Source organism: Salvelinus namaycush, chromosome 6, assembly GCF_016432855.1.
Source record: "Salvelinus namaycush isolate Seneca chromosome 6, SaNama_1.0, whole genome shotgun sequence".
NCBI lineage: Eukaryota > Metazoa > Chordata > Actinopteri > Salmoniformes > Salmonidae > Salvelinus > Salvelinus namaycush.
Window position 1 is genome coordinate 49,380,909 of NC_052312.1, and position 71,896 is coordinate 49,452,804.

The following is a 71,896-nucleotide window of genomic DNA, read 5'->3' on the forward strand; positions in this document are numbered from 1 at the left end:
CAGATGCTGCCTCTTTAGTATAGCAGCTGCTGCCTCTTTAGTATAACAGATGCTGCCTCTTTAGTATAGCAGGTGCTGCCTCTTTAGTATAACAGATGCTGCCTCTTTAGTATAGCAGCTGCTGCCTCTTTAGTATGACAGATGCTGCCTCTTTAGTATAGCAGGTGCTGCCTCTTTAGTATAACAGATGCTGCCTCTTTAGTATAGCAGCTGCTGCCTCTTTAGTATAACAGATGCTGCCTCTTTAGTATAGCAGCTGCTGCCTCTTTAGTATAGCAGGTGCTGCCTCTTTAGTATAACAGATGCTGCCTCTTTAGTATAGCAGCTGCTGCCTCTTTAGTATAACATATGCTGCCTCTTTAGTATAGCAGGTGCTGCCTCTTTAGTATAACAGATGCTGCCTCTTTAGTATAGCAGCTGCTGCCTCTTTAGTATAACAGATGCTGCCTCTTTAGTAAAACAGATGCTGCCTCTTTAGTATAACAGATGCTGCCTCTTTAGTATAACTGTAGCAGGTGTTGTCTTTTTAGTATAACAGGTGCTGCCTCTATCAGGCAAGTCTATATTTTCACTATCATGTGGATTGTGGTGTGTATCTGACTGGGTACTATCATGTGGATTGTGGTGTGTATCTGACTGGGTACTATCATGTGGATTGTGGTGTGTATCTGACTGGGTACTATCATGTGGATTGTGGTGTGTATCTGACTGGGTACTATCATGTGGATTGTGGTGTGTATCTGACTGGGTACTATCATGTGGATTGTGGTGTGTATCTGACTGGGTACTATCATGTGGATTGTGGTGTGTATCTGACTGGGTACTATCATGTGGATTGTGGTGTGTATCTGACTGGGTACTATCATGTGGATTGTGGTGTGTATCTGACTGGGTACTATCATGTGGATTGTGGTGTGTATCTGACTGGGTTTCAAACTTTTGTCTCCTGCGAACAACAACATTGTTAGCCCTGCAATGTGCTGGTGATACCCTGTGAAAGTGATGTCATTCTTCCAGGGTCAGTACCCTAATCTTTTGATTAGGCTTGACGATTATATCATAACATTCGTGAAAAATTTGTCATTTAAGGATGTATATAAAATAATATTTGTGTTTGTGGATGAATTTACTTCTGCCAGAAGCCTTTTATAAAGTTTGTCTCTGAAGACTACCAGGTTACTTCTTAGAAAATGACGTGTCACTTTCATAGTGTATTGTGTGCCTGCATGTCCCACTGGGTGTTCAACCCAGGTCTCCTGTGCACCACAAGACTGTTAGACCACTGAGCTAAGGCCTGGTCATTATGTTGGGAAGCTAATGCAAGTCTTCAGATCTCAGGCAAGATTACTAATCACATGAGTGCGTGTCACCGAACCACATCCAGTACGTATGTATGATACACTGAGCTTGGTCATTGTCCGAGTCAGTGCGTAGAGAATAGTTTATTTTGGGCTCTCTTCTTGTCTCTTTACCAACCAAATCTCCATATTAGGCATATTTCACACGTCCTGGTGTAGCCTGTGTCACTGTTGCTAAGCTACCCGCCCCTGTCTGCTCCTCAACCGTGCCAGCTCAAGGTTGCAGAGCTCTCTGCTGCTTCTCTCTCTCTCTGTGTGTGTGTGTGTGTGTGCGTGTGCGTGTTTGCTTGTCTGTGAGAGGGTGGCATCTCGCAAGGCTCCTGCCATCCTATCCACATATGCTGCCTGGCAGGCCAATGACATCCTTCCTCAGTAGCCGCATTCTCTTTTTTTCCCAAGTGGGGTGGAGAAAGGCAGGGAGGACGTGGGGTGGAGAAAGAGAGGGAGGGAGGACGTGGGGTGGAGAAAGAGAGGGAGGGAGGACGTGGGGTGGAGAAAGAGAGGGAGGGAGGACGTGGGGTGGAGAAAGAGAGGCAGGGAGGACGTGGGGTGGAGAAAGAGAGGCAGGGAGGACATGGGGTGGAGAAAGAGAGGGAGGGAGGACGTGGGGTGGAGAAAAAGAGGGAGGGAGGACGTGGGGTGGAGAAAGAGAGGGAGGGAGGACATGGCAGGAAAAAAAGAAAGGAGATGGGGAAGCACCTTATATATATATATGTAATCCTCTCCTCCTCATCTCTACTCCCTCCCTCTCTCCTCCTCATCTCTACTCCCTCCTCCTTCCTCCTCTCCTCCTCCTTCATCCTCCCTCCTCCTCATCTCTACTCCCTCCTCCTCCTTCCTACTCTCCTCCTCCCTTCTCCTCTCTACTCCCTCCCCCTCTCCTCCTTCCCCCTCTCCTCCTCCCTCCTCCTCTCTACTCCCTCCCCCTCTCCTCCTTCCTCCTCCCTCCTCCTCATCTCTACTCCCTCTCCTCCTTCCTCCCTCCTCCTCCTTCCTCCTCTCCTCCTCCCTCCTCCTCATCTCTATTCCCTCCCCCTCTCCTCCTTCCTCCTCTCCAACCTCCCTGCTCCAAATATCTACTCTCTACTCTCCCCTCTCCTCCCTTCTCCTCCCTCCTCCTCATCTCGACTCTCCACTAACATCCTCCTTGTCAGCTAGCATCCTGGCAGTGGACAGGCAAAATTTGAGCTTTTCAAGTAATGGTGCCTCACAACCGTTCTTACTTTTATAAACACAACAGACGACAGGCGACAAGGACACAAGTCTATATAAGGGCTGGGAGAGTACTTTGGGATACAGTACACACACACACATCTTTTATGTATCTGACCCCTGATACCATTGACTCATTCGACAGGGGTGCGCCCTCCCCCTTCCTCTCTCAACCTTTCCCCCCTCTCCCTCCAAAGGCAGGAATGCCCTTAACCAACATAAAAGAGAGAGGGGTAATCTGCAGCGTTGGTGTTTGGGGCGGGGGAGCTGGCTCAGCAGTGTATTTATCCCCCTGTCGGATCGCCAGCGCATAAAAGAATTGCTGCAGCGAGGCTCTCATTCAGAGCAGGATTAGCGCAGCATTACTCCATTTTACTAGTCCTGCCCCGGCCCACCACAGACATGCACAGAGCATTCAATGCAGCGACTGCCGGACAGTTCTATCTAGACCATACAGCTAGATAGTCAGCCCACTCACACTGCACTCCTCCCTCCCTCCTTTCTCTCTCTCTCTCCCTTCTCTCCCCCCCCTCTCTCTTTCTCTCTCTCTCTCTCTCTCTCTCCCTTCTCTCCCCCCCTCTCTCTTTCTCTCTCTCTCTCCCTCTGTCTGTCTCTCTATCTGTCTTTCTCTCTCTCTCTCTCTGCCTGACAGGGGCATCTCTATTCCTTCCCTCTACAGTGGGGTTTGATGAGTGGAATCCTACATTGGATGACCGCATGTTTTGTAAATCTCATTGAGCCGGATGCTATTTTTAGCCGGAGGAACAGCTATGGGGTGGTGTCGTGGTGGTACCCCCTCTGTATAGCTACTGGCACTTACTCACTCACACCACCGCTCACTATGTATGCAATGTGCATCCCAAATGGCACCCTATTCCCTATAGACTGCACTACTTTTCACCAGATCCCTATGGGAGAGTGTACCATTTGGGACATCGAATATGTGTTGGATTCAGGTCTATTCTTCTCTGGCAAGCAAACTGATTAGCTGGATATGTTTCAGTCAGTTTCAGCCCTCTGTGGGCACAATGAAGTGCTGCTTCTGAAGCTCAACATTTCTTTCAAAACCTGATGAGCTCATTCTATACCAGTATCGTCTCATTCTATACCGGTATCGTCTCATTCTATACCGGTATCGTCTCATTCTATACCGGTATTGTCTCATTCTATAACAGTATTGTCTCATTCGATACCGGTATTGTCTCATTCGATACCGGTATTGTCTCATTCGATACCGGTATTGTCTCATTCTATACCGGTATTGTCTCATTCTATACCGGTATTGTCTCATTCTATACCGGTATTGTCTCATTCTATACCGGTATCGTCTCATTCTATACCGGTATTATCTCATTCTATAACGGTATTGTCACATTCGATACCAGTATTGTCTCATTCGATACCAGTATTGTCTCATTCAATACCAGTATTGTCTCATTAGATACCAGTATTGTCTCATTCTATACTAGTATTGTCTCATTTGATGCCAGTATTGTCTCATAGACCTTTCTGTTATATCAATAAGCTCCACTCTCCATCTCATGTTAGCTTTTTATCCACAAACAAAACAAATGATATGTATTTCTAAAACTAGATAACACATTTCTTCCTTAATGGGAAACCTTATAAGTATTGTTACTTTCTGTTCTAAAAAATGTACTCATCTTAGGTTACCTCATGTTATCATCTTAGGTTACCTGATGTTATCATCTTAGGCTACCAGATGTTATCATCTTACGCTACCTGATGTTATCATCTTAGGTTACCTGATGTTATCATCTTAGGTTACCTGATGTTATCATCTTAGGTTACCTGATGTTATCATCTTTGGTTACCTGATGTTATCATCTTTGGTTACCTGATGTTATCATCTTTGGTTACCTGATGTTATCATCTTTGGTTACCTGATGTTATCATCTTAGGTTACCTGATGTTATCATCTTTGGTTACCTGATGTTATCATCTTTGGTTACCTGATGTTATCATCTTTGGTTACCTGATGTTATCATCTTAGGTTACCTGATGTTATCATCTTTGGTTACCTGATGTTATCATCTTTGGTTACCTGATGTTATCATCTTTGGTGCTGATGTTATCATCTTTGGTTACCTGATGTTATCATCTTTGGTAACCTGATGTTATCATCTTTGGTTACCTGATGTTATCATCTTTGGTTACCTGATGTTATCATCTTTGGTTACCTGATGTTATCATCTTTGGTTACCTGATGTTATCATCTTTGGTTACCTGATGTTATCATCTTTGGTTACCTGATGTTATCATCTTTGGTTACCTGATGTTATCATCTTAGGTTACCTGATGTTATCATCTTAGGTTACCAGATGTTATCATCTTAGGTTACCTGATGTTATCATCTTAGGTTACCAGATGTTATCATCTTAGATTACCAGATGTTATCATCTTAAAGACATCTCTGTGGCTCAGATGGTCTGAGTCCCAAATGGAACCCTTTTCCCTATATACTGTAGTGTTCTACTTTTGACAAGGGCCCATAGGGAGGATAGGAGGGAATAGGGTGTCATTTGGGACTCCCAAGGGAGTGAACCGCCTCATCTATTCATTTTACTTTTGCTCTCTGGCCCCACCAAGATGGACCTGTCACACAGACTAGATGGACCTGTCACACAGACTAGATGGACCTGTCACACAGACTAGATGGACCTGTCACACAGACTAGATGGACCTGTCACACAGACTAGATGGACCTGTCACACAGACTAGATGGACCTGTCACACAGACTAGATGGACCTGTCACACAGACTAGATGGACCTGTCACACAGACTAGATGGACCTGTCACACAGACTAGATGGACCTGTCACACAGACTAGATGGACCTGTCACACAGACTAGATGGACCTGTCACACAGACTAGATGGACCTGTCACACAGACTAGATGCACCTGTCACACAGACTAGATGGACCTGTCACACAGACTAGATGGACCTGTCACACAGACTAGATGGACCTGTCACACAGACTAGATGGACCTGTCACACAGACTAGATGGACCTGTCACACAGACTAGATGGACCTGTCACACAGACTAGATGGACCTGTCACACAGACTAGATGGACCTGTCACACAGACTAGATGCACCTGTCACACAGACTAGATGCACCTGTCACACAGACTAGATGCACCTGTCACACAGACTAGATGCACCTGTCACACAGACTATCCTCACACAGCTCTATCCTGTAGTGATGCAGTGATAACCCCCAGTTCTACCCTGTAGTGATAACCCCCAGTTCTACCCTGTAGTGATGCAGTGATAACCCCCAGCTCTACCCTGTAGTGATGCAGTGATAACCCCCAGTTCTACCCTGTAGTGATAACCCCCAGTTCTACCCTGTAGTGATGCAGTGATAACCCCCAGCTCTACCCTGTAGTGATGCAGTGGTAACCCCCAGCTCTACCCTGTAGTGATGTAGTGATAACCCCCAGTCTACCCTGTAGTGATGCAGTGATAACCCCCAGTCTACCCTGTAGTGATGCAGTGATAACCCCCAGTTATACCCTGTAGTGATGCAGTGATAACCCCCAGTTATACCCTGTAGTGATGCAGTGATAACCCCCAGCTCTACCCTGTAGTGATGCAGTGATAACCCCCAGCTCTACCCTGTAGTGATGCAGTGATAACCCCCAGCTCTACCCTGTAGTGATGCAGTGATAACCCCCAGTCTACCCTGTAGTGATGCAGTGATAACCCCCAGCTCTACCCTGTAGTGATGTAGTGATAACCCCTAGTTATACCCTGTAGTGATAACCCCCTGTCTACCCTGTAGTGATAACCCCCAGCTCTACCCTGTAGTGATAACCCCTAGTTCTACCCTGTAGTGATGCAGTGATAATGCCCAGTTCTACCCTGTAGTGATGCAGTGATAATGCCCAGTTCTACCCTGTAGTGATGTAGTGATAACCCCTAGTTATACCCTGTAGTGATGTAGTGATAACCCCCAGTCTACCCTGTAGTGATAACCCCCAGCTCTACCCTGTAGTGATAACCCCTAGTTATACCCTGTAGTGATGCAGTGATAACCCCCAGTCTACCCTGTAGTGATGCAGTGATAACCCCCAGTTATACCCTGTAGTGATGCAGTGATAACCCCCAGCTCTACCCTGTAGTGATGCAGCGATAACCCCCAGTCTACCCTGTGGTGATGCAGTGATAACCCCCAGCTCTATCCTGTAGTGATGCAGTGATAACCCCCAGCTCTACCCTGTAGTGATGTAGTGATAACCCCCAGTCTACCCTGTAGTGATGCAGTGATAACCCCCAGTCTACCCTGTAGTGATGCAGTGATAACCCCCAGTTCTACCCTGTAGTGATGCAGTGATAACCCCCAGTTATACCCTGTAGTGATGCAGTGATAACCCCCAGTTATACCCTGTAGTGATGCAGTGATAACCCCCAGCTCTACCCTGTAGTGATGCAGTGATAACCCCCAGCTCTACCCTGTAGTGATGCAGTGATAACCCCCAGCTCTACCCTGTAGTGATGCAGTGATAACCCCCAGTCTACCCTGTAGTGATGCAGTGATAACCCCCAGCTCTACCCTGTAGTGATGCAGTGATAACCCCCAGTTCTACCCTGTAGTGATAACCCCCAGTTCTACCCTGTAGTGATGCAGTGATAACCCCCAGCTCTACCCTGTAGTGATGCAGTGATAACCCCCAGTTCTACCCTGTAGTGATAACCCCCAGTTCTACCCTGTAGTGATGCAGTGATAACCCCCAGCTCTACCCTGTAGTGATGCAGTGGTAACCCCCAGCTCTACCCTGTAGTGATGTAGTGATAACCCCCAGTCTACCCTGTAGTGATGCAGTGATAACCCCCAGTCTACCCTGTAGTGATGCAGTGATAACCCCCAGTTCTACCCTGTAGTGATGCAGTGATAACCCCCAGTTATACCCTGTAGTGATGCAGTGATAACCCCCAGTTATACCCTGTAGTGATGCAGTGATAACCCCCAGCTCTACCCTGTAGTGATGCAGTGATAACCCCCAGCTCTACCCTGTAGTGATGCAGTGATAACCCCCAGCTCTACCCTGTAGTGATGCAGTGATAACCCCCAGTCTACCCTGTAGTGATGCAGTGATAACCCCCAGCTCTACCCTGTAGTGATGTAGTGATAACCCCTAGTTATACCCTGTAGTGATAACCCCCAGTCTACCCTGTAGTGATAACCCCCAGCTCTACCCTGTAGTGATAACCCCTAGTTCTACCCTGTAGTGATGCAGTGATAATGCCCAGTTCTACCCTGTAGTGATGTAGTGATAACCCCTAGTTATACCCTGTAGTGATGTGGTGATAACCCCCAGTCTACCCTGTAGTGATGCAGTGATAACCCCCAGCTCTATCCTGTAGTGATGCAGTGATAACCCCCAGTCTACCCTGTGGTGATGCAGTGATAACCCCCAGCTCTACCCTGTAGTGATGTAGTGATAACCCCCAGCTCTGCCCTGTAGTGATGTAGTGATAACCCCCAGTCTACCCTGTAGTGATAACCCCCAGTCTACCCTGTAGTGATAACCCCCAGTCTACCCTGTAGTGATAACCCCCAGTCTACCCTGTAGTGATAACCCCCAGTCTACCCTGTAGTGATGTAGTGATAACCCCCAGCTCTACCCTGTAGTGATGCAGTGATAACCCCCAGCTCTACCCTATAGTGATGCAGTGATAACCCCCAGCTCTACCCTGTAGTGATGTAGTGATAACCCCCAGTTCTACCCTGTAGTGTTGCAGTGATAACCGCCAGCTCTACCCTGTAGTGATGCAGTGATAACCCCCAGTTCTACCCTGTAGTGTTGCAGTGATAACCGCCAGCTCTACTCTTTATGGATTTCCACTTCCTGTATCTCGTCTCCCTCTTTCAGCGATAAGGGATGGGAGGACCCATTAGAAATAGAATTACTATCATTCTACAGTTATTCTATGAGGATATCACTGCTTTGTCACTAGCTGTGGGTTCTCCTCTCCTCTCATCACTAGCTGTGGGTTCTCCTCTCCTCTCATCACTAGCTGTGGGTTCTCCTCTCCTCTCATCACTAGCTGTGGGTTCTCCTCTCCTCTCATCACTAGCTGTGGGTTCTCCTCTCCTCTCATCACTAGCTGTGGGTTCTCCTCTCCTCTCATCACTAGCTGTGGGTTCTCCTCTCCTCTCATCACTAGCTGTGGGTTCTCCTCTCCTCTCATCACTAGCTGTGGGTTCTCCTCTCATCACTAGCTGTGGGTTCTCCTATCCTCCTCTCATCACTAGCTGTGGGTTCTCCTATCCTCCTCTCATCACTAGCTGTGGGTTCTCCTATCCTCCTCTCATCACTAGCTGTGGGTTCTCCTATCCTCCTCTCATCACTAGCTGTGGGTTCTCCTATCCTCCTCTCATCACTAGCTGTGGGTTCTCCTCTCAAATCAAATCAAACTTTATTTGTCACATGCGCGGAATACAACAAGTGTAGACTTTACCGTGTAATGCTTACATACAAGCCCTTAACCAAAAGTGCAGTTCAAGAAGAGTTAAGAAAATATTTACCAAGTAGACTAAAATAAAAGTAATAATAAAAAAGTAACACAATAAGAATAACAATAATGAGGTGATATACAGGGGGCACCGGTACCTAGTCAGTGTAGGGGGGTACAGGTCAGTTGAGGTCATTTGTACATGTAGGTGGGGGTGAAATGACTATGCATAGATAATAAACAGCGAGTAGCAGCAGTGTACAAAAAGGGAAGGGGGGGTCAATGTAAATTGAATTTTATTAATTGTTCCGCAGTTTTATGGCTTGGGGGTAGAAGCTTTTGAGGGGTCTTTGGGTCCTCGTCACTAGCTGTGGGTTCTCCTCTCCTCCTCTCATCTTTACTTTCTCCCCATCGTTTCCCTCTCAAGGACTCCTTGACGTCCCACAGTCTGCAGCCAATCATCTACCTATTGTGTCTGGAGAGGAGCAGCCGCCCTTTGGCTGCAGACTGCTTTGAACAGGACCCTTTGCATTTACTGTGGATGGGAGGATGTATACCTTGCAGGGGTAACAGTAACGTGTGTTCGGATGTTTATTCAGACCCAGAACATGTCGGTGCTGTTGTTGTTGTCTAGTTAGACAGGGCCTCTAATCTCCCAAAAAATATTATGTTATTTTCAGTTGTCAATTTTTGTTTTAAGAGATACTTGTGGTGCAGGCCTGAGATGTATTTTTAAGACCCCTTTCAGAGGGAACATTTCTTAGACTGGCACCCGAGCTACCTGTGGTGCATCCTTACTGGCTAAAACAAATTGGGGAAAAATGTGTTCTCCACAACACACAGTCGGAGATAGGTAAATCATATTCTCTCTGCATGACCTCCTGCTCATAAACATTATCACTAATTCACAATGATGTCATCATCCGTCCACATCTTTCCAGTAATTCATGTCTGGGTAGAACAAGATGTCTGTGCATTGTGAATAAGCTGGACGCCCACATCGACAGCCCTCATCGGAGAGGAGGCCATATTGTTTCTGACAGAGTTGAGGAAGTACAAGGAGATTAATGTGGGAGAGTGAGTCAACGGAACGATGAGAGAGGAGAGTCGAGACTGTGTGGGAAGCAGTGTTTGTTATCAGTGCACTGGAATGGGAGAGCTCTCCACTCCCCTAGCTTTGGAGGTCTCTCCATGCCTGCCTCAATCCCTCTGCCTAGTAGTGCCTCTTGATGGTACAGCCAGGGAGTTGAGTTAGCCTTGAGAAGGTAAACTAGCACCTGATACTCAGTTTTATTTCCAGAGTAAAACACACACGTTTCACACCTCTACTCCTCAGGTAGGCAGGTTACCGCCAGGTTGGGCATTTTAATTCTAACTTGGCACAAGCAGACTTTATTCAACTACTCATGGGCTTTATGATTAGTTGAGTTGTTGAATCAGGTGTGCTGAGTTAGAACAACAATGAGCGACCATTGGGTTTCCAGAGAACTGAAGTTGAGAGGCACTAGTCTTTGGTTCCCAAATGATGGGTCCAAACCCATTGGCGAGTCTTGGTCAGTTTGTACTGGATGTTTTCTGGTTGAGAACCAGGTTACAACCAACTGGTCTCTGATACAACCAAGAAAATATGTATTTTTCCAGTCCAGTTTTTAAGTAAATACTTGCAGTAAACTTTGCAATACATTAGGAGCTAAAGCAGATTGTGTTCTTCATTTCACCTGTCACATTATTTTACATTATGAAGCTTACCATGGTTCTCCAGAACAGTTGAGCCAGTCACGTGTTTGTTTATAAATAGCACAACGGGAGAAAGCTGGAGCAGGTGAGTCCAGCTGTGTATTGACAGGGGTTGTGTTTTATATATAGGGGTCAACAGTGTTTTTTTGCATCAACAGAGTGGTCAGGGACGTGCAACTATAGTTTTCCTTCACAGAAAATAAATTAGTGCAACACATTCGGCAGAAAACACCTGCATTGTCATCAGATGACAACAGAAGTGCAACAGTATTTCGCTGGCAGCCACACAAGTAAATGAGCTTCCAATGAAAAAGCAAGGTCTTTTTTTGGAATGTTTATCATAGAAAGAATGTAACCAGATACATTTCTTCATGTTTTGCTTAAAGTTAATCTTGTATTTTACAGGAGAAAAGTAAGCTGGCTACACCAAGAAAAGTACAGTGGAAAAGTATCTACACATCAGTCAGAGTGCTGTCTGCTGATAGAATGCCAGTTTGGAATTCTCATCCCAACGGAGAAGTTCAACTGAAGCACAAAATTAGTTAGATGCCGAGCAGAAATTCCAATAAAAAGCATTTTAGATCTGCATTTTATAAAACGCAGCAAGATATTTCGCATGTGTTTTGTCTTTTGTTCCTGCGTGAAAAACAAATAATTATACGTTAGGGCAACCCCTAAGATTAACTTGCTAGTTGTCTAAGTAAGTGGCTGAATTAATAAGGTCACAGGGCATCATATTGTGTTAGCTTTCTGTCTTGATTGAGAAGTCAAAGCCCTTTGGATGAGTTAGTTATCTTTCTTCATTTGCACAATGTTTCTCATTCACATTCACTTGTAAATGTCCAAACTCACCAAAAAGGACATTTGATCGCTCCTACCTATATACTGTTTTTATAACTTTATGAGCTGGATTGCCTGTCGTTGCAATTCGTTTATTTTCGTTTCAGCTCGTTAGCATACTTAGCTAGCAGGCTCCATGGAAATGAGCTCTTACTTGTGCTAATTTTGTTAGCATTCTGATAATAGACGAACAATGTTTTTTTTTGCGTTCTTTGGCTCTCCCTTGTGTACTAAGCTGGCAATACCATAAATCTTAGTGTGAGAGAAGGATGGTTGAGGATATATAAATCTGGATACCGCCCAACCCTAGTTCGAATCTCATCATGGACAACTTTAGCATTTTAGCTAATTAGAAACTTTTCAACTACTTACTACTTTTTAGCTACTTTGCCACTACATAGCATGTTAGCTGACCCTTCCCCTAACCTTAACCCTTTTAGCTAACCCTTCCCCTAACCTTAACCCTCTAACCTAACCCCTTAAACTTAACCCTAAAATTAACCCTAAACTCTAACCGCTAGCCTAGCAAACTTTAGCCAGCTAGCTAATGTTAGCCACATAGCCACTTAGCTTGAATTCATAACATAAAGTATCATAAAGTACATTTTCCAAAATCATAATGTACAGTATAATACAAATTGTAATTCGTAACATAATATACGAAATGGGTGATGGACATCCACAACTTAAACATTCCATATGAATCGTAAAATATCATACTAAATGAAGTGTCTCGAATTTACATATAGAATAATACAGAATGCTCTGAGACCAGGTTACTTTTTCATAACAAGGTCAAGATGTCATGCGAAAGAGGTCATATTTTGGGTGTTACCTCATCAGATTACAACTGTTTATGTAACAAACAGGGTGGAACTGTTATACTAAGAAGACATGGAGGCAATTCCACAGAACAGAATGATGTTGAGATCTTTCACTCAGAAATTGTTAAAAGTCATCCTTGTGCATAGTTTTATGGTTTGTATAATTTTACAATCATTGGTTTTTGTTTGGCATACATTTTAAAGTGAAAAATCTGAGCATCATTCTGTTACCGTTGAATTGCCCATTTAACAAAATTTCACATGGCACAAAGAAAGTTGGGAAACCACTGACGTAGTGATGTCAGGCTGCGTCTGCTCCACCACAATGGCTTGGGCAGACAACACTCAGCCCGGACCAGCCGATGTGGAACTTTTCTTTTTACCACTGGATTAAAGACTAGCATGTCTGCCTCTTTTCTTTTAACCCCAGGATTGGCTACAATAAGCATTTGTCTGCTCAGGCGTGCCAGTAATTTTGTCCATGCCATTTGTCTTTAATTTTTTTTATTTTTTTTTTTACTTATTTTAGAAGAAATAGGGACGAGTTAATGATTCAACAAAAGTGAAAGGGTAACAAAATATTCGTCCACAACTGTTTTTTCCCCTGTACACAACTGTATTTTCCCCTGTACACAACTGTATTTTCCCCTGTACACAATTGTAATTTCCCCTGTACACAACTGTATTTTCCCCTGTACACAACTGTATTTTCCCCTGTACACAACTGTATTTTCCCTTGTACACAACTGTATTTTCCCATGTACACAACTGTATTTTCCCCTGTACACAACTATTTTCCCCTGTACACAACTGTAATTTCCCCTGTACACAACTGTAATTTCCCCTGTACACAACTGTATTTTCCCCTGTACACAACTGTAATTTCCCCTGTACACAATTGTATTTTCCCCTGTACACAACTGTATTTTCCCCTGTACACAACTGTATTTTCCCCTGTACACAACTGTATTTTCCCCTGTACACAACTGTAATTTCCCCTGTACACAACTGTAATTTCCCCTGTACACAACTGTAATTTCCCCTGTACACAACTGTAATTTCCCCTGTACACAACTGTATTTTCCCCTGTACACAACTGTATTTTCCCCTGTACACAACTGTAATTTCCCCTGTACACAACTGTATTTTCCCCTGTACACAACTGTATTTTCCCCTGTACACAACTGTAATTTCCCCTGTACACAACTGTATTTTCCCCTGTACACAACGCTAGTAAACTGCTGCGCAACCTAAGTAGTTGATAGTGTGTAATGAATTCATGAATGATTTCCGTCAGTAGGACATGGCACACTAACAGTGTCATATGCCAGCCATAGTAGTAATAACACATACACAGGCTGGGTCCTGGTCAAAAGTAATGCACTATGTAGGGAACAGGGTGCCATTTCAAATCAAACTTTATTTGCCACATGCGCCGAATACAACAAGTGTAGACCTTACCGTGAAATGCTGACTTAAAAGCCCTTAACCAACAGTGCAGTTCAAGAAGAGTTAAGAAAATATTTACCAAATAAACTAAAGTAAAAAACAACAAAAAGTAACACAATAACATAACAATTACGAGGCTATATACAGGGGGTACCGGTACCGAGTCAGTGTGCGGGGGTACAGGCTAGTTGAGGTAATATGTACATGTAGGTAGGGGTGAAGTGACTGTGCATAGACAATAAACAGCTAGTAGCAGCAGTGTACAAAACAAATGGAGGGGTGAGTCAATGTAATAGTCCGGTGGCCATTTGATTAATTGTTCAGCAGTCTTATGGCTTGGGGGTAGAAGCTGTTAAGGAGCCTTTTGGTCCTAGACTTGGCGCTGCGGTACCGCTTGCTGTGTGGTAGCAGAGAAAACAGTCTATGACTTGGGTGTCTGGAGTCGCTGACAATTTTATGGGCTTTCCTCTGACACTGCCTAGTATATAGATCCTGGATTGCAGGAAGCTTGGCCCCAGTGATGTACTGGTCTGTACGGACTACCCTCTGTAGTGCCTTACGGTCAGATGCTGAGCAGTTGCCATACCTCATCTCCTTACCTTCATTACCACTGATCTGTAAGAAGCATTTGGGACGCAAATACAGAGAAAACAAATCCCATGCAATTTGAAGCGGGCCATGCTGAAACCTTGAAACATACATCTAGGAAGCTGCTCTTTCCTTTATGTTCTGCTTCCACCAATCAGCTACTGCCAATTGAAAGCAATGATATTTTAGTTTTTTGTCTTTCCAAAAATGTGATTAAGGGTAGTTGAACCACATAACTTTCAGTATCACAACAGTGAGTCTGGAGGACTTCAAAATGAGCGATAGACTAGAATGAAGATAAAATTGGATGATTGCCTATTGGACGAGCTGGTGGTCAGGGTCATATTCATTTATGTACGACGGTTGGCGAAATTTGAGCCAGAGGGAGTAGGTATCCTGCATGGCCCAGGGCCAGCCAAGGGTCACAGTGGCCCCACAGATTCTATCCACACAGATGTAGGATCTTAATTTGATAACTATTTTGTTGCTGACAATTTTCATGCACAGCACAAAATGCAAACTTGTGCTGTTTTTGAGTTTTAAAAAGGCTTCTAAAATTGAACTTAGCAATGCCAGACTCGATTTACCCTAATGAAAAACCTATCACCCCCTACACAAATCTATTATAATTCACATAAGTAATCACATTTCCTGTTGCTGCAGGATCGTTTTCCTGCTGTAGCAAACTGGCTCAAATTAAGACCCTACATCTGTACCTGATGTGGAGACCAGTGACTTTTGATTACACAGAGTACTGGACGGATCTCACTCTACGTCTCTCATCTGGCTGCATTAAATCTTCCACCTCATGTATTGTTGTTGTGAAATGGAAGTGTAGTTTAGATCATTGGTATACAATTCAGTCTATGACTGGGAGCTAACAATACGTGCTACTACTGCTGTGTACTGTGAGAGAGGAGAGTGGTGGAAATGCGGAGGTAGAGTGACAATGTCAATGACAAAATGACAATGAGTTTGTTTTAGGGGAGATGGAAAGTTGAGTTTACTGGTCATCTCTGATACGTTAACAATCACTTATCACCTCACTGTGAAGGTGGATGAGTTGGATAGGTAGTTACTCCCTTCACAAGAAAGCTCCATTTGCTTCCTCTCCTCATCTCCTTACCTTTATTACCACTGATCTGTAAGAACCATGACAGGTGAAAGCAAAAGGGTGGGAGTCTATCCATTACTTTCATCTGATTCAGTGATCATTAAGGAAAGGCGAGGAGAGGAAACCATGACCGAGTAATGATATACAGCCTTTGTCTCCTGCATTTAAATGGAATTAGATAGAGGTGTTTTCTGTGGGCATATGGACCCCCCTCACCCCAAGCTGGCAGGGAGGTGGTGAACACACACATGAATAAGTCATCAAACAGGGAGGCGGGGGTCAGGAGGACTGCATCCCAGCAGATAAAACTAGTTGCAGTGACATCTTTTATGATGTCATGGTCAGGTTGTGTACTGGTTGTATTTCTTCTATTATAAGAAAGGTTTTGTTACATTTTGAAAATATACAAATATAAATATATTTCTGGAGAGCTTATATTACATGGTCTAATTTAATTGGACTTTCAGCTGAACGTGGCTGATCGGTTAGGGGCTAGCGGGAATGGACATACTTGGCTGCACAACACTTTAATGCAAACCTGTCTCTGTGAGAGGGATTACAGAAGCGCTTGGTGAGAGGGAAGCAGAGGCGGAAGAAGAATAGCGGCGTCTCATCGTGGCACTATCACGACTCAGGATATGACCCAGATGCAGATACGGGAGGCGGATAGTACAGTTCTCAGATGATTTATTAGAAACACGGGGCAGGCAAAGGTTCGTGATCAGATCAGAGTCAGGCAGGCACAGGACGGCAGGCAGAATGGTCAGAACCGGGAAAAACTAGGAAACAGAACAAGAGAAACAGGAAGGCGGGAATGAACGCTGGTAAGACCTGACAAGACAAGATGAACTGGCAACAGACAAACAGAGAACACAGGTATAAATACACAGTGGATAATAGGAAGATGAGCGACACCTGGAGGGGGTTGGAGACAAGCACAAAGACAGTGAAACAGATCAGGGTGTGACAGGCACATCTATTTTTAAGGGCTGTCAAGACCGAGGTGGAAGAGTTTATGTCCTGTTCTCACTGTGATCAGGCTGTTAGGGAGGACTGTCTTTCTGTCTCTCTTTCTTTCTCTCTGTCGGCCTTTCTCTGTCTGTCTTTGTGTGTGTGTGTGTCTATGTGTCTGCCTCTCTGTCGCTCTTTCTTTCTCTCTGTCGGCCTTTCTCTGTCTGTCTTTGTGTGTGTGTCTATGTGTCTGTCTCTCTGTTGCTCTTTCTTTCTCTCTGTCAGCCTTTCTCTGTCTGTCTTTGTGTGTGTGTGTGTGTGTGTCTGTCTCTATCTCAGAACCCAGATGAGTTCCTATGGGAATCTCACTGCTCCAGCTCTCCAGATGTTACTTGATTATTTGGGGGGAGGGGATGAGAGGGGTCCATGTTGAGGCTTAAATCTCTCTGTAACAGGGACATGGTTTGTCCCCCTCTCTGACCCATCTAGATCTGCATGTCACTGTTCTGCCTCCCAAAAACATGTTCACTGGGCATTATGTAATGAGGGTTTACATCATGTGCTATAGCCTAGTTAAGAATCTATCAAGTCTCTTGTGTAAGCTGGGAAGGCCAGGCAGACAGGCTCTATGATGCCAGCTTCCTCTGCTCCCTCTCTACCTCTTTCTCTCTCATACTCCTCTCCTCTTTCAAACCTCCCTCTATTCTTCCTCTCCTTTAGAGCGTGTGTGTGCATACACAGGATACTCGAAGGTCACGACCCATTCTGCCAGCACAGCATTCTCTCCCCTGGGCGGCCAGCCACCATGTGCCCCCTGAGTATCTGTGTTGAGGATTGTGTGTGTTGAGTGTGCATCAGCTCTCAGATGTGATGATTCCAGACCAGTAGTGTTCTGTCCTGTCCTGATACAGCGTCATTACTTGGTCCTCTGTCCTGAAGATGTGGTCTTGTGTGGTTTAGCTAGTAGAGAATGGCACTAGCAATGCCAGAATAGTTGGTTTCATACCCATACAAAAAGGCCCTCACTGTTGTAAGTTGCTTTGGATAAAAGCAACTGCTAAATGGTGTATGTTACTAAAGGGATACTTCAGGATTTTGGCAATGAAGCCCTTTATCTACTTCCCCAGAGTCAGATGAACTCGTGGATACCATTTGTTATGTCTCTGTGTGCAGTTTGAAGGAAGTTGCTCACTAACGTTAGCATTCTAGCAGATAGACTTCCAGTCATTGAGCTAACGCTAGTTGGCATTGGCTGATGAAACTACCTCCGACTTCTTTCATACTGGATGCAGAGACATAAAAAGAGTATCCATGAGTTCATTTGACTCTGGGGAAGCAGATAAAGGGCTTCATTGCCAAAATCCCCAAGTATCCCTTTAAGATGTACTTTCATTTCTATATTGATTTCATATCAAAAAATTACTCAAATATTATAGTATTTATTATTTGGAAGGGACATAGAACACAGACACAGAAAACAACAGAACAACAAGTTCTTCAACTCATACTGTGTGCATGGTTTCGCTAGTGTGTCTGCCTGCCAGAGAGCCCTTCTGACAGCAAGATGAGTCTCCAATTTACAGATGTCGTTGTACTGCTGTGATGGACAACAGAGTATGCCCTAAATCCTCTGTGTCAGGAGACAAGTGGATTAAGTTCATCACTGACTGTCAGCAAAGCCATCTGGAGGAGGCAAATTAGCATTGAAAAGTCATCGTTTGCCGCACTTAACATTTGCGTGTTGCCTTGTTAGACATAGGGCCCACAGGTCCAAAGTAGTGCACTATATAGGGAATAGGGGGACATTTGGAACACATCCTTTAGCTTGTTAAAGATGGTATTGTTCAATGTAACAGTGGTTTGTGGTGTTGGTGTTTCCCCAGATATGACTCCATTTCCCTACAGAGTCGCTTTGGAGCAGCGGAAGAATTCCAAGGCATCTGCGTTAAGAAACAAAGTGTCTGGAATAAGTTGTGGAATAACTTTTCGTGAGCCCTTTATATAATAATCTGAAAGGGGAGGGAAATGGAGAGAAAGGTCCTTTGTGTGATCCTGTGCCAAGTGATAATAAAAAATACATCACACTAATATCAAGCCAATTGTCTCTTTTCTTCACTGCTCAAAAAGAAGTCGGCCTCCTTTAGTATTCCCACAGACACACAGTATGCATACAGCAGTGGCGGCTGGTGGGAGGAGCTATAGGAGGATAGGCTCATTATAATGTCTGGAATGAATTAATGTAACAGTCAATCATGTAGTTTCCATATGTTTGATGTGTTTGATACCGTTCCATTATTCCATTCCAGCCAATACAATGAGCCCGTCTTCCTATAGCTCCTCCCACCAGCCTCCTCTGGCATACAGCCATTCCCGAACTATGTCTCCTTTAGTATCTCGCACACTGTAGAGCTGGTGCTATCACCCTTGAGCTAATAATGACAGTGGTGATTAAACAAACTCGGATGCCTATTCGCCCGCCTTCCTGGTCCCCCTGCTGTACCCGCTCGTCCGGCAAAGGGATGTGTCGTCATCCCCCTGGCCATGGGCCACAGGTTGGGCGAGAGCGGGAGAAAGCGAAGTGTGGGAGCTCCCACGAAGTGTTAAACAGAGACAGTGACTGGCATGAGTCATGACAATTACATCTTCTGGCCGTCTATAGATGAAGGATCTTAATTTGATCGCTCTGTTGCGAGATAGATTTCCTGCAATGCAGGACATTTTTAACTTGTAGTGTATTTGAAGTTTAAAAAGGCTTTTGAAGTTTGATTTTCCCTTATGAAAAATGTATCAACCCCTACAAAAATGTCCATTAATTACAATCCACATAATTCACATTTCCAGTTGCTGCAGGATTATTTTCCTGCTATAACAAACTGGCTCAAATTAAGACCCTGCATCGGTATATGTTATCTCCTCTAACAGCGGAGATAGGAAGCATTCTAGTCAGGGTTTTGAAGTCTATGTGATAGGCTAGATTATAGCCTGGTTGTCTGTAGTGTGGAGGCTAAAGAAAGGATTCTCTCTCCTTTAGTGTTACAAAAAATAGCCTGTCAACCAAAAATAAAATATTCATTCAAGTGCTCTGGTGTGGCCCCTTGCCAGCCCTCAATGAGATGATGTGCTCTAAAGTCACAGTCATGTTCCCTCACCAATGACAATAGCAACATTATCTTTCTATTAGAGTCGATTAAACGGTTGTTATTGGCTAAATATTGATTATGCCAACTCTGCAGTCTGGACCAGTGTTCCTGGGGTTCAGGTGGTTCTCTCTCTCTCGCTCTCTCTTTCTCCATTGTATAATAAAACAAGATGATGAAGGCCTTTGTCTGTTTGACCTTGTCTTGAACAGCTGGCTCCCAAACAGTGAATGAGGCATTTTTTCTCAATCATGCCAGCTAACAGGCCATATCTGTCCCGATGCACTCTCCCCGGGTTCGAAGAAAGCGGATGTTTACAGTTTTCAGGGATGCAGTATTTTCAACCTAACTTTCTTTTCCCCTGAAAAAAATGAAAGTGGGGACTCCGTTCAGGGGTCTTCTTACGCCTGCTACGTTAGGTTATTAACCTCGGTTATTATTAAAGACAGGCGTAAAAAGACATCTGAGCGGAGTTCCCACATCCGGTTTTCAGCGGGAAAGGAAGCTTGGTTGAATTAGCTGTATCCCTGAAAACTGAATGCGTCCGGTTGTTGGCAACTCCGCTAAGGGTGGTCCTGATGCTGGAAGAGGTATTTTGCCATTGGCTGCTTTCTGTCGAGACATTCTTTTAAATGTACACCTTGTTGCCAGGAAGTCGGCATCTGTCCGGACTGTTAATGCAGGTCATTAAACTTTAGAAACAATGTCCTCCTTGCCTCACATGGTAATCACCCAAGGGCCCGTTTTAGTGCCAAATAATATAATCACTGAGGAATTGCAGAAAAAATCCTCTGTTGGAATATTCATATTGCGACAACTCTGTGTGCATCCCAAATAGTACCCTATTCCCTATGTAGTGCACTACTTTTGGCCATGACTCTGATCAGAAGTAGTGCACTATGTAGGGTAAATACTGCCATTTAGGACACATCCTGTGACTGAGTCAGATGCCTTCAATTGGTCTGAAACACCACGGTCCCATTTGTATATGGTTGTATGGTTAAATAATCAATTGACGGTGCGGTGGTGTGAGAGGTAGAGCCTGGGTATAGCAATTTGCCATCTGATGAGCACTCATGTATTCTTATGCCTCTCTGCCCGCTGCTCTTTAAGGCTCTGGTTCTCCAGTCAGAAGGCATTTCTCCTAATGGTGCTTCAACATGCTCCTCATAATGGTTAATTAGTTGTGAGTCACAATCACTGCAGCTCCCTGTTAATCTGCTCCCTTTATCCCTTCTGATCAGGAGAAAGAGGAAGCCTATGGGAGGAAAGAAAAGGTTGGAGCTTTATAGTTGATGAGATGGATGGGTAGGTTTTTGCATCTGTTCTTTAAAATACAAAATGTAACCTAGTTTATTTTGTAGCTGTGCAGCCACTTCATATGAAATAGTCTGATACTACTCTGAGCATACTGTGATAATGTAGCAGTGGATGGCTAAGTGCATCACTACTGCCTTCCTAAGACCAAGTCATTTAGCCATGGATCCAGAAATGCCTAGGCTTTTTTTGGGCCAGTGGTATTAACAGTGCTTCAGGGTTGTCAGGTTGGAATTTCCTCTCTGTCACAACTACAGGGGGGATGTTAGAAGGTCGGAGGGTTGGAAGATTGGAATGGAAGGTTGGAATGGATCTGACGGGAAGGTTGGGATGTTGGAAGGTTAGAATGTTGGGATGTTAGAAGGTTGAAATGGAAGGTTAAAGCGGAACTGATGGAAGGTTGGGATGTTGGAAGGTTGGAATGGAACTGACTGGAAGGTTGGAATGGAAGGTTGTCATGGAACTGACCAGAAGGTTTTAATGTTGGGGTGTTGGAAGGTTGGAATGGAAGGTTTGAATGGAACTAACAGTTGGAAGGTGCTGTATATTGGTACCATTAGACTTCCAGGTGAGTGGATTTTAGGAAACATACTGTACAAGGGAAATCGTCTCCACTCTTGAAAATGAAGAGAGCTCTCAACCTTTAAATGTGGTGCATCTTGTCAGATCCCCCAGACTCCAAGGCACCATCACTAATCATGCGTTCACTTCTATGTTTCCAGGTATGTGCTTTTCCACAGCATTTGTGTGTGCAACCAACAATGACCAGAATCGCCCATGGGGGTACGAGTTCATTGGCGGGTCAGAGGTTATGTCATGGGTCCTCCCATTTAGGTGAATACTCTTTTTCTATAAAATGTTGCATATTGGAATTTTCCATCTTGTGATTGGTTGTGTTTAGGCAATAAATGTGATAAATTTAGACAAGTAATTACAATTGGGTAAGGTTATATGGGTTGGATTAAGTTTGGGTAAGAAATGTTATAGGTTAAAATTAGAGACCAGGTTAAGGGTTGGGGTAAGATTAGAAAACAAATTAAACCACACCGGGATTCGAACTAGCAATATTGTGTATGGGAATCCCACTGTAAGCTCCACCCACTGACGCTTGAACTTTCATCCACTCAGCTAAAATGTGGAAGTCAAAATACTTGGAATAAAACCTCCATTTTATCATAGTTCCGTAAGTACCACTGAAAATCATGTCACCACTGAAGCAGTCGTATTTCAGTGTCTTGGCGTTATCATTTTGCGATACATAATTGGCTTCAAAACTTATCTCACTTATCTCTTCCCTTTGTGAAGTCCCTTTGTTAATAATGCATAGTCGCGGTGAAACGTAAATGTTTGACTTGAATGCATTTGCATTAACTACCCTGTGTGTATTTCCCTCTCCCTCTCATCCAGGTCAGTGACACTGTGTTGGGAACAAAGCGGGCCTATGAATACACTTCTAACTTGATAGGTAGTGTGAGTTACCTGTAACAGTAGTGTGAGCAGTTGCCAGAAATACTATGCTTCGAAAGAACCGAGACATTTGGAATAGCATTTACAAGACCTCCTTCATTTATATGGGTATTGATGCATTACCAAACTAGTTTTTTCATTCACCCAACATATACCACATTTGTTCTCCAATTACACAAAACCAATTTGTTTTTTATATGCATGACTTCCTTTTTGTCAAACTGTTTTTTTCATGTTGCTTAAAATCCCAATTATTTTGCAGGAGTAGCCTACTCTGAAATTACAAAATTCAAATTTTTTAAGCAAAATGGACACCCACCCATGGCCATCCCACTGGGCACAGACATCAGTTCAATGTCTTGTTTTCATTTGGTTGAGTTGTGAACTAACGTGAATTCAATAACAACAAAAATTGCCGTGTCTTTGGATTAAGGTAAAACATTTGGTGAAAAAAGTTCTATCAGTTTTCTGCGTTGATTCAACGTTGTCACATTGGATTTTTTTGTGGAAATAACATTGATTCCACCTGTTTTTGCCCAGAGGGAGTGAATGTCATGCATTGACTACAACACCATGGATTGGATACTCGTTATGTCTTAGTCGGAACTAGGAAACTCTGAAATTTCCGACTTGCTAACTGGTTGATCGCGGCATGTGTATAACTACAACCAGTTAGCAAGTCAGAGTTTCCTAGTTCCGACTAGCACTTGAACGCGGCAATATTTAATATCCCTTTCTATATAGGTTGTGTTTTGAAACTATTGTCATCCGTTCGAACGCTGTACCTGATTTACAATAGAAAAGCTAAAACTTTGTCATTGTGAAAAATAATATGTTCTTAAGTGCCTTACCTGTGTAAATGAAAAAATAAATAAACAACATCAAGATGAGCAATAGGGGGACTTGAACAGTGTGTTTATTACCCTATTTACTTATGAGAGGTTGTCTATGAAGACTATCTGCTGAGACAATGTGGTAAACAGGAGACCAGAAGTGTCACACAATTTCTGTTTTTTTAACGTGTCAAAACATTTTGAAACGTTTTCCCGTTGCGTGCACTAATGAACACTACCCATCAGTTTTAAAGATAAAATGTACTCAACTTAATGGACTGAAACAGGGAGGGACAACCTGGACTTGTTCAATAGGAAACTCTGATTTCTGTTTTCCGTGTCAAAACATTTTGAAACGTTTTCTGTTGTATGCCGTAATGAACACTACCCAGGAATTGTAAAGATCAAATTTACTCAACTCAATAACATGATATACAATACACTTGAATAAAGCTCTACTTTGTCACATTGAAATAATAAATAGACTTATTAAACAGTGAAGGGGTCCTGGTATTTATTTATTTTTATTTAACCTTTATTTAACTAGGCAAGTCTCTAACACTTCTCTGATTCTCTACAATTGATCAATGGGCACCAGTAATGATTTGTATCATACAAATAAATTATTTGGTCGGTGCTTATTTTTGTCCTGTTTCAGGAAATGTGTTTTTTTTCTTCAAATTCAAACGCCCCCTGAGACACCCTCGGATAATGGGGTCACAGCCAGCCATTAGGGTTAAATGTCTTGCTCAAGGGCACCGATTGATTTTTTCCCCTTGTTAGCTCCCCTAGCAACCTTTCAGTCACTGTCCCAACGCTCTAACCGCTAGGCTACCTGCCGCGGTTATTGGCATCAATGGCATTCACTGAATGTGAATATCCACATCAGGAGCCCCTTGTCTTGGGGCCATGGCAGTTTTGATGAGTCATGGTGCTACCAACTGTGCACAACATAAAACATAAATGTCAGAGTAAAGTGTATGCTCCATGGGATCATTCTATTAATACTGAAGAGCTATGATCCTCTTCTTAACCATAAGGAAGCAGGATCACTTGACAACAACTACAGTCAGGTACAACCATAGAGATGATATAATTCATGAATATATATAGGATCTCTATGGGTGCAATAGTCAGAAATATTCATATACAATATCTGTTGTTGGAGCTAAAACACTCAAAACAATTATTGAGTAATAACTTATGAATGCACAACAATCTGTTATGTTGCGGTGCGCAACAGGCGTTGTAAAGTGTCAGTATGAATGGGAAGTGTTTTTGACAGGCACCCACATGTGGGAAAGACTTCCACCAATTGGAAGATTTGGATCACACTTATGACTTTTGGGCACTTATCTAAAACTGCTCTCAGTGTAGAATCTTTGTGGGGCCTAGTGAGTAATAGTCAGTCTATAGGCCTCTTGTATGATTCACACTGTAATCCTCACATGTTGCCTAAAACTGAGTCTGGAGTCAAGAGCAAACAATGCAATATTAGTTTACTACATGAGTTAACAACTCTTATGGTGTTGCTAGGGTTAGGATTATCAAATCATCACCACTGACTATCCTTCCTCACAGGCTGTGGGCAGTATTCACTCTATCCTGAAGTGTCCACCTAGCGTACAGAGCAGCTTCTCCGATGTGCAAGAGAACTACAAATCCCACTGCTGCCACCAGTATAGCAGGCAGCGTGGAAGCTGCATTGGGGACTCGAACCGTGGAGCATGTGCTGCAGAAATAAGCTTCTAATTGACAGTATCACAAAAGCCTGGGCCTCTGGGCAGGAGAACGCTCACATCGGTTAAACAGGTAGACTATGGGCCTGGCATAACCGGCGATCAAAATGAAGCCTTTTGAGGATCAATTCTATGACCAAAGGCTCTTTCTGATTCATATCAACTCATGGTACCAGCATTCAAGACAAGTCTAGGTGAATATATGTCATGGTTTGCTTTAATCCCCCACAATCACCCTTCTAATTGGACCATATTGTCTGGGACCCAGGGAAATTGCACGTTGCTATGGTCAGGTTGGCATGGTGACATAAAATATGACGCAAACATGCATCTAGCAGAAGAAATTGTTTTACGGTGGAATGACTAGACATATCTGATGACGATGGTGACAGAACACTTCATCAAATATTCTTTACCGGCCCCTCCCATAGACTTAACGTTGCCCTGGTTTACGTGATGACGCTTGATGTATATGAGCGCAAGCGGCGGGATCGTTCTCTCTTTTACCGCCATAAGAGCGGAGTCTTTTTCTTTGGGACCGCTTCACTGCGTAGATCCACCTAGCCAAGCCGCCAGCTAAAGGTAAGATAATGACTTGAAATCACCTTAGCTTGGTCTTTAGCAATACAACAGAGTGGCGCATATATATTGTACTCTTTGATGGGTACGAATATGGGGTTGTTCTTATCGTCTTGAACTAAATATTTGTGTGGATGTAGTCGGGAAGAATAGCACGGTAGCTTGCCAGCTAACTAAGTCGGATGGCTAGTAGCAGCCATTGAGAGACGAGAGGCTCCACCATGATGCGTTCGCTAGCTAACGTTACATGCATGATGATGAAAATGGCTAATTTTCCGCCCTTTCGAGACGTTGTATTGTAAATACAAACGCCGTAACGTTATTGTGACAATTCATCGTAATTTGCATCATTCAGATATTGGTTTAATCGGATGTCGTGTTTTTTTATTTAGACTTGACCTTATTTATTGACTAGCCTTAGGGAGGGTAGGTAAAGTGATGGGAGATGTGGCGGGTACAAGTTTCTGTGTCTGATCACTGTTCGAGCTAACTAGCAGGCTACACTCAAATGGAACGCGTATGTCTCCGTCTTTTCACGTGACTTTTGACATGTTTGTAGTTGGCTGGCTTATTTCGATAGCCACATAGCTAGCTAGCGGTTCTATTATTTTGGTTTTTAATATTATTTGAGGGTTCCAATATTTGCCCAGCAGGTCACGTTGCCAGTCAAATATGGACTGTCACTTGAGTACTTGCCCAATGAAAGTGCGTATGCCAAACTAACGTTAGCTAGGTAGCTGTAACTAGCTAACGTTAGTTAACTTGCTGGCGAAGTAGATAGCTAGCTGAAAGCTAACTGGTTGTTCATGTTAACGTTACCGCAAATGTATCCATTATAGGTCATGTGGTAGCTAACTAGCTAGATACGACGGAATTGTGTAATTTGTACGTTTCACTGGTAGGTTATGTAGTTAACAAAATTCATATGCTGCTTAACAGCTAGCTGGCTGGCCGGCTTTCTTTGTGGGTGAGAGCCATTGCTCATAGCTTGCCTTGAGCATGCAACACGTGGTCGCTGGGTTTGAAAGGCTCGTTGAAGGGATGTATGTGTACCATTGGGGGATTTCAGTCACTGAATATCTGCTATTTTCAATTTGTTAGTGTAATGCATTGAGTTAGTTACACTCAAACAATAACAATGTTTCAGCTGATATCACATCTAAAGCTGCCTTTGTTTCTGCCAATGCTTATCAATGCAACACAACTAGAAATGATTCGTTAGACATTCTACCTTTAGCCACAGTTTAAGCTAGCTATAGTCTATAGCTAGATAGTTTTTTTGACTACTACAGCCTACTTGGCTGTGATTTGTATGGTTAACTTTTGTCAAGAAATGAGGGTGAACCAACTGTCGCAACTTGTAGAATGGATATTGGTCCTGATGACTCCTGCTAAGGCGACATTACATTTTTGTTTGAGAGAAAAGGCCCTAATGTTATAAGTCAGAATTAAACCATTTTTAAAATTGAACCCTTTATGATCGTGCTATGGATGATGGCTGTTCTGGTATTGATGTTTGAACGTCTCAGATGCTTTGTCTTTTTTGTTTTGAGGCAGACATCTGCTACTCATGAACACATGGCATTTTTATGACCCCATCAATTTGAGTTCTAATGACCCCTTTGTGAAACTGGCATGAAGAGTTTAAGTAGTCAATTGATTGAAAGGTTTTCCTGGAACTGTTGCGGAAACAAAACTCACTGACAGTGTTGGAAGCTACTCTTAAAATAGTTGCCCGTGCTATCAATTACTTCACACTGGACGTTTACTGCAAAATGCTAAGTTACTAGTTGAACAAAAATATAAACCCATGTACAGTTTTGGTCCCATGTGTAATGAGCTGAAATAAAATATCCCAGAACTTGTCCATACACACACAAAGCTTATTTCAATTAAATGCACACATTTGTTTACATCCCTGTTAATAAGCATTTCTCCTTTGCCTAGATTTTTATTTATTTAGCTAGGCTAGACAGTTAACACTTCTTATTTACAATGACTGCCTAGGAACAGTGGGTTCCCTCTTGTTCAGGGGCAGAACCACCTATTTTCTTTACCTTGTCAGCTTAGGGATTCGCTCTTGCAACCTTTCGGTTACTGGCCCAAAGCTTTGGCCATGAGGCTACCTGCTGCCCCAGGTAGCCTAGGTAATCCATCCACCTGACAGGTGTCTTGTCAAGAAGCCGATTAAATGCTGGGGACAATAAAAGGCCACTAAAATGTACAGTTTTGTCACACAACACAATGCTATAGATGCCTCAAGTTGAGGGGGTGTGCAATTGGTATGCTGACTGCAGGAATGTCCACCAGAGCTCTTGCCAGAATTTAATGTTAATTTCTCTACCTTAAGCCACCTCCAATGTCATTTTTAAAGAATTTGGAAGTGCGTCCACCCAGCCTCACAACAGCAGACCACGTGTAACTAGGCCAGCCCAGGACCTCCATATCTGGCTTCTTCACCTTTGGGATTGGATGAGACCTGGACAGCTGATGAAACTGAGTAATTCTGTCTGTAACAAATCCTTTTTGTGGGGGACAAACTCAATCTGATTGGCTGGGCCTGGCTCACCAGTGGGTGGGCATATGCCCTCTCACGTCCACCCATGGCTGCACCCCTGCCCAGTCATGTGAAATCCATAGATTAGGGCCTAATGTATTTCAATTGACTGATTTCCTTATGAACTGTTATGCAGCAAAATCGTTAATTGTTGCCTTTTTGTTCAGTATACATGTAGTTCACTATTCCCCAACACTATCTCGAGTTATGATTCTAGTCCGCTCTGACAGTGGTGCGTTCTTTACACATCGATATATCAACAACACGCCTAAAGCGTTAGTGGCATGCCTAGTAGACTGTTTTAGATGCAGTTTGGATCGTCCTAAATCTATTTCATCAGAGGAAATCCACCTTATCAATGTCAGACTGAAATGCACTCAGTGTGTCTGTATTTGAATGGTGGTGTTGCTATTTTCAAGCTTTTTATGGTTATTAAGAGCTCTGGCATTGGCTATTGGTGGGGAATGTTTGATCTGTTCCCTGGCCAGACGTCGTAATGTGGGTCTCATAGTGTTTTACAGGTCGATCCAACTGGTATTGTTCACACTTTCAAAAAATATGATTACGGTAGTGCTGTGTGGTTTTGTAATTTCAATGACCAAAGATTTGGCCTGGAATTATCCTCTTTTTGGTCCCTCTGCCTGGTAATCTCCCCTTCAGCTGCTTAACATTTGATTTTTGGACAGCTTTTCAGTTGGCCTATTTAAACTGTGCAGGTGAGTGATGGGCAGCCTGTGCGATTCTTAACCAATGGGCACAAGCCATTAGGAAGGTGAGAGAAGAGGAGCTGCTGAAAGATGGAGACAGTCGTGCATTTCAGACATTGCAGGCCAGGTCTACATCAGCACTGTTAACCTTTCTAGGACACATGTTCCGCTAGCGGAACCCCCCCACAACATTCCGCTGAAAAGGCAGCGCGGGAAATTAAAAAATATTTTTGGGAAATGGTTAATTTTCACACTAACAAGTCCAATACAGCAAATGAAAGAAACATCTTATTAATCTACCCATCGTGTCCGATTTAAAAAATGCTTTACAGCGAAAACACAACATGATTATGTTAGATCACCGCCAAGTCCAAAAAACACAACCATTTTCCCAGCCAAAGATAGGAGTCACAAAATGCAGAAATAGAGATAAAATGTATCACTAACCTTTGATCTTCATCAGATGACACTCATAGGACATCATGTTACACAATACGTGTATGTTTTGTTCGATAATGTGCATATTTATATCAAAAATCTCAGTTTACATTGGCGCCATGTTCAGAAATGCCTCCGAAATTGCAGAGAGCCACATCAAATAACAGGAAATATTCATCATAAACTTTGATGAAAGATACATGTTTTCCATTGAATTAAAGATACACTTGTTCTTAATGCAACCGCTGTGTCGGATTACAAAAACTTTGCGGAAAAAGCACACCATGCAATAATCTGAGACGGCGCTCAGAAATAACAACATTTCTCCGCCATGTTGGAGTCAACAGAAATACGGAATTACATCATAAATATTCCCTTACCTTTGATGATCTTCATCAGAATGCACTCCCAGGAATCCTAGTTCCACAATAAATTGTTGTTTTGTTCGATAATGTCCGGTATTTATGTCCAAGTAGCTACTTTTGCTAGCACGTTTAGTAAACATATCCAAACGCTCGCGCCGGTCCAGGCGAACTCGGACGAAAACGTCAGTTATACAACAGGTCGAATAAACTGGTCAAGCTAAGTAGAGAATCAATCTTCAGGATGTTGTTATCATATATCCAATAACGTTCCAACCGGAGCATTCCTTCGTGTCTGTAGAAGTTATGGAACGCAAGGCGATATCATGAGGAAAGCGCGTGACCAGGAACTGGCAATCTGCCAGACCACTGACTCATTCCCCTCTCATCCGGCCCCACAACACAGCATAAGCTTCATTCGACGTTCTACAGACTGTTGACATCTAGCGGAAGGCATAGGAAGTGCAAACAGATCCATATCTTACAGGGATTTGAACAGGCGATGAGTTGAATATCGACCAGCCTCAAAATTTCCACTTCCTGTTTGGAAGTTTGCCTGCCATATGAGTTCTGTTATACTCAGACATCATTCAAACAGTTTTAGAAACTTCAGAGTGTTTTCTATCCAACAGTAATAATATGCATATATTAGCATCTGGGGCAGAGTAGGAGGCAGTTCAATTTGGGCACGCTATTCATCCAAAGTGAAAATGCTGCCCCCTATCCCTAAAAAGTGAAAATGCTGCTGATTGGTTAATTATGACCTAGTTTCCCTGACAATTATTGTTGTAGCATTTTTCTCCAACCAGGACAGTTAACCTTCTATACTGCTTTATCACACAACGCCCTTGGTCTGCAATGAATTTGGCACTATAACATGTGATTCCCCGTACTTCACTCTTGAAGTACAGTGAAGGTTAAGTAGTAAACATTGAATGGACATTTTTATATCTGTCAAGTATCTTTCAATTGAGAGCCTTTGCCTACACATTGGCTTTGATTGAGCTGCACTGAAATCTCTATGCTGGAGACATCAGAGCTTGCCCAATAGAATATTGTTGTTTGAATTTGTTTTCGCTCATTCCATGGAGCCAGAAATGAAGATGTCTACCTGGCAGCTATTAAGATGTGGTATCATTTTGTAATTAGTTGAGTTCACCACATTTTGGGGATACCAGACACTTTGTATATAACTCACCACTTTTTTAAGCCCATTTGAAGACCACCGTCAACCTAATACCACAGTGGTAAGGAGAACCCTCCAGCAAATCCATCACCTTAAGTCTTTGGAGGTTCGGTCACTGCTGTGGTTGCATCAGACACTGGTGTGAGCTAAAGCTGATCTGGCTCTTGTGTTTCTCCATGTGTACCAACCCTGTGGTAAACATTCTCCCCCCGGGGGGGGGGTCTGGAGCCTAATTCAATGCCTAATGTGATGTGACTAATGGCTTTTAATTGTCAACCTTCATGTGATGGCCTCTAACAGCCTGTATGGTTAAAGTTCAAGTCTGAGTGGATCCAGCTGTGTACCTCTTCAATTGTGTTAACCTGTCTGGCACCGGGGTTCCGCTAGCGGAACTCCTCCCACATTCCACTGAAAAGGCAGAGCGCGAAATTCAAAAAATATTTTTTAGAAATATTTAACTTTCACACATTAACAAGTCCAATACAGCAAATGAAAGATACACATCTTGTGAATCCAGTCAACATGTCCGATTTTTAAAATGTTTTACAGCGAAAACACCACGTATATTTCTGTTAGCTCACCACCAAATACAAAAAGGACAGACATTTTTCACAGCACAGGTAGCATGCACAAAGCCAACCTAACTAACCAAGAACCAACCAAACTAACCAAGAAACAACTTCATCAGATGACAGTCTTATAACATGTTATACAATAAATCTATGTTTTGTTTGAAAAATTTGCTTATTTGAGGTATAAATCAGTTTTACATTGCAGCTACCATCACAGCTACCGTCAGAAATAGCACCGAAGCAGCCAGAGTAATTACAGACACCAACGTCAAATACCTAAATACTCATCATAAAACATTTCTGAAAAATCAATGGTGTACAGCAAATTAAAGACAAACATCTTGTGAATCCAGCCAATATTTCAGATTTTTTAAGTGTTTTACAGCGAAAACACAATATAGCATTATATTAGCTTACTACAATAGCCTACCACACTACCGCTTTCATTCATCAAGGCACGTTAGCGATAGCAATAGGCACGTTAACGATAGCGAATAAACCAGCAAAAGATATTAATTTTCACTAACCTTCATCAGATGACAGTCCTATAACATCAGGTTATACATACACTTATGTTTTGTTCGAAAATGTGCATATTTAGAGCTGAAATCAGTGGTTATACATTGTGCTAACGTAGCATCTTTTTCCCAGAATGTGCGGAAATTTTTCTAAAACTCACCTATTCTGACCAAATAACTATTCATAAACATGACTAAAAAATACATGTTGTATAGGAAATGATAGATACACTAGTTCTTAATGCAATCGCCGTGTTAGAATTCTAAAAATAACTTCATTACGACATCCAGCTTAGTTATAGCGAGAGAGTGCCCAAAATCTGGGCGCAAACTACTAGTACAACATGTTCGACAGATATATGAAATAGCATCATAAAATGCGTCCTACTTTTGATGATCTTCCATCAGAATGTTGTACAAGGGGTCCTTTGTCCAGAACAATCGTTGTTTGGATTTAGAATGTCCTCTTCTCCAGTCAATTAGCACGGAAAGCTAGCAAAGTGGCGCGAAGCTCTCCTTCCTGAACATACGCAGACAAAGCAACACGCCTAACGTCCCGAAAAAATTTCAATAATCTAATAAAACTATATTGAAAAAACATACTTTACGATGATATTGTCACATGTATCAAATAAAATCAAAGCCGGAGATATTAGTCGTCTATAACGACAGCTTTTCAGAAGGCAATACCAGGTCCCTTCTCGCGCGCTTCAGGAAACGGGAAACTGGTGACACGTCATGCCAAGAGCTTTTATTCGACCCCAGATCAAGTTATACACTCCATTTCTTCTCTCACTGCCTGTCGACATCTAGTGGAAGACGTATGAAGTGCATGTATACTAATAAATATCAAGGACATTTATAGGCAGGCCCTAGAACAGAGCATCGATTTCAGATTTTCCACTTCCTGTCAGGAAGTTTGCTGCAAAATGAGTTCTGTTTTACTCACAGATATAATTCAAACGGTTTTAGAAACTAGAGAGTGTTTTCTATCCACTAGTAATAATAATATGCATATTGTAAGAGCAAGAATTGAGTACGAGGCTGCTTAAATTGGGCACGGTTTTCCCCCAAAGTGAAAACTGCGCCCTCTGTCCTCAACAGGTTAAGGGTCACTGGCCCTGTGTGAAAGGCCTGTTGGACCGATGGGTGAACTACTAGCTGCGGTCTCTACCCCCTCTAGGATTGGGTGCTTTACATAGCTCCAGTCCCCCTCTGCGCTCTCCTCCATGAAAGGAGGTTTATTGGGGTGGGGGGGGTACAGGTCTAAACAGGGCCTTGCTTTGGTGCTGTTATCAGATGGCAGCCCCAGTGTCACCAGCATCCAAAGCCCCAGCCCATGGCACACTGCGGAGCACAGATTATCTCTGCCCAAACCAAATGAGATGGGCAAGAGGTTGAGATGTAGGATGATTTAACTAAGGCTTATATTACTTTATGCCTCAGCACAGCTAACAGGGCTGTCAGTGAGCTGGGCGCTTGGGAGTTCTTTCATGCACATTTCACTAACCAACATGACAGGGAGCCAAAAACAGCCCTTTTTTGTTTTCATCTGGGAGTGGGAGGAGAAACGGGGGTAGGATTACAGTTGGTGGCCATTTTGCTCTAAGCAAGCAGAGTGCTTGGAATCAGATGTTCAGCCCTCCTGTGGGTGCTTTAGTTCCTAATGTCAGTTTGCTACACACTGGGATGGAGATGTCCTCAACTCTATTGCTCTATTGAACTTAAGGATATGATATTATTTGCCTGTTGTAAACCTACCATCAAACAAGACGATGTAATGCTAGTCTTGCAAATAAGTCATTAGGGCCTATTTCAATAAATAATCTATTCGCAGAAGCCCTTTGTTTATTGAACATATCGATTTCCTGCTGTGAATTAACAATTGTGTCAAAAGTAGCATGTATCATACATTGTCTAACTGTCTCTTCCCTTCCCTCCAGCAGCATCACTCGAGACCTGGCTAAGATGGCAGACATGGACAAGTAAGTGCATCCTCTCCATTTGATTGGCTGTGCAGCAAGGAAAGACACTTATTGCATTAGTGTCCCATACTAAAACAATCCCACCTCTGCATCGTTACCTAGGGCCTTAAAAATTCTGATTTTTTTCTTTACATTTCTTGGTGTTGTTCGCCAACACGTGACGGTAGTTTGCAAAACAAATACCCACTGGATTGATGCCAATAATAATATAATTCTGCCAGGTCAGCATATGCTACTTTGTAGTTAGCATTTCATTTAGAATGTAGCAGAGTACTTTTAATTATCATCATTGCTAACAGCTACAAAGTGGTAGATGCGCGAACCCCACATACTGAGAAGGGAGATTCTCGTTGCCTTTAAGAAAGTTCAGATGCATTCTGTTCATGTCTTATGATAAACTTCTGCTATTTCAATTCATTTAGTTGATTCCCTACTCATTTAAATAAATGTTTGAATTTAGTTGATTCCCCTAATGTCTGGAGTCAGTGTTTCCATCTGTTCTCTGCATCGTGGATTTAATAGGGCCCCAATTACCCTCCCCCTTTAGTCATTGGTTTAGCTGGAGGTGTGTTGAGGTCTCGTGCGCTGTCAATTTGGCTGTACCTGCTAGGGTGTGTAGCCTGGCCAGGAAGCCAACCTGGATTTGAAATGTTGGTAAACACGATCACATTCATTAGTGCGCAGCATAAAGTTTCGCAAAGGAAAACTAAAGCAACCTTTGTAGGTTTATACCTCAAGTGCAGCTCAGCCCACTTCTTGTCTCAGGCAGAAATATGCATATAGTGAAATGCATGTGTGTTTAAGTCCATGTGGGTGATTTCCCCCCTCCCCAATTCAGGCCAATGTTTGTGGTCACACCTCCAGGGTATTCCAGAACGAGGCCCCCATCAGCACGCTAACCTGTCAAGTTCAGGATCGTTGTGGAGCTCTTGGTTAGCAAGGAAACAAATCATGCAGCCAAGTACAGTCTGATTTGTTCACCCAAGGCATCCATCCATGTACCAAAAAACTATTTGGATAATGGCACCGGAGTGTTGGGTGAAATCATGACATTAGTCCAATGCACATACTGTTTAGGAATGCCTTTATCCTTTATCAATTTGGCTTCTAGTAGCTGTCAAATATTAGACACCAGTGGGTGTATTTATCAAGCGTCTGAGTAGTGTTTACATTTTAGAGCACAGTTAATATAATAACATGGGGGTCCTGATCCTAGATTAGCACTCTTACTCTGAGCTGCTTGGTCCATACGTCCGCAGAGCTGAGGCAGTCCTCTTCCCCTGGTATCTGATGCAGAGGAGGATGGCCAGCTGTCGATCTCACTGCGGAGACGTTTCCTCACTGGGCTGTGGCTCGACGTGGCTGTTTACTCAGCCTGGGCTGCTTGGGATGCCATGGCTGGGCTTGGGTTACGCTGGCTCACTCCAGCCACTCAGACACCTCCCTGAGTTTGAGTAATGAGCCTTGACCCTGGTCCAGCAGGCCTGTGGCTGTCTCACACCACAGGGAACAGGCAGACAGTCAACTGTTTATCCCGTCATCTGCCTTATTATATACAGTCCTGACTGACTGCAGGAGTCTCTGGGTGAAGTTTCCCCTATATACAGGTCTAGCATCAACTTCTTCTCACCCAATCTTAACCTTAACCACTAGTGGGGGGAAAAATGCAAAACTGACCCAAGATCAGTGTCTAGGGGTAACTTCACCCTATTTTACCCCATGACTAACTGCAGGGTGGATGCTAGCATTTTAGCCTGACGCCACATGGTTGTCATTATGTTGATCTGGGGCTTATTCAGATAGAAATGTATTTGTTTTTGCACTGGTTCGGAACCTGGTTCATGGATCAGTATGAACGGGGTTTAAATCCAGTGTTAGATGGAACTTCAGTGAGGCAGGGGAGCAGTATACCCTTTGTGCTGTGTCCCTGTTCACTCTCTGGGAACATTACCTCCTAGTCTGTGTGGATACCTCTATGTATTAGTATTGTCTGACACACCCCTCCTTTTGTATCTAAGTAATTATTAGAGTTGAGTTTCCCCATTCTACACAATAGATATAATCACATACCATCTAAACAGTGCATTGCTTTTGTAAAATTCCATTCCTGAATAAGCTCCAGGTGTCTGTTTTGGCTGATTTTTATTTTTTTCTCGGTCTCTGTGTGTGTGTGCAGTAAGGACCAGGCTGAGCTGGACCCGGCAGATTTGGAGGACGTGGAGGACGTGGAAGAGGAGGAGACTGGAGAGGACGTCAACAGCAAAGGTAAGGCTCAGCACTACCCACCGAGGAAGCGACTGGGATTGTTAAATGTTAGATGTCTGCCCACCGTGGATTTGACTTCAACTGAACAACCAACAGTGAAATCTGAATCAGTTTGACATGAGCCTCTGCTTGCTGGTCAGTCGTTAATGTTAGGATGACAGTTGAATTAAAATCCTCTGTGCCCACATTGTCTAGGTTTGAAATCGGAATGTTTTTACCTATCCATGAATGATTAGGAATCATGCGTTGTTTATTAATGAGGTTTATCATGTTTAACTGGCAGTTCTTTGTAGACTGAATTAGATGTCTCTCTGCCCCAGGTATTTATAGCCCAGAAATGCTTATCGTCTCCCACCACAGTGATGTCACAATGATCTCACACACACTTGACAGAGGCTTTCATACAGCCAGAGTCTAACAAATATCCTAATTATCGCCCGATTTCTGTAATGACACTCGTCATCAGTAGAAACGCCCCTTGTCTAGAACCGATTCAGAACATTTTGCCTTCCCACTCATCCCTGTCCCCGCTCCGCCGCAGCACTGAGTTATCACTCAGCTGAGGAGTTTGCCATTTCGTCCTTAACGGCACCCTATTCCCCCTATAGTGCACTACTTTTGACTATAGACCCTGCTCAACGGTAAAGTTCTTTAGGGAATAGGGGAGGTTTTGTTGGGACAGGCACAGCAGGGCCCTCAAATCGAAGGCGTACGGAGTTTAAGCGTGGCGTAGGTAAATCAAGGCAGGCAGCGTATACCTGCTGACTGTAAATTATGCAGCAGCCCTCTGCCTCGTCCCATGGGCAAAGCGTTTGGAACGCTTTGGAAATGTCTCTCTGTAACAGCTTTTAGGAATAAGTTTGGAAGGGAAGACTTTGATTATAATGCTCCCTCAATGGGCTCTAGTCCAACCTGAGTCTTCAAGCAGAGGCTCGAACAGTCTGACTGTTGATCACTAAGCACATTTTTATCACCGTCTTACTCGGATAGAAATGTCATTATTTTGGAACTGGTTCATGGTTCAGTGTTGGAAGAAACTTCAGCGAGGCAGGGGAGCAGTATACCCTTTGCGGTCTCCCTGGTCACTCTCTGGGAGCATTGCATCCTAGTCTGTCAGATGTTCTGTGGAGGAAACACAGGGCTCTGTGTCAGTAGTGTGAAGTGACTTCCTTTCCTTGTCTCATTCGTCTGCACCAATCTGAAGAGGCTTGACGGGTGGCAGTGTTTTGGCAGTAGCATTCTTCCACCTGTTCAATACTATCAGATCAGTGAAGATGAAGGAAAGGAGACAAGCGAAGGGAGCAACATGTTGACCAACAACCCGGCCCTTTATTTGATTTAGATATTATTATTTTTTTTAAACTTTGTCTGTCCTTAGTTGACCTAAAAATACTTGGAGTTGCCCGCCCTAGAATTTCTTATGTAGAACTCCCTCCTTCCGTCTCTATCTGTCCGTATGGTGTCTGATGCTATGAATGGTTGTCGGTGTCTGACGGTAGTGCCTGGCTTTGTCCGTCTCCCCTCAGCTCGTCAGCTCACCGTGCAGATGATGCAGAACCCACAGATTCTGGCCGCGTTGCAGGAGAGGCTGGACGGCCTGGTGGGCTCGCCGTCAGGATACATGGAGAGGTGAGAACCCCAACCAGGAGAGACACTGAGGCTACAGCCATACAAATTGTGGATCGAGACAATCCTTTTTCAATGGGAGTCCTCAGTTGGATGGACAACAGATTGTCCATCAGAAAACCCACTCCTGTTTTAGGTCCTGTATGTACTCGTCCGAAATAGTTGATTTGAGGTGACGGACAGTGGCTGACTGCATCTACGATTTCCTCAGTGTTCCTGCGACTGGCCATCGCCTGACTCTGTCCCACTCTGCAGCTCTGGGGGACTAGCCTAGTTATGCAGCCCTGCTTTAGATGTTAAGGCTCCAACAGAAGTTCTTCTCACTGAGGTAGTGGTCTTGCTATTTATTTATATATAATACTTTCAAAACCTCCGTTCTTGGCATGCACGCTTTCTCCCTGTATCCGTGTATGTATGTTATGGAGGGATAACAAGGCCAGTGCTATGTCTTCGGTGCCAGAATGTTCCTTGTCTTCTGGTTCTATCCTCAATTCGCTGGTACATCCCTCTGACGTGTCTGTGGAAAATGAGTATTGGTAGTTCAGGTTGATAATAGGCTGAATCTAACCTACACCCAAAACCGATTTTGAAGGTGCTAGAGGGAAAACTGAAAGTTTCTACACACTCCGTTGCTCTGATTTTAAGGTCGACTGACCAAAACCTCAGCTACTATTTATAGTATAGGTTGACAAAATGATGATTTAAAAGTTCATCCTCTGGTTCTCTCATCCTTGAGGTAATCACTTATCTGTGCGTGATTGGGTATGTGAAGGTAATGCTTTTCATTCAGGGATTTCCTCAAGGAAGGTTGCCTATTTACAGTATTCAAAGAAGGCCACTGCTACGGTGATGAGAAGCTGCTGCATTCCCGTTTAAAACGATGTCCCATAACTGTAGTCCTCTAGGTCTGCTCTGTGCTGGGTTGTCCTTTAATATGCAAATTATTTGGCCATGGTGAGTTGGAGTTGACTCCTTGGCCAATGACTTCACTAAAGAGCTATGGCACAGAAAGACATGATGCCTAGGCACTAGGTGTTCTGGACCCAGTTGTGCACCTCTTGATTTGGTGTTGCAGTGAAACTTGTTTAAAAGCGGTCTCCGCATCCCCCCCCCCTAGTGGTTGTGTAGGAGCCCCCCCCCGTCCTAGTGGTTGTGTAGGAGCCCCCCCCCGTCCTAGTGGTTGTGTAGGAGCCCCCCCCCGTCCTAGTGGTTGTGTAGGAGCCCCCCCCCCCGTCCTAGTGGTTGTGTGGGAGCCCCCCCCCCGGTCCTAGTGGTTGTGTAGGAGCCCCCCCCCCCCCCCCTAGTGGTTGTGTAGGAGCCCCCCCGTCCTAGTGGTTGTGTAGGAGCCCCCCCCCGTCCTAGTGGTTGTGTAGGAGCCCCCCCCCCCGTTCCTAGTGGTTGTGTAGGAGCCCCCCCCGTTCCTAGTGGTTGTGTAGGAGCCCCCCCCCCCCCCCCTAGTGGTTGTGTAGGAGCCCCCCCCCCGTCCTAGTGGTTGTGTAGGAGCCCCCCCCCGTCCTAGTGGTTGTGTAGGAGCCCCCCCCCCGTCCTAGTGGTTGTGTAGGAGCCCCCCCCCCCGTCCTAGTGGTTGTGTGGGAGCCCCCCCCCCCGTCCTAGTGGTTGTGTAGGAGCCCCCCCCCGTCCTAGTGGTTGTGTAGGAGCCCCCCCCCCTAGTGGTTGTGTAGGAGCCCCCCCCCCCGTCCTAGTGGTTGTGTAGGAGCCCCCCCCCCCCCGTCCTAGTGGTTGTGTAGGAGCCCCCCCCGTCCTAGTGGTTGTGTGGGAGCCCCCCCCCCCGTCCTAGTGGTTGTGTGGGAGCCCCCCCCCCCGTCCTAGTGGTTGTGTGGGAGCCCCCCCCCCGTCCTAGTGGTTGTGTGGGAGCCCCCCCCCGTCCTAGTGGTTGTGTGGGAGCCCCCCCCCCGTCCTAGTGGTTGTGTGGGAGCCCCCCCCCCGTCCTAGTGGTTGTGTGGGAGCCCCCCCCCCGTCCTAGTGGTTGTGTGGGAGCCCCCCCCGTCCTAGTGGTTGTGTGGGAGCCCCCCCCCCCCGTCCTAGTGGTTGTGTGGGAGCCCCCCCCCCCCCCGTCCTAGTGGTTGTGTAGGAGCCCCCCCCCGTCCTAGTGGTTGTGTAGGAGCCCCCCCCCGTCCTAGTGGTTGTGTAGGAGCCCCCCCCCCGTCCTAGTGGTTGTGTGGGAGCCCCCCCCCCCCCGTCCTAGTGGTTGTGTGGGAGCCCCCCCCCCCCCGTCCTAGTGGTTGTGTGGGAGCCCCCCCCCCCCCGTCCTAGTGGTTGTGTGGGAGCCCCCCCCCCCCGTCCTAGTGGTTGTGTGGGAGCCCCCCCCCCCCGTCCTAGTGGTTGTGTGGGAGCCCCCCCCCCCGTCCTAGTGGTTGTGTGGGAGCCCCCCCCCCCCGTCCTAGTGGTTATGTGGGAGCCCCCCCCCCCCGTCCTAGTGGTTATGTGGGAGCCCCCCCCCCCCCGTCCTAGTGGTTGTGTGGGAGCCCCCCCCCCCCCGTCCTAGTGGTTGTGTGGGAGCCCCCCCCCCCCGTCCTAGTGGTTGTGTGGGAGCCCCCCCCCCCCCCCGTCCTAGTGGTTGTGTGGGAGCCCCCCCCCCCCCCGTCCTAGTGGTTGTGTGGGAGCCCCCCCCCCCCCCCGTCCTAGTGGTTGTGTGGGAGCCCCCCCCCGTCCTAGTGGTTGTGTGGGAGCCCCCCCCCGTCCTAGTGGTTGTGTGGGAGCCCCCCCCCCCGTCCTAGTGGTTGTGTAGGAGCCCCCCCCCCCCGTCCTAGTGGTTGTGTGGGAGCCCCCCCGTCCTAGTGGTTGTGTGGGAGCCCCCCCCCCGTCCTAGTGGTTGTGTGGGAGCCCCCCCCCGTCCTAGTGGTTGTGTGGGAGCCCCCCCCCCCGTCCTAGTGGTTGTGTGGGAGCCCCCCCCCCCGTCCTAGTGGTTGTGTGGGAGTCGTCGTCCCCCCTCTGTCCTAGTGGTTGTGTGGGAGTCGTCTCCCCCCCCCCCCCCCCCCCCCCCCCCCCCTCTGTCCTAGTGGTTGTGTGGGAGCCCCGCCCCCCTCTCTGTCCTAGTGGTTGTGTGGGAGCATCGCCCCCCCTAGTGGTTGTGGAGGAGCATGGCTAGGCTGGTGGGGGTTCAATGATCACAAACATCTGTGGTTGAGTTACAATGACCTAAAATCAAGTGTCTCTGTAAGAGTGCTGATCTAGGATCAGGTCAACCCTATACTTGTTATTTTACTAAATGTGATCCTGAATTAGCACTCTGAGATGCTTGGTACATACTGCCCCAGAGCTTGTTTTAAGTTGAAGATTCTTAGAGAAATGTGACTTCTTGGCAAAGCTGTGTTAATGTTTTTTCCTGTCAGTGGATGCCAGTACTTCAGATCTCCTAGCGTCCCATCAGTGGGGTGCTGTGCCAGAGGGGCTTGGCTGTGGTTGCGTAACGCCAGACCTGAGGTTACCAGGCCATTACATAAAACGTTGTTAGTTTTTCTTAATGTCAGTGGAAGTAGTCCTCTACTTCCTGGTCCAATGGTTGAATTCCTAGCGGCGGGTAAAAGGTCATGCAGTCATTCTCCTTGGCACTGTGTTGCTCTGCATAAAAGCGTCCGTATGCATAGGTCTGCATGCGTAAGTGTTTGTCATTCGTTGGACGTTTATTCCCATTGTCAGAGCGGAGGCTCCAGTATCTTGTTATATACACGACCATCTTTGGGGACAGTCAAGATGTACTTTTTCACCGTGTGGAATTCTGACGTTTTTCTTTCCCTGTCTCAGCTTACCAAAGGTAGTGAAGAGACGGGTCAACGCCCTAAAGAACCTACAAGTGAAATGCGCCCACATTGAGGCCAAGTTCTACGAAGAGGTCCATGAACTGGAGAGAAAGTACGCCGCTCTCTACCAACCCCTCTTCGACAAGGTAGGAACACCCCAGTTATGTTCCTTGTATCAATATGATCTCCCATTCATTGCACCTTATAACTATGCTGCATTTGACTGGGCACTTTGTGCATGGGTTGTTTTCATTGGTGCACAGCAAAATGAGCCAATTCTTTTTGGCCAAATCCAGGTAGGTCCCTCCCTGTTTCATCCTGTGTGCGTCCGAAACGTTATTTGCTGTGACCTGACTCCGTGGGTGGGATATCCAAAGAACACTATTTCCAATTCACACATGCATATTAATTCACTTGTGAAATAGGACAAATATAAGCACCCACCAAATTGTTCTTATTAAAACTTCTTGTGGATCATTGGGACGCTAGGTCCCATCTGGCCAACATCCGGTGAAATTGCAGAGCGCGAAATTCAAAATAAATTACTATGTGATTTCATGAAATTTTAATAAGTGCAATACATAAAAATAAAGCTTAACTTGTTGTTAATCCAGCCCGCCGTGTCAGATTTCAAAAAAGCTTTATGGCAATAGTACACCATGCGGTTATCTGAGGACAGCGCCCAGCACACACATGCAAAACAAATCATTTTCAACCAGGGAGTTGCGACACGAAAGTCAGAAATAGCGATATAATATATGCCTTACCTTTGAAGATCTTCTTCTGTTGGCACTCCAAAAGATCCCAGTTACATTACAAATGATCCTTTTGTTCGATAAAGTCCTTTATATCCATTAAACTCAGTTTAGCTGGTGCGCTTCAGTCAATAATCCACTCGGTTTCCCTCCTTCAAAATGCATACAAAATGAATCCCAAACGTTACCAATAAACTTATCCAAGCAAGTCAATCAACGTTTATAATCAAACCTTAGGTACCCTAATACGCAAATAAACGATAACATTTAAGACGGAGAATCGTTATTGTCTTTACCGGAGATAAACAAAAAGAACGCGCTCTCTCGGCCATGTGCTTGGAAACACTACAGCCAAAATGGGAGCCACTTAGAAAAACTACAACTTCTCCCTCATTTTTCCAAAAACCAGCCTGAAAGTCTTTTTTAAGACTATCTAGTGGATGCCCTAGGAACTGCAATCAGACGATTTTGCCCTATTATAAAAGTGCCAGGCATTGAAATCAGTGGTATGCCGATATATATATATATATTTTTTTTTCTTTTATAATGTTTTGTCCTCTGGCGGTATTGTCTGCACTTTCAGTTCTGTTATACTCAGACATTAATTTAACAGTTTTAGAAACTTTAGAGTGCTTTCTATCCAAATCTACCAATTATATGCATATCCTAGCTTCTGAGCCTGAGTAGCAGGCAGTTTACTTTGGGCATGCTTTTCATCCGGATGTCAAAATACCGCCCCCTATCCCAAAAGTTCATGAATACACCCCAGTATTCTCAATCTAGTGTTGATTAGTCACTCTGCCCATGTGTAGTTCCTGCTGCAGCTGCTGCTTATCCAATGCTGACAGACTGTAGCTTTTGCCCCCCCAGTCCCCTCTTTGGAGCGGACGTGGGATTTAGCAGAATCCTCTGACTAAAGAGCTGCAGCCTGTTCCAGGGATGGAGCTGAGAAAATGGGGTGGGGTCAAGCTGGGATGCTCACACATGCAGACAGTGTGGCCAAACTGCTGGACTGCGTAAATAATGCGCTGGCTTGGCACCTCAGCCCCTAGTCCATTATCTTGGTTTAAACCGATGACTTTTCTGGGCTTTTATTTAAATGTTTTGCTCTGTCCTCCTGGCTGTTGGCTTTACAGGGACTGACTGTTTTCCTCCCCCTCTCTCCCTCCAGCGAAGCGACATAGTTAAAGCAGCCTATGAGCCCACAGAGGAGGAGTGTGAGTGGAAGGCTGATGAGGAGGAAGAGTTGACAGTAAGTAAACAGGTACAGGTGACTCCATGTCTTATCTAACCTGGGGACTTCTACTGTCTGGTGCTTCAGCAGGTCTTATTGATCTAACCTGGGGACCTCTACTGTCTGGTGCTACAGCAGGTCTTATTGATCTAACCTGGGGACCTCTACTGTCTGGTGCTACTGCAGGTCTTATTAATCTAACCTGGGGACCTCTACTGTCTGGTGCCTCAGCAGGTCTTATTAATCTAACCTGGGGACCTCTACTGTCTGGTGACTCAGCAGGTCTTATTAATCTAACCTGGGGACCTCTACTGTCTGCTGCTACTGCAGGTCTTATTAATCAAACCTGGGGACCTCTACTGTCTGGTGCTACTGCAGGTCTTATTAATCTAACCTGGGGACCTCTACTGTCTGGTGCTACTGCAGGTCTTATTAATCTAACCTGGGGACCTCTACTGTCTGGTGCTACTGCAGGTCTTATTAATCTAACCTGGGGACCTCTACTGTCTGCTGCTACTGCAGGTCTTATTAATCTAACCTGGGGACCTCTACTGTCTGGTGCTACTGCAGGTCTTATTAATCTAACCTGGGGACCTCTACTGTCTGCTGCTACTGCAGGTCTTATTAATCTAACCTGGGGACCTCTACTGTCTGCTGCTACTGCAGGTCTTATTAATCTAACCTGGGGACCTCTACTGTCTGGTGCTACTGCAGGTCTTATTAATCTAACCTGGGGACCTCTACTGTCTGGTGCTACTGCAGGTCTTATTAATCTAACCTGGGGACCTCTACTGTCTGCTGCTACTGCAGGTCTTATTAATCTAACCTGGGGACCTCTACTGTCTGGTGCTACTGCAGGTCTTATTAATCTAACCTGGGGACCTCTACTGTCTGCTGCTACTGCAGGTCTTATTAATCTAACCTGGGGACCTCTACTGTCTGGCGCTACAGCAGGTCTTATTAATCTAACCTGGGGACCTCTACTGTCTGCTGCTACTGCAGGTCTTATTAATCTAACCTGGGGACCTCTACTGTCTGGTGCTACAGCAGGTCTTATTAATCTAACCTGGGGACCTCTACTGTCTGGTGCTACAGCAGGTCTTATTAATCTAACCTGGGGACCTCTACTGTCTGGTGCTACTGCAGGTCTTATTAATCTAACCTGGGGACCTCTACTGTCTGCTGCTACTGCAGGTCTTATTAATCTAACCTGGGGACCTCTACTGTCTGGTGCCTCAGCAGGTCTTATTGATCTAACCTGGGGACCTCTACTGTCTGGTGCCTCAGCAGGTCTTATTAATCTAACCTGGGGACCTCTACTGTCTGGTGCCTCAGCAGGTCTTATTAATCTAACCTGGGGACCTCTACTGTCTGCTGCTACTGCAGGTCTTATTAATCTAACCTGGGGACCTCTACTGTCTGGTGCTACTGCAGGTCTTATTAATCTAACCTGGGGACTAATACTGTCTGGTCATGATGACAGGGCCAGGAGGGTGTACCAATGATGGACTTGTGTTCTGACTGTTTTGGTTCCAGTAATGGTGGATGTGATAGATGTAAAATATATATTGCCTATTTAGAGGTTTTAACCAGGGACTCATGTATCTGTTTTTGTTTATAGGCATCGGTGAAATGGTGCATTAAATCCCCTTTTTTGTTGATCTTCCTCCTGCCTGTTTCTTCCAGGAGGAGATGAAGGAGAAGGCCAAGGTGGAAGAGGAGAAGAAGGATGAGGAGAAGGAGGACCCCAAAGGCATTCCCGAGTTCTGGCTAACGGTTTTCAAGAACGTCGACCTGCTTAGCGACATGCTGCAGGTAGGCGGGCAGAGTGTTGGAGGGAGTGGAGAACTGTCAGCAGGAAAAGAGACAAGAGAGCGGTAGAGGAAAGTAGGTCAGCAGACAGCTGCTGCTCCCTAAAGATGAGGCTTCATCACCACCTACAGGCTTGATGAGGCAATTTCACCCCTAAAAATAGATGATGTATACATACAGCACACTGTTGTAGTCCTGGACAAGCCCTCAATGAGTTGAAGCAGGTGATTTTGTCCCGGGCTACAGCGAGATGCTGTTTGTGGGGTGGGGGGGCTGGAGTTGGGAAACACTGATTTTAATTGGCACTCTTATCAGAGTGACTTAGTCAGTGTATTTGAAGTAGGTGAGACGACCACATCACAGGTATTGGAAGTAAAACGTTCCTCAATAAAGCAGCTGTCGGCTAAATCGGTGCTAGTAAGAAAAGACAAGTGGGTGTTGGTGCCAGAAAGACCAGTACAACGGTAAGGTGTTTCTGTCTAGATACCATACCAATGTTCAAGCTGCTGTTCATGTTTTACAGGAACATGATGAACCCATCCTCAAGCACTTACAAGATATCAAAGTCAAATTCTCAGACCCTGGCCAGCCCATGGTAGGTCTGTGCACCGCACTGCTCTGCTGATGCAATTCTCTACTAGACCTTATATCAATGTATTGAAAGCCAATGAATCTTGGGTATTCCCACTGGTCCCAATATTCAACTCTTTCTTGCTCATTTTCTCTCTCCAGAGCTTCTCTTTAGAATTCTTCTTTGAGCCCAATGAGTTCTTCACAAACACTTTGTTGACAAAAACCTACAAGATGAGGTCTGAGCCTGACGAGAGCGACCCCTTCTCCTTCGACGGGCCTGAGATCATGGGCTGCACAGGGTAAGACGTGCTCCGTCAAACTGCTCCTTGTGTTGTCCCATAGAGATCCTATTCAATTAGTATTCTTAATCCTATGGCGCATCCTTAGTAAACCCCCTAGTTGCTCATCGTAGCCTCTGGGACAAGGAAGGATGCTAGATCAAACTAGAGATCCAATACTGAGAGTCTTGTCCGTGTCTCTTGGTTATTTCAGCTCTGGGACAGTCATTGCAGGCACTAACATTGTTGTTTGTTTCATGAGGGGTTTAAGGGTCATGTCAGTAGCTAGAGTATATAAAAAATGATCTCCTTTTAAATTAAGTTTGAATGAATATAAGATAATCGGGTTTATGCACTTATCTGTTGTCTGCTTGTTTGGTCAGTTACAACAGACTATCTTCTATTTTAACGCTAAGACATGGGTGAGGAATGCATCGGTTTGTCCGGTTTGATAAAAGAAGTGGTCCTTTTTAACAATGCACCATGTTGACAGGGTTCTATTAAAAACCTTTGGCTTATCTTAACCTTTAGGGCTCAAAGCAACATCTACACTAGTCATTGGTTGGTGTGTTTAGTCCTGCGTCTGGTCTCCTGGTAACCCTGGTGTCCACTGCTCTCGCCCCGCAGTTGTACGATCGACTGGACGAAGGGCAAGAACATCACGCTGAAGACTATCAAGAAGAAGCAGAAGCACAAGGGGCGTGGCACAGTCAGGACGGTCACCAAGACAGTCCCCAACGACTCCTTCTTCAACTTCTTCACCCCGCCTGATGTCCCTGAGAGTGGAGATCTGGTAAGTAATGCTTTCCGTTGTCTAGTGCAGTGCTGGAAGTGGACTGAAGTGAGTGCAGGTATTTATTTGTGTTGCTGCAACTCAACATTTCTCTTTATGCAATATCATTTTGCCAAAATTCTATAAGATGCCGGAACTCAAGCAGTAGAACATTTTGGGTGTGTTCCAATTCAACCACTGGTGCAGTGTGGTCTATCTATTAAAGTTGGTGTGGCCGAATGGTGAGTCTCATAGCTCTGACTGACGTGCCGGTGACTCTTGCCCCTCCAGGACGAGGACTCTGAGGCTGTCCTCGCCGCGGACTTTGAGATCGGCCACTTCATCCGCGAGCGTATCGTCCCCAGGGCTGTGCTGTACTTCACAGGGGAGGCCATCGAGGATGACGATGATGATGTGAGTACCCACCCCAGCCTGTGTAATGGCCCTGTCCTCGACCTCTGAACCAAGCCACTGGCCTTCATGTGTTCCCCTAACACTGGTGTCCCCTCTTGTTGCAGTACGATGAGGAGGGAGAGGAGGCTGATGACGAGGTAAGGCCTTAACTAGCTAGGTCTCTTCACCTGGCCTCTCACTAACCCGGTCCTGTTATTGACCTTAGCTAGTTGGTGTCTGTCTCAGTGTTTAACAGTTTCCTCTTGTGTTCTCCTAGGAGGGTGAGGAGGAGGGAGAGGAGGAGAATGACCCTGACTATGACCCCAAGGTGGGTGGAGAGCTTACTGTTGATGTTGTCATGACCTAATGTGAGACCAATGATCAGAAATATCAGATTTCAACATACAGAATAGAATGTGTACCGCTACTCCAAATGCATCATGAACACCAGCCGCCATGTTGGATTTTTCTGTCTATATACTACTGCATCCCACGTTGCATCAGAACACACAGCCGTCGGAACCGTTTCCCTGTCCCCTTGCTTCTAGTGTAAGGGCTGGATTTCCAGACGCACATTAAGCTTTGTCCTGGACTATAAAGCATTCTATGTTTGCGTTTTGGTACACCAAAGTACATTTTATTTCCACTGGAACGCTGCATTTGCCTTGCAGCACTGTGTTGCAGTGCGTTCTGTGTGGTGCATACGTTGGATTTATGGAATGTATGTTAGATGGCTTGACAGAACTGGTAGCAGAAGGTGAATGTTGAACTTTTGTTGCACACGTCAAAATGATGCTGCATAACATTTTGCTCAATGCCGCTATCGGTGTGAGCGAGGCGTTAGTCCAGGACTCGTCTCATTCTGTGTCCCGGAAACCTCTCAAATGAGAGTTATAGGAAAGAGAATGGTATAGTAAAGAGAATGGTATTTCTAAACTATCTCAATATCACTTCAAGAACCTAATCAAATACCCTTTTGTGGGCGTCTGGTCATGGGGAATGTTTTCTGTTCAATGGAATGCCTTGAAAGCATGTTTCTACTTGCTGTCTACATCCTTGCTAAACTGAGACTGCATGTAAATTGGAATCGGATACTAAATCTGTTCAGGTTTTGACTTAGTTTCATAGCTCTGCATGCCAAAGCTTTATTTGATTTTGTTTGGGCGAATGGGAACAGTACTCCTTCTCTTTGCTGTATAAAGCCTCTTGAATTCTGTATTCTGCCTATTTTTTGCCTTTAATTCATTAATGTTCATCTCCAATCACTTGGCACCTTTTGTCAGCTATACTCTTTAAATTTTTCCTCACTAGGTTTAAGTGATGTCTGTAGAAAATAACCCTCTCCTGGTAGGTACAGCTTGTGAATTGTCAGCTTACTGCACCCCGCCTCCCTCCTGCACCTTTTCATTTTGACACCTCCATTCCTCAATCTCCTTGCAACCCCCCGTCCACCTCCATCTGCACTTACAACTAACATAGTGGCTTTTTTCTTTTTTCCCCTTTAACTGTAGTGGGTGATGCGTTTGAGTTTTCTCTTCTGTATGTTGAAGCTAGTTAAACTTTCCTCCAATTTGACCCTATTTGTCTTTGTACAAAATATTTGGTAACACCAATATTTACGTTTGTTTGGAGAAGATTAGATCAACTTTTGCCACACCTGTTTTGTGGATTTGTATGTTTTTGAGTCTTAAGCCATCGCTCTGTTCATTCTCTCATTGTTCACTTTTTTTACTCCAGAGACTGTAGTCTACACCTGGAAGGGTGCTTGTTAACTGTCTTTCTCCCTCTGGACACGCCTGACTTGTTAAGACTGCGTGGGGGGAATCCGAACTTCCACTTCAGTCGAATGTTCACTTGGTCTCCCACTGACATCAATGCACGACTAAGTGAACGTTTGACTTGAAGTTCAGCTTCACCCCTCTGTCCTGGAGAGCTGTTGACCCCTGTAGGTCTGTTTATGACCCCCTCCCTGCATTGCTGCCAATAGATTTCATTAGTTTTCCTCCCCTGTGAAAGAATGGCGTCTGTATGACATCAGTGGCCCCCCCATCACTGTTATGAGCACTACGGGTTAGTGCATTTACAGTATGGAGGTTCTATGCAGCAGTAGTGAAGGCTCTCAAAGTAGTTATTCAACTTTTAAATTTATAATATTTCCATTTTGAATATTCACCACCACATTCCCATCTCTATTGATGGTGTCTTGGACCTGGAATTTGTTTAGGTAGTATTCACCCCCCCAACTCTGGTCTGATACCAAAGCACATTGCCTTTTATTTCCAGTGGCATACTTTAAGAACATACTAGTATTGTGTGGAGTGTTATTGGGTCACTGTTCAGAAATCTCTAGCCTCAGTGCCAGGATGACATTGCCCTATACCCTGTCAATGTTTGCCTCAATTGGACATAGAAAAATGTCTGAAGCCTAAACCTGTGTGTGAGGGTGATTAGTGTGTATGTTCGCTTCTCAGTTCAGCTCTAACGTCCTCTATTTTGGTCTCTTGCAGAAGGACGCAAATCCCCCAGCCGAGTGCAAGCAGCAGTGAAGGCTGCGGCTTTGAGGATCAACTGCACTGTAACAGCTTCTCAAATAAAACACTTACTTACGCCTTATAATGTTTTGTATTTTTCTTGGTAGAAATAAAAAATAAAGGGTTTCAAGATTTTTGTTACAAAAACTCCTAATATAATGTGAGCAGTGGCTCGATATGCATAGTATTTTACTAGACAACCCCCCCCTGTACAAATAGTTAGAATGCCACAAACTCCCTGAAAGCATGATCTTGTTTCTCTCTGCTAAACTAGTTTGGGTTCTTGTGAAGTTTTTGTTGTATTGCTCTTGGACAACAGCTGTGGTTAGACTGCATTGAGGCAGGTGATGAGAAAGCCAACCCATTCCTTTTCCCTCGCGCTACCAAAGTTACCGGTCAGTTTAGGTTGTGAGTTGGAAGTCTTTGTCATTGTATTAGCGGGCCTCGAGCACGGTCAGAGCGAAACGCTGCTTTTAGTCATGGCTAATGAAAAACTTTGAATCGCTGTGCACATTTGGCCACTCAAGCATGCCATTTAGAGCAGGGAAAGCGGTTATTGGCCACTTGGGTGGGCTGAATCAAGTTGTCAATCTAAAACATTCCAGTTTGCAGACTGACAGGCATTGGATGTTTGAATGCTCTCTTGGGATCAATATTACCTCGACGACATGGTCTGATTTGTTAAACAGAACCATGTGTTAGCTGCTAAATTTAATGGGCTGTTTCTGCAAGTTATTTGTTTCTATTAAATACTTAATGCTCTTTCTGAATTTCAATTTGCGTTAAGGGAATGTTTTTCCTCCAACACGCAGCTTGGTCTTGTCCAGTCACTCCTTAACATTCCAGATGATTTGACAAGGGACAGTTCTGAGGTTTCGCCAGCAGGGGGCACCCCATGCCCAATAATCTGCTTCAGGCTCTTGTTAGGCCTACAGTTGACTTGTCTTTTTCTATAGCACTTTGTACTACTTAGTCATGTATCAGTGGTGTCCTCTATGGTTGGCTGTCGGTCCAGTAGCCCTTGTGCAAATCAAAGTGAGCAGTACTTTGGAGGCGGCTGTTGTCATACTGCGCCCTGATGATGCCCTATGGGCTTTCTCCTGCGCCATTAAATATTTCCCTGTAATACATGATTCTCCCAAGTGCATTAGCCTTTAATTTGGGAATCCCACTTGACTTGTGTACTCTGATAGCAATAGGTTTGGAACAGGTTCCCTTCCGAGGAACAAAACGACCAAATCCAGGCTTATGTTGGCATGTGGTCGTGGCTTTTGAGCCTTGTAACTCTCGAGGTTAAGATCGTGCCTGGTCCCTAAGCATACGGCTAATTTATCACTGTGAAGGAAAGGTGGCAATGAGTAGAAGTCCTGTCTGTTGACCGCCCTCTCTGTAGCCAACCCCACCCAGCAGGTCACACTGAAGCATGTAACAGCAATACTTAGTCAGGGAATGGAAATAAAATGAAAAAAGAAGTAGCTTAAGCCCACCCACCACCTTTTTCCTTTAGTGGAGACAGCCATGTTGTAGGTGTATGTTGGGTGGTGGCGCCCTCGCTGCTGCCGCTAGTGGAGCTCTAGGGAGTACTGCTGCAGTCAGGAGGAGATAAGTCTGGACTGTTCTAGGGAGTACTGCTGCAGTCAGGAGGAGATAGGTCTGGACTGTTCTAGGGAGTACTGCTGCAGTCAGGAGGAGATAAGTCTGGACTGTTCTAGGGAGTACTGCTGCAGTCAGGAGGAGATAAGTCTGGACTGTTCTAGGGAGTACTGCTGCAGTCAGGAGGAGATAGGTCTGGACTGTTCTAGGGAGTACTGCTGCAGTCAGGAGGAGATAGGTCTGGACTGTTCTAGGGAGTACTGCTGCAGTCAGGAGGAGATAAGTCTGGACTGTTCTAGGGACGACTGGATTCTGTCTGACTCCTTGAGCAGCTGTTGTCAAAGCTAAATGCTATGCTACAAAATACTAAATGTACTCGATAACTGTATGTATATTCATGAATAAATTGGTTAAACGTGTTTTGCTTTTGTCTGCAGTTTCTCTTCAACATGAGCTGCTTGATATATAAACACTGAGCTCTATAACATTTGAGTAGCTCATTGAGGTGACCAGTTCATTTGGTATATGTACAGACTACAGTGTAAATGTCGTGTAGACTGATGCTTACAAGTTCTCTTACTAAATCTATTAAAAGTTACCTAGGGTAAATGGAACATGAGTACAATGACCGAGCACTAAAATGAGGTCTGTGCAGTATACAGTGAAATGAAGTGCTCTGTATATATCAAACATTAACACTGTCCTAATATTGAGTTGCACCCCCGCCCTCAGAACAGCCTCGATTTGTCAGGGAATGAACTCTTAAGGTGTCAAGCGTTCCACAGGGATGCTGGCCCATGTTGACTCCAATGCTTCGTACAGTTGTCAAGTTGGCTGGATGTCCTTCGGGTGGTGGACCATTGGTACACACTGGAAACTGTTGAGCGAAGAACCCAGCAGTGTTGCAGTTCTTGACACTCAAACTAGTGCTCCTGGCACCTACTACCATAGCCTGTTGAAAGGCAATTAAATATTTTGTCTTACACATTCACCCTCAATGGCACACGCAATGTCTCAAGGCTTAAAAAACATTTTGCCTGTGTCCTCCCCTTAATCTACACTGATTTAAGTGACAATAAGGGATCATAGCTTTCATCTGGTCAGTCATGGAAAGAGCAGGTGTTCATGTTTCATATACTGTGTATATTGACCAAAAATATAAACGCAACAATTTTACTGAGTTACAGTTCATAGGAAAAAAGTCAATTGAAATGGTCATTAGGCCCTAATCTATGGATCTCACATGGCTGGGCAGGGGTGCAGTCATGGGTGGGCCTGGGGGGGTATTGGACCACCCACAGGCGAGCCAATCCCAGACAATCAGAATGAGTTTCCCCCACAAAGGGGATTTATTACAGACATAAATACTCCTCAGCACCCCCTTCCCTCAGACGATCCCGCAGGTGAAGAAGCCGGATGTGCAGGTCCTGGGCTGGCGTGGTTACACAACGTCTGTGAGGCCAGTTGGACGTACTGCCAAATTCTCTAAAATGACGACGGAGGCGGCTTATGGTAGAGAAATGGACATTAAGTTCTCTGGCAACAGCTCTGTTGGACATTCATGCAGTCAGCATGACAATTGCACGCTCCCTCAACTTGAGGCATCTGTGGCAGTGTGCTGTGTGACAGAACTGCACATTTTGGTGGCCTTTTATTGTCCCCAGCACAAGGTGCACCTGTGTAATGATCATGCTCTTTAATCAGCTTCTTGATATGCTACACCTGTCAGGTGAATTTATTATCTTGGCAAAGGAGAGATGTTCACTAGCAGGGATGTAAACAAATTTGTGCACAACAGTTGAGAGAAATCAGCCTTTTGTGAGTATGGAACATTTCTGGGTTATTTTATTTCAGCTCATGAAACATAGGACCAACACTACATTTTGTGTTTATATTTTTGTTCAGCACATATACATATACACAGTATCTAAGGTCTCACCACTGAAATGAAGGGCCAGGTGACAGCTCAACGGAAGTGCCCATTTATTGTATTCTAGTGGAGAGGTGAGAGCCAAGCATTCTACAGGTTGTATTCTAGTGGAGAGATGAGAGCCAAGCTTTCTACAGATTGTATTCTAGTGGAGAGGTGAGAGCCAAGCGTTCTACAGATTGTATTCTAGTGGAGAGGTGAGAGCCAAGCGTTCTACAGATTGTATTCTCGTGGAGAGGTGAGAGCCAAGCGTTCTACAGGTTGTATTCTAGTGGAGAGGTGAGAGCCAAGCGTTCTACAGGTTGTATTCTAGTGGAGAGGTGAGAGCCAAGCGTTCTACAGATTGTATTCTAGTGGAGAGGTGAGAGCCAAGCGTTCTACAGGTTGTATTCTAGTGGAGAGGTGAGAGCCAAGCTTTCTACAGGTTGTATTCTAGTGGAGAGGTGAGAGCCAAGCGTTCTACAGGTTGTATTCTCGTGGAGAGGTGAGAGCCAAGCGTTCTACAGATTGTATTCTAGTGGAGAGGTGAGAGCCAAGCGTTCTACAGGTTGTATTCTAGTGGAGAGGTGAGAGCCAAGCGTTCTACAGGTTGTATTCTAGTGGAGAGGTGAGAGCCAAGCGTTCTACAGGTTGTATTCTAGTGGAGAGGTGAGAGCCAAGCGTTCTACAGATTGTATTCTAGTGGAGAGGTGAGAGCCAAGCGTTCTACAGGTTGTATTCTAGTGGAGAGGTGAGAGCCAAGCGTTCTACAGGTTGTATTCTAGTGGAGAGGTGAGAGCCAAGCGTTCTACAGATTGTATTCTCGTGGAGAGGTGAGAGCCAAGCGTTCTACAGATTGTATTCTAGTGGAGAGGTGAGAGGTGAGAGCCAAGCGTTCTACAGGTTGTATTCTAGTGGAGAGGTGAGAGCCAAGCGTTCTACAGATTGTATTCTAGTGGAGAGGTGAGAGCCAAGCGTTCTACAGGTTGTATTCTAGTGGAGAGGTGAGAGCCAAGCGTTCTACAGATTGTATTCTCGTGGAGAGGTGAGAGCCAAGCGTTCTACAGATTGTATTCTCGTGGAGAGGTGAGAGGTGAGAGCCAAGCGTTCTACAGATTGTATTCTAGTGGAGAGGTGAGAGCCAAGCGTTCTACAGGTTGTATTCTCATGGAGAGGTGAGAGGTGAGAGCCAAGCGTTCTACAGGTTGTATTCTAGTGGAGAGGTGAGAGCCAAGCATTCTACAGGTTGTATTCTAGTGGAGAGGTGAGAGCCAAGCGTTCTACAGATTGTATTCTAGTGGAGAGGTGAGAGGTGAGAGCCAAGCGTTCTACAGGTTGTATTCTAGTGGAGAGGTGAGAGCCAAGCGTTCTACAGATTGTATTCTAGTGGAGAGGTGAGAGCCAAGCGTTCTACAGGTTGTATTCTAGTGGAGAGGTGAGAGCCAAGCGTTCTACAGATTGTATTCTCGTGGAGAGGTGAGAGCCAAGCGTTCTACAGATTGTATTCTCGTGGAGAGGTGAGAGGTGAGAGCCAAGCGTTCTACAGGTTGTATTCTAGTGGAGAGGTGAGAGCCAAGCGTTCTACAGATTGTATTCTAGTGGAGAGGTGAGAGCCAAGCGTTCTACAGATTGTATTCTAGTGGAGAGGTGAGAGCCAAGCGTTCTACAGATTGTATTCTCGTGGAGAGGTGAGAGCCAAGCGTTCTACAGGTTGTATTCTAGTGGAGAGGTGAGAGCCAAGCGTTCTACAGGTTGTATTCTAGTGGAGAGGTGAGAGCCAAGCGTTCTACAGATTGTATTCTAGTGGAGAGGTGAGAGCCAAGCGTTCTACAGGTTGTATTCTAGTGGAGAGGTGAGAGCCAAGCTTTCTACAGGTTGTATTCTAGTGGAGAGGTGAGAGCCAAGCGTTCTACAGGTTGTATTCTCGTGGAGAGGTGAGAGCCAAGCGTTCTACAGATTGTATTCTAGTGGAGAGGTGAGAGCCAAGCGTTCTACAGGTTGTATTCTAGTGGAGAGGTGAGAGCCAAGCGTTCTACAGGTTGTATTCTAGTGGAGAGGTGAGAGCCAAGCGTTCTACAGGTTGTATTCTAGTGGAGAGGTGAGAGCCAAGCGTTCTACAGATTGTATTCTAGTGGAGAGGTGAGAGCCAAGCGTTCTACAGGTTGTATTCTAGTGGAGAGGTGAGAGCCAAGCGTTCTACAGGTTGTATTCTAGTGGAGAGGTGAGAGCCAAGCGTTCTACAGATTGTATTCTCGTGGAGAGGTGAGAGCCAAGCGTTCTACAGATTGTATTCTAGTGGAGAGGTGAGAGGTGAGAGCCAAGCGTTCTACAGGTTGTATTCTAGTGGAGAGGTGAGAGCCAAGCGTTCTACAGATTGTATTCTAGTGGAGAGGTGAGAGCCAAGCGTTCTACAGGTTGTATTCTAGTGGAGAGGTGAGAGCCAAGCGTTCTACAGATTGTATTCTCGTGGAGAGGTGAGAGCCAAGCGTTCTACAGATTGTATTCTCGTGGAGAGGTGAGAGGTGAGAGCCAAGCGTTCTACAGATTGTATTCTAGTGGAGAGGTGAGAGCCAAGCGTTCTACAGGTTGTATTCTCATGGAGAGGTGAGAGGTGAGAGCCAAGCGTTCTACAGGTTGTATTCTAGTGGAGAGGTGAGAGCCAAGCATTCTACAGGTTGTATTCTAGTGGAGAGGTGAGAGCCAAGCGTTCTACAGATTGTATTCTAGTGGAGAGGTGAGAGGTGAGAGCCAAGCGTTCTACAGGTTGTATTCTAGTGGAGAGGTGAGAGCCAAGCGTTCTACAGATTGTATTCTAGTGGAGAGGTGAGAGCCAAGCGTTCTACAGGTTGTATTCTAGTGGAGAGGTGAGAGCCAAGCGTTCTACAGATTGTATTCTCGTGGAGAGGTGAGAGCCAAGCGTTCTACAGATTGTATTCTCGTGGAGAGGTGAGAGGTGAGAGCCAAGCGTTCTACAGATTGTATTCTAGTGGAGAGGTGAGAGCCAAGCGTTCTACAGGTTGTATTCTCATGGAGAGGTGAGAGGTGAGAGCCAAGCGTTCTACAGGTTGTATTCTAGTGGAGAGGTGAGAGCCAAGCATTCTACAGGTTGTATTCTAGTGGAGAGGTGAGAGCCAAGCATTCTACAGATTGTATTCTCGTGGAGAGGTGAGAGGTGAGAGCCAAGCGTTCTACAGATTGTATTCTAGTGGAGAGGTGAGAGCCAAGCGTTCTACAGGTTGTATTCTAGTGGAGAGGTGAGAGCCAAGCGTTCTACAGGTTGTATTCTAGTGGAGAGGTGAGAGCCAAGCATTCTACAGGTTGTATTCTAGTGGAGAGGTGAGAGCCAAGCATTCTACAGGTTGTATTCTAGTGGAGAGGTGAGAGCCAAGCGTTCTACAGGTTGTATTCTAGTGGAGAGGTGAGAGCCAAGCGTTCTACAGGTTGTATTCTAGTGGAGAGGTGAGAGCCAAGCTTTCTACAGGTTGTATTCTCGTGGAGAGGTGAGAGCCAAGCGTTCTACAGGTTGTATTCTAGTGGAGAGGTGAAAGCCAAGCGTTCTACAGGTTGTATTCTCGTGGAGAGGTGAGAGCCAAGCGTTCTACAGATTGTATTCTAGTGGAGAGGTGAGAGCCAAGCGTTCTACAGGTTGTATTCTCGTGGAGAGGTGAGAGCCAAGCGTTCTACAGGTTGTATTCTCGTGGAGACATGAGAGCCAAGCGTTCTACAGGTTGTATTCTCGTGGAGACATGAGAGCCAAGCGTTCTACAGGTTGTATTCTAGTGGAGAGGTGAGAGCCAAGCATTCTACAGGTTGTATTCTAGTGGAGAGGTGAGAGCCAAGCGTTCTACAGGTTGTATTCTCGTGGAGACATGAGAGCCAAGCGTTCTACAGGTTGTATTCTAGTGGAGAGGTGAAAGCCAAGCGTTCTACAGGTTGTATTCTCGTGGAGAGGTGAGAGCCAAGCGTTCTACAGATTGTATTCTAGTGGAGAGGTGAGAGCCAAGCGTTCTACAGGTTGTATTCTCGTGGAGAGGTGAGAGCCAAGCGTTCTACAGGTTGTATTCTCGTGGAGACATGAGAGCCAAGCGTTCTACAGGTTGTATTCTCGTGGAGACATGAGAGCCAAGCGTTCTACAGGTTGTATTCTAGTGGAGAGGTGAGAGCCAAGCGTTCTACAGGTTGTATTCTCGTGGAGACATGAGAGCCAAGCGTTCTACAGGTTGTATGAAACATGTCACAAATACATTATGCTACTTCCTGCCTTCAGAAAGTATTCATACCACTTGACTTATTCCACATTTCCTGTTAGCCTGAATTCAAAGTGGATTAAATAGTTTCTCTCTCTCACCCATCTACACAATATCCCATAATGACAAAGTGAAAACATGTTTGTAGACATTTTTGCAATTGTATTGAAAATGAAATACAGAAATATGGAATTTACATAAGTATTCACGCTCCTTTGCTATAACACTAAATTGAGCTCAGGTGCATCCAATTTCCTTTGATCATCCTTGAGATGTCACTACAACTTGATTGGAGTTCACCTGTGGCCAATTAAATAGTTTGGACATGATTTAGAAAGAAACCTGAAACACACCTGTCTATATAAGGCCCCACAGTTGGCAGTGCATATCAGAGCAGAAACTATACCATGAAGTCCAAGGAATTGTCTGTAGATCTCTGAGATAGAATTGTAATGGGGAATATATCTGGGGAAGAGTATAAAACTATTTCTACAGTGTTGAATGTTTCTAAGAGCATAGTGGTGTCCATAATTAGGACATTTAAAAAATATGGAACTACCCAGACTGCCTAGAGCTGGCTGTCCGACCAAACTGAGCAACCGGGCAAGAAAGACCTTGGTCAGGGAGGTGACCAAAAACCCAATGACCGCTCTGACAGAGTTCCTTAGCTAAGATGGGAGAACCTGCCAGAAGGACAACAGTCTCTACAGCACTTCACCAATCTGTGCTTTTTGGGAGAGTAGCCAGACGGAAGCCACTCCTGAGAAAAAGGCACATGACAGCATGCCTGGAGTTTGCAGAAAGGCATGTGAAAGACTGAAATAGTAAGGCAAAAGATTGTGGTCAGATGAGACAAAAATGTAACTTCTTTGGCCTGATGCAAAGCACTATGTCTATAGAAAACCAGACACAGCTCATCACCCTTCTAACACCATCCCTACTGTGAAGCATGGTGGTGGCAGCATCATGTTATGGGGATGCTTTTCAGTGGCAGGGCCTGGGAGACTGGTAAGGATAGAGGGGACAATGAATGGAGCCAAATTCAGGCAAATCCTTGATGAGAACCTGCTTCAAACCACCTTAGACTGGGAAGATTTACGTTCCAACAGGACAGTGACCCCAAGCATACAGCCAAAACAGTGCTGGAACGGCTTCAGAACAACAATGTGAAAGTCCTTGAGTGGCCCAGACTTGAATCCCATTGAAAATCTGTGGAAAGACTTGAAGATTGCTGTTCCCCCACCACCCCATCTAGTTTAAGAGCTTGTGAAAATCTGCAAGGAAGAATGGGAGAAAATCCCCAAATCCAGATGTGCAAAGCTGGTACAGACATACCCAAGAGGACTCAAATCTGGAATCGCCACCAAAAGTGCTTCTGCATTACAAAGTATTGACTCAGGGGTGTGAATACTTATGTAAATGCAATATTTCTGTATTTCATTATCAATAAATGTATCAATACATTTGCTAAAATTAAAAACATGTTTTTACTTTGTAAATATGGGGTATTGTGTGGAGATGGGTGAGGAAAAAAATAACAATTTCATCCATTTTGAATTCGGGCTGTAACACAACATGTGGAATAAGTCAAGGGGTGTGAGAACTTTCTGAAGGCATTGTATACTTGACTCAAGAAATTCACTCGCCTTGAGTGCTTAATTAAATTGTATAGGCCCATTTGATTTCCAAAATACTACCAATATAACATTGATCCTCGCTGCACTGTGCTGGAGAGGCCCTCTGACATATGAGTCCTCTTTCCGCTGGATGTCACTCAGGGGGCGGTCCACAAGCTCGAGAAAACCCCAATCAAACTGTGCGTATCAGTCACACCAGCGACCGCTGCCGACGGACTAGTACCAAATACCCTGCACACACATCCAAGAGTTCCACAGCACATAGTAACCCACTCACTGCAGTGACCAGTTCAGCATCCGATGCCTTTACCTCTACGGGCAAGGAGAAGAAGAAGTGTTTGCATTTGCTGAGGAAATTGGGGCGTTTTCTCAAGATGCTGGAGAACGGCGGCAAGGTGCTGAAAGAGGGGCTTCTGGAGAAGCGAAGCGACGGTTTGCTGCAGCTGTGGAAGAAGAAGCACTGCGTCCTCACGGAGGACGGGGTTCTGCTTCACCCGCCGAAGCAGCACGACCACCCGCACCATTACAACCACCACGGCGGCGGAGACACTGGCAAAGTCAAGGAGCTGCACTTCTCCAACATGAAAACTGTGGACTGCGTCGAGAGGAAAGGGAAATACATCTACTTCACCGTGGTCATGTCGGAGGGCAAGGAGATCGATTTCAGGTGTCCACAGGACGAGGGATGGAACGCCGAGATAACTTTGCAGATGGTGCAATACAAAAATAGGCAGGCCATCCTGGCGGTGAAGTCGACCAGACAGAAACAGCAGCTCCTCGTTGTTCAGCTCCCGGGACAGAAAATTATTCGGAGCTCACCAAACGTTGCGTGACCTGCGCCTCGGATATTCGACATGCGGTAAGACATCCGAGAGAGGTCTTAGCAGGCTTGATTACTAATTACTACGTAGCCCCTTAGAAGTGGAAATCCTCTGCGGGGAAATTGCTTGGATATACATTCCCCGGCAACGTTTGATATTTGACACAAGGCTCAGGATATAAGGCTCACCTACCCCATAAACATGGGTTTACGCGCGGCGATGTCGGCAGGGGAAGCTTTGATGCTGTTAAATAAGCATGCATTGTTCCAGATGCTTGTAGCCTCCTCAAATTACAGTCTCTTACATAAAAAATACGCTACATTTGCCATTGCAACAAAGAGAGCCTGCAAATATTCTAGGTCTTTACTTTTTGCCTAATTACGTTTTAATGTTTTATTATTCACTATTATTAGGCTATTATTCATTATTATTGGTAGGCATATTATGGTCCAGTTACCATCGGCACTTAATTGTGCGTAAAAATAAGTATTCTAAACATTCTTAGGAGCCATTAGTCTGCGTTTACACAGGCAGACCAATTCTCATCTTTTTCCATTAACTGGACAAAAGATCAGAATAGGGCTGCATGTTTAAAGGCAGCTCAAGAAAGCCACTCTATTTATGTTCAGGTGTAGCCTACGGAGATTCCTCTTCTCGTGTCACGCACTGCCACCTCTGAGATGGTCTAATTTATTGTATCCGCAGGTTAATTGGACATTCAGAGGAGGGATCGATGGACTCCGGCTGCATCTGCCCGGCCTCACAAAAGGAGCATCACACCCTGCAGAAAACATCTCTTAATGGAACTGTTGTTCGGTCCCGACAGCAGCAGCAGCCTTTTCCAAGTCCTATTTTTCATTAGAGACTCTTTATCTGAGAAAGATGGACACTGATGGACAAAGCTTAGGCCTCTGCTACAGCACGAGTGAAAACAGCTGTATTCTAACGGGCGATTCTCTGCCACCCCTTATTTATTAGATTGTGTATATATGTTTTATCTTAACAGGGTCATTGACTAATGTACAGTGTGGTTGTTGCTGGAGTTGAAACTGAAAGCTATGCTTGGAGATTCCGTAGGACAGTATAATGGTTTGATATGGTTGGAAGTAAGCCTCAGTATCTGTGATCCAGGTGGGATGGTTGATTGTGTTACACCTTTAAGGATGTACTATAGTCCTTTCACTTCTATTATTTCTTAAGTTGTGAGTAGCACATCCTGTTGTACAAACATGCCATGATACACATCCTCATTCTTTTATTGAGCCAAAGACTTATACGCTATAGTTACATTTTCCTCCCAAGTGTAGTTGACTGTAAAAATGACAGGATGCCCCAATGATGAAGGAAAAGTTGACAAATCTGTTATTTGTTTGATTTCTCCATAAATCTCACTTTTTGTGATTATCCTCGTGCCAGATATGGCGCCCATGTTACATTTGCATTACAACTATGGAATACGGTTCGACGTTAGGAAGCAACATGTGTCAACGCTGCATATTCTTTTGGGAGTCTTAAATCTGTACAGATTAGAAACTGCAGTCCTGTTCAGTGGCAACTGATAGAAAGGTATCCTAGTGAGCAAAACTGGTTGAAAATACATAATTTCAATGGCAAAAATGTCTGAACGGACTTATTTTCAACCAGTTTTGCCAAGAGCAGGTCATTAGGCTAAAAATGCATCACCATCTTTCCTGAGGAAGCTATGCTGAGACTGTAGAGTTGCCCCCTCACACCACCCCCAGGTGTGTCAGTGTTGTCCTCACCTTAATCTTCATGTCCTTTTTTACAAAGTTACTGTTATTCAGTTGGGTTCTTATTTTGATGTGAGAGCTATTTTCATACTTGTGAAATATACATTCCATTTCAAATGAACAGCACCTCGTGTGATTTCCTGCTATGTAGCGAATAGAAACAGCTTGCAGGGAGAAAATGTGCCATTTAAATCAGCAGCAGATGTGTGTTCAATAGCTGTGTGTAGTGTTGCCTGTCTCAACCCTTCCATGCTAACAGCCTGTGAACTTCTCACCCCTATTTCCTGGGCTAAATGTAGAAGCTGTTGCTGTTCTGAGAATAATATTTCACCGTCAGCGTTCAGACTGAGACAAACTGCCATCCGAGGCGCGCCAACACACGTGTCTCCCTGCCTCTCTCCATTAAGCTAACTCATTTATACTACAGGGGGTGGAAAATGTGGATGACAGTGCCATTTCTACTCATCCGCATCCGGGGGGGGGGGCTGCCAAAAAGGAGACGACTCTATAACCTCAGCACTTGTGCATGCCCTTTGGACTGCTCAAAGCCACGTCAAGCCATGAAGGAGGTGCTAGGCTGGGACACTGTGTATGACATCCACCATCCACCCTGGAGGCCTCCAGTTGTGACAGGCGTCCTCTGATGGTGTGCTGACACCACCTGAGCACTGTGGCCGCTGGCTGGGCCAGGTGCTGGAGTTCACCGATGATAAAGTCATGTTGACAGACAAGAGAGTGTCGACGGGCCGCTCTGGGTCTCTCACTGCACTTGGTTGGGATTCCACAGTGCCCCTCTCCACCACCCTCCTCCCTACTAGGGCAGCTTGGGTAAAATTAAAAAGTCTGGGTAGCAACAAACAGTTGGCTGACTCCAAGCTAAGCTTGCCTACTTGGCTCATCTACCTCCGGCTCAGAGGTGAAGTTTAATCTAGGTACAGATACAGGATCAGCTTCGCCTCCCCAATCCTAACCGCAAGCATTGGTGGAGAAAATCCAAAACTGACCCAAAATCAGCGTTAAGGGGCAACTTCACCTTACACTGCTCCTCTGCCCACCCTGCCCCAGCCCTTCACCACACCCACCCACCCCAAGCCCTTCGCGCTTCCCACCCAGCCCCTCTCAACCAGCCCCTCCACCCAGCCTTCTCCCCTCCCACCCAGTCCCAGCCCTTCTCACCCAGCCCTTCTCCCCTCTCACCCAGCTCCAGCCCCTCTCACCCAGCCCTTCTCCCTTCTCACCCAGTGCCAGCCCCTCTCACCCAGCCCTTCTCCCCTCTCACCCAGCTCCAGCCCCTCTCACCCAGCCCTTCTCCCCTCTCACCCAGCGCCAGCCCCTCTCACCCAGCCCTTCTCCCCTCTCACCCAGCTCCAGCCCCTCTCACCCAGCCCTTCTCCCCTCTCACCCAGCTCCAGCCCCTCTCACCCAGCCCTTCTCCCCTCTCACCCAGCTCCAGCCCCTCTCACCCAGCCCTTCTCCCCTCTCACCCAGCTCCAGCCCCACTCACCCAGCCCTTCTCCCCTCTCACCCAGCTCCAGCCCCTCTCACCCAGCCCTTCTCCCCTCTCACCCAGCTCCAGCCCCACTCACCCAGCCCTTCTCCCCTCTCACCCAGCTCCAGCCCCTCTCACCCAGCCCTTCTCCCCTCTCACCCAGCTCCAGCCCCACTCACCCAGCCCTTCTCCCCTCTCACCCAGCTCCAGCCCCTCTCACCCAGCCCTTCTCCCCTCTCACCCAGCTCCAGCCCCTCTCACCCAGCCCTTCTCCCCTCTCACCCAGCTCCAGCCCCTCTCACCCAGCCCTTCTCCCCTCTCACCCAGCTCCAGCCCCTCTCCCCCAGACCTTCTGCCCTCTGCCCTCTCCCACTCTACTTCCTCACTTTAATTGGTTTGTTAGGTCTGGAATGTCATTCACATGACTCCCAACGAAGATTGGCGCCTAGATAAGTCTTGATTGTCATATGAGCTGCAGTGATGTTTTCAGTACACTCAGTACTTAGTTTACATTTTAGTCATTTAGCAGAGCAAGAACATTTAGTTCTTAGTAAGGATAATGTAGATTATTGCCAACACAGTTTTTTTTAAAGAACTCTCCTCATTTTTGAGCTGATTAAACACATATTGTCTCATTTTATATTTACTTATTGGCAGTGTAAATCTAGCCTTCTCAAGATTCCCTAAAAACCCAATTTGGATCTAAAAAATACAATGTAGAATTTGTGTCCTGGGAATTACCATGTGCTCGTTGTGGCAATACACCTGCTCATCAGTCCAGTGAATGGAACCCAGATTGTTCATGACTTCCTGCTCATCAGTCCAGTGAATGGAACCCAGATTGTTCATGACTTTGTTTTCTCCCTGCTCTTTGAAATGCTCTGCGTAGGTGGAAGGAAGGTAGTGAGATACTGTAGATTAGCAACTCTCTTTATCTCTCTCTCTCTTTATCTCTCTCTCTGTGGCTAGAGAGGCTGAGGGATAGATCACCTTCAGGGGTTTTGTTTCTTATCTTTTCTCTTTGTGTGGATGGTGATACAGGTGTTGAAACAGGAAAGGACTTTGCTAAGCGAATTTCAACCAAACAGAAACTCTCACAGTTATATAATGGAGAGAAGCTAATTATAATTACATATTAGCAGGAAGTTTAGGATTACATATTCTGGTTGCTACACTATTATTTATCATTAATATACCATTATACCATATGTACAGGAATCAATACATGACATTTACTCTAGTCATTTAGCAGACACTCTTATCCAGAGCCACTTACAGTAGTGAGAGAGGTAGTGAGTCTTCAAACTGTGTATTATTGTACAGATGGGTAATGTACATTATTGTACAGATGGGTAAGGTGCATTATTGTACAGATGGGTAAGGTGCATTATTGTACAGATGGGTAATGTACATTATTGTACAGATGGGTAAGGCACATTATTGTACAGATGGGTAATGTGCATTATTGTACAGATGGGTAATGTGCATTATTGTACAGATGGGTAATGTGCATTGTTCTACAGATGGGTAATGTGCATTGTTGTACAGATGGGTAATGTGCATTGTTGTACAGATGGGTAATGTGCATTATTGTATATGTGTCTTGAATTTCTTTACAAATTCCAGGTGCCTTAGTGCTATAGAGCTGTAATGATAGAATGTAACTATTGGACAATAAGGTGAGACCAAAGGAGGATGTAGGTGAGTTTCACTACAACTACTCCATCCTATACGGAAGATTGACCTGAATGTTAACTAATCATTCTGACACAGTTGACTCTGTGTCATGCAGGTGATGGAAAGTTTCAGCCAATTAATTACAATTAGCCATTGATCAGTGGGCTGCAATGATCATGCTCCCATGAAGATTTCTTCCTTGAGGGAGTTGTTCCTAGCCATTGTGCTTCTGCTTGAGGTTTTGGGTCTAAGCAGGGTTACTGAAATTACTTTGTGACAACTGATGATGTACAAAGGGTCTTATATATACATTTGATTGATTGACTGGTCCTTTATCTCATATCATGGGTTAACTAACAGGGTGAGTAAAAGCTTGTTTAAAAAAAGCCAACGTTTCTCCTCTGCCACCTCATAAAAGGCAGGATCGTGTTCATTAGTTACCAAACAGAAGAAAAGGACTGAAACAGGGAGGGACTACTTGGACTTGTTCAATAAGGAACACTCATTTTCATTTTCTGTTGCAAAATGTTTTGAAAGATTTTTACTTCATGTGCCCAGATGAACATGAAACAGGATTCCTGAGGAATGTTGGGGTGAACTGAGTTCTTTTGACCCTGTGTCACCCCCCCCCCCCCCCCACCACCCACCCGGCACCTGTTCCCAGACCACCCAGCAGCAGCAACACTGGAGGTCAATCAGCTCAGCTGTTGCCTCTTTTCACTGATTAGGGCAGGAAGCCTGCGATAGGAGCAGGACATAGACTTAGATAGACAACGCATCATTGTATCTGTCCCTTTTATGCCGTCTAAAACAGGATTTTGGGCACTAAAAAAGTCCTCTATCTATCTCTATGGGGCAGGAATGTCACCTTGACTGTACACCGCTGCCCTGACAACTCCATGAAACTCCACAGGATAAGAGACAAAGAGCCAAGAGGATATAGTAGAATTACTACGCGTCAGCTTATTATCCTTCTCCAATGAAGATGGCTCAGGTATGTTGCAGGTCATGGGAGATGAGATCCCCATGTGGTTGATGTGGGGCCGCACATCTCTCTCAATTCTTTAGAATGATGATAAATGGTGATAAACATAGTGATGTACAGAATACTGTATTCCCTCACGTTCTGCACTCAACAGTGCCAGTATTAACGGTGATACAAACCATAGCCAAACAAAACCTCAAATGTTATGTGCAAACATATATACACTACATGACCAAAATATGTGGACATCTGCTTGTCGAACATCTCATTCCAAAATCGTGGGCATTAATATGGAGTTGGTCCCCCTTTGCTGGTATAACAGCCTCCGCTCTTCTGAGAAGGCTTTCCACTAGATATTGGGACATTGCTGCGGGGACTTGCTTCCATTTAGCCGCAAGAGCATTAGTGAGGTCGAGCATTGATGTTGAGCGATTAGGCCTGACTCGCAGTCGGCGGTCCAATTCCTCCAAAAGGTGTTCGATGGGGTTGAGTTCAGGGCTCTGTGCAGGCCAGTCAAGTTCTTCCACACCGATCTCAACAAACCAGTTCTGTATGGACCTCGCTTTGTGCACGGGGGCATTGTCATGCTGAAAGAGGAATGGGCCTTCCCCAAACTGTTGCCACAAAGTTGGAAGCACAGAATCGTCTTGAATGTCATTGTATGCTGTAGCGGTAAGATTTCCCTTCACTGGAACTAAGGGGCCGAGCCCGAACCATGAAAAACAGCCCCAGACCATTATTCCTTCTCCCAAAGAACAGTTATTGTGCTGTCGTTGCTTACAGAGGCATTTTGGAAATCGGTAGTGAGTGTTGCAACTGAGGACAGACGATTTTTACACGCTACGCCCTTCAGAACTCGGTGGTCTCGTTCTGTGAACTTGTGTGGCCTACCACTTTGCGGTTGAGCTGTTGTTGCTCCTTGACGTTTCCAATTCACAACAGCACTTACAGTTGACCGGCGCAGCTCTATCAGGGCAGAAATTTGACGATTTGACTTGTTGGAAAGGTGGCGTCCTATGACGGTGCCACGTTGAAAGTCACTGAGCTCTTCAGTAAGGCCATTCTACGGCCAATGCTTGTCTATGGATATTGTATACACCTGTCAGCAACGGTGTGGCTGAAATAGCCGAATCCACTAATTTGAAGGGGTGTCCACATACTTTTGTGTATATATAGTGTAAATGTAGTGTATGTGTGGCGGTTGCATATTCGTGTGCTCTCTCCAGGCTGTTGTGGAGACCAACAGCCACGGTCGCATAGGAAAACCTGACAATGTTTGATTTTTTTCCTCCTCAAATTTCCATTGTTGTCAGCAAGTAGGAAAGTGGTGATTCAGCAAAGCGGGGACAAATAAGGGTTTATCAGGAGAAGTGCACACACATACACACACACACACACACACACACGGAGGCAGTTGGCGGATTCTGTCTGCTTCTGATTACAGAGGTAGGGTGGCTCAGTTCGCCTGCCAAAGTAAACTTAGCCTCCTCCTCACTTCCCTCACAAGGTCAGTGATAGGGCAGTGGCACCTGGGAGTGCGCTTCCAACAAACCTATCTCTGATCCTGCTTGCATCCCAAATGCCACCCTATTCCCTATACAGTGTGCTGCTTTTGCCCGGGGTCCATATGACTCTAGTCAACAGTAGTGCGATGTGTAAGGAATAGGGTGCCATTTGGGGCGTGATCACTGTCTTTGAACCAAACACTTCCTCTTTTGCTGTCGTTACACTGTAATTATCTTGTCCTGTCATCCATATATCCGTTAAAAACAAGCAAATGAGAAACACAAAGGCAAATTGTGATGGAAATGATGCAGTGATGTGTTGAGTGCTTTGGCAACTAACGTTTTAGCTGGGATTTGCATTCAAGGAAAAAGGGACTCAAAGGGCTCACAACACAGTGGAATATAGATTGTGTCACTTCTGGATTCAAACTGCTGACTGTTCCCCGTTAAAGGAAAACTCCACCCCAAAAACAATCTTTTGGTATTTTTTTCATTATTCCATTGTTGATTTAGTCTCAAAATGTGTTGCTTGTCAGCAATCAAGTTTTCAAGATGTAACATTCAAAATACAGAAATCATCCCTGTACGATGCATTTTGCATTATATGATGTGAAACGAAGCATCATATGATGCTAAATGCATCATACAGGGAGGATTTCTATATTTTGAAGGTTACATACCTTGAAAACCTGATTACTGACAAGCAACACATTTTGGTACTGTGTCAACAATTGAATAATAGTTTTGGGGTGGGATTTTAACCTCTAGGGGTCTAAGCTGTTGGGGGAGGGGTTACTATGCTGACATATGGAGTTGTTTTATGATGGTCATACTATGGATCATTTAGCTATTTGATTTTTATTTAAAAAAATGTTCTATTTTTTTGACCCCCAATTTTGTGGTATCCAAATTGGTAGTTACAGTCTTGTCTCATTGCTGCAACTCCCGTATGGACTCAGGAGAGGCGAAGGTCGAGAGCTGTGCGTCCTCCGAAACACAACCAAGCCACACTGCTTCTTGACACAATACCCACTTAACCCGGAAGCCAGCTGCACCAATGTGTCGGAGGAAACACTGTACACCGTGTCAGCGTGCACTGTGCCGGGTCCGCCATTGGAGTCGCTAGTGCGTGATGGGATAAGGACATCCCTGCCGGCCAAACGTCGCCCACGGGTCTCCCGGCTGTGGCCGGCTGCGACAGAGCCTGGACTCGGACCCAGAATCTCTAGTGGCACAGCTAGCACTGCGATGCAGTGCCTAAGACCACTGCGCCACTCTAGCTATTTGATTGTTGAATTTTACGACCCCTTTAGGTATAAGAAAAAAACATTTTTAAATGATTTAATAAAATATTGAATTTGGCCTTTACTACTATAGCCCATAGAAACGCATTGAATAACATATTCATAAACAGCAAAAAAGACAGTCCAAAAATAAATCATGAGGAATAATGTTTTGAAGTGTCTGTCCTTTATCTAGGAGATATAAGAAAGCTCTGGAAATATTTTTGGGGGACACATATTTCACCCCTTATTTTTGTTGCCACAAAACTACCTCCATATTTCCATGAATTTGTATGAGTTACATTCAGACGAGTCCTGTGACACTTGTGGGGGTTGCAGAGCAAAACGGAGAACACCATCATGTTTGACAGTTTCCTCTTTCCATAGAGTGGTCATATTAGTTTGTAGGCTGTTTGGACGCTGCAGACATTTTTGTGAGAAGACCGATTTTCGGGATGTCTCATGGTCTGACAAACATCGCTGTAGCTCGGCCACTTTCCACCGTAGATGCGAAAGGCCGACATAGTGGATTGAGACGCAGCTCATGCAAAATATTTCTAGCTTAAACTGACGGATTTTGCTGTGGATTTTTTATTATGTTGCTTAGCTTGACGCATGGGTTCGTCAATAGACATTAATGATAATTAAAACATAAAGGAAATCCAATGCAGCATCCCAAATGGAACCCTATTCCCTATATAGTGCACTGCTTTTGACCAGAGCCCTATGGGCCCTGTTCAAAAGTAGTGCACTACATAGGGAATAGGGTGCCATTTGGGACAAACCCCATAACTCGGCACGGCTGACATTTGAAAACTTTAATTATAAATAGTTGTTCCATCCTAAAGCCGGGAGAGTCACACTGTAATTAAAGACACTAAACTTACCCAGGTTGTGTCACTAATGAAAAAATACAGGAATTTAGCATTATTAGTGCACTACTTTTGACCAGGACCCATAGGGTCAAAAGTAGTGTACTACATAGGGAATAGGGTGCAATTTTGGATGTATACCCAATTAAATTATCCTTGACATTTAAGCCTTCGGAGGGCTTTAATAAACCGCTTGAAAACCTGCGAGGGGCGGCAGAGTAATCCAGCGCACCTGTGAATTCATGTGGTAAAATCACATCTATCAAGCACACCCACTGACCGAGTAATGACTGTGTCCTCTCAATGGCGTGTTTATGGAAATTTGTGCACTTTGTTTTGAAAACTTGTGTCTGTGGTGGAAGCAGGAACTGCATGAATTAGATTGTTTATTCACGACTGCCTTTCAAAAAACCTCTCATGTGTTTTGCACCTCAATGCTTCATTGTTGCGTCTTTTGGTATGATGGAAACACATCATCAACATCATAGACAGACAGAGGGTTCCCTCTGGTTGATTCTATTAACTTTCCCCAAATTCCCAGGTTTTCCAGAAAACCCAGTTGGAATATTCCTGTAATCAGGAGGAAATCCAGAATCCTCCAATGGGGGTTTTCCCGAAAACCTGGGAAATGTGGGAATGTTACAGGAATTTAGCATTATTCCTGTTCTACCAACATAGGATATTAGTAAACAGAGCTTCTCAATACATTCCACTTTCTTTCTTTTTTCCAGATTCAGCACATTTGATTCACCTAGGCAACTAATCCTGAAATCCTTGTTGAGCTGAATCAGATGGGCCAGAAATGGAAAAGAGCAGAGATTTGTATCTGCTATGTGCCCAGAGTGTCACATCTGCTCCCGCCCCCCCCCCCCTCTCCGGTGCTCGAGGTCACCAGTTCACTCATCATTACACACAGCTGCCACCACCGTTACGTGCACCCGCGCTTAATTATGGGACTCACCTGGACGTCATTTACCTCCCCTATATCTGTCACTTCCTCAGTTTTATTCCCGAGTCAGTATTGATGTTATGTTTCTCCTGTCCAGATGCTGTTCTTGTTTTGTTTCATGTCTATTTATTATTAAATCCACACCCTGTACTTGCTTCTCGTCTCCCAGCGTCTGTCGTTACAGAACCGTTACACAGAGAGATCCTATAAGTCATAGTGTTCTATATCTAATTCTATGTGCGGGTCCCTGAGGAATTGTTTAACACTGGGCTAGTAAGCCTGACGTCAGCCTGAGTTCTGTCTCCTATAGGCTACCTCCTGACATCAGTCTGAGTTCTGTCTCCTATAGGCTACCTCCTGACGTCAGCCTGAGTTCTGTCTCCTGTAGGCTACCTCCTGACGTCAGTCTGAGTTCTGTCTGCTATAGGCTACCTCCTGACGTCAGTCTGAGTTCTGTCTCCTATAGGCTACCTTCTGACGTCAGTCTGAGTTCTGTCTCCTATAGGCTACCTCCTGACGTCAGTCTGAGTTCTGTCTCCTATAGGCTACCTCCTGACGTCAGTCTGAGTTCTGTCTCCTGTAGGCTACCTCCTGACGTCAGTCTGAGTTCTGCCTCCTGGCAAGCTTATAATGAGGCTGTGGACGTGGAGAGATAGCTATGATATAGCTACTGTAATTGGACTGGGGGAGATAGCTATGAGATAGCTGCTGTAACTCATAGTGTTGCTACTGACAGTGCTGACAGCAGTCAGGCCAGGCTTGACTGGTTCTCCACATCAACATATTCTCAGATGATTGACTCTCCCATCTCTGTAGGCCTAAACATCTTGGGAAATACCCCTCCACTTCTCTCAGCCTCTGGTTTTGAGAGAAAAATGACCTGTCCTTGAGGAAATAAGAAGGAAATCCTCCAACCAGGATTTCTGGAAAACCTGGAAATGTCGGGGAATTTACCAGAATTTTGCAACCCTATCTATCAGTATGCATATATATTTCTGGTTTTATTAGACAGATCAGAAATGAGGATAGGTGGTCAGGTAGGGGAGACAGTTGTAAACTGGCACATAGGGGATTCCGCTTCAGCCATTACCACGAGCCCATCCTCCCCAATAAGGTGCCATCAACCTCCTATGGTGTAGCTTGGCTGTGTTGACTACGAAACCAACCTCCGGTACAGTCAGTGCATGTATTGTGATTAGTAACTACGGTTCATAACATTCAG

General features: G+C 45.0%; 2 protein-coding genes and 1 non-coding gene across 6 annotated transcripts; all 3 read left to right on the forward strand.

The window, feature by feature from the left end:
* The first annotated feature begins 25,517 nt into the window (after window positions 1-25,517).
* On the forward strand, window positions 25,518-51,968 carry LOC120050129 (nucleosome assembly protein 1-like 1-A). Of its 4 annotated transcripts, XR_005477162.1 has the most exons (15): window positions 25,518-25,634; window positions 33,915-33,956; window positions 36,133-36,221; window positions 37,748-37,850; window positions 41,613-41,754; window positions 43,535-43,627; window positions 45,284-45,412; window positions 45,933-46,004; window positions 46,142-46,281; window positions 46,888-47,053; window positions 47,324-47,446; window positions 47,551-47,583; window positions 47,703-47,753; window positions 49,933-51,562; window positions 51,608-51,968. XR_005477162.1 is itself a non-coding variant. In XM_038996780.1 (14 exons), exons 2-14 carry the CDS (start codon window positions 33,940-33,942, stop codon window positions 49,969-49,971), a joined length of 1,197 nt encoding a protein of 398 aa, XP_038852708.1. In that variant the 5' UTR covers window positions 25,518-25,634; window positions 33,915-33,939; the 3' UTR covers window positions 49,972-51,968. The 4 variants fall into 4 exon arrangements, 3 of the variants coding, with proteins under 3 accessions (XP_038852708.1, XP_038852710.1, XP_038852709.1); XM_038996780.1 differs by having other exon boundaries at window positions 49,933-51,968; XM_038996782.1 differs by having other exon boundaries at window positions 43,535-43,615; window positions 49,933-51,968.
* LOC120050167 lies at window positions 38,217-38,353 on the forward strand. The gene has a single exon (XR_005477171.1). It is a non-coding gene; the product is annotated as a small nucleolar RNA SNORA57 (small nucleolar RNA).
* Window positions 51,969-59,523: 7,555 nt separating the features above from the next.
* LOC120050130 (pleckstrin homology-like domain family A member 1) lies at window positions 59,524-62,035 on the forward strand. Its single transcript, XM_038996784.1, has 2 exons — window positions 59,524-60,201; window positions 60,869-62,035. The coding sequence occupies exon 1, from the start codon at window positions 59,717-59,719 to the stop codon at window positions 60,173-60,175; it is 459 nt and encodes a 152-aa protein (XP_038852712.1). The 5' UTR covers window positions 59,524-59,716; the 3' UTR covers window positions 60,176-60,201; window positions 60,869-62,035.
* Window positions 62,036-71,896: the final 9,861 nt, after the last annotated feature.

Bases quoted from the DNA above. Each gene is read 5' to 3' on its own strand.
- LOC120050129 (XM_038996780.1), top strand. The intron at 36,222-37,747 runs GTAAGGCTCAGC...GTCTCCCCTCAG, and splicing joins AGAGGACGTCAACAGCAAAG to CTCGTCAGCTCACCGTGCAG. The intron at 37,851-41,612 runs GTGAGAACCCCA...TCCCTGTCTCAG, and splicing joins CCGTCAGGATACATGGAGAG to CTTACCAAAGGTAGTGAAGA.
- LOC120050130 (XM_038996784.1), top strand. From the start codon at position 59,717: ATGCTGGAGAACGGCGGCAAGGTGCTGAAAGAGGGGCTTCTGGAGAAG.